General features: G+C 31.7%; 3 protein-coding genes and 2 long non-coding RNA genes across 6 annotated transcripts; 3 read left to right on the top strand and 2 right to left on the bottom strand.

Annotated features, from left to right (window-relative positions):
* Positions 1-70: 70 nt before the first annotated feature.
* On the bottom strand, positions 71-1,702 carry LOC146912792 (uncharacterized). Its single transcript, XM_085722285.1, has 2 exons — positions 1,476-1,702; positions 71-1,371 (listed from the first exon to the last, which is right to left on the bottom strand). The coding sequence occupies exons 1-2, from the start codon at positions 1,639-1,641 to the stop codon at positions 506-508; spliced, it is 1,032 nt and encodes a 343-aa protein (XP_085578411.1). The 5' UTR covers positions 1,642-1,702; the 3' UTR covers positions 71-505.
* Positions 1,703-35,089: 33,387 nt separating this feature from the next.
* Positions 35,090-36,051, top strand: LOC146912791 (uncharacterized). The gene is made up of 3 exons (XR_015016605.1): positions 35,090-35,172; positions 35,304-35,372; positions 35,518-36,051. It is a non-coding gene; the product is annotated as an uncharacterized LOC146912791 (long non-coding RNA).
* A 4,971-nt stretch (positions 36,052-41,022) lies between these two features.
* Positions 41,023-43,441, top strand: LOC146912790 (uncharacterized). Its single transcript, XR_015016485.1, has 3 exons — positions 41,023-41,305; positions 41,529-41,597; positions 42,914-43,441. It is a non-coding gene; the product is annotated as an uncharacterized LOC146912790 (long non-coding RNA).
* An 8,016-nt stretch (positions 43,442-51,457) lies between these two features.
* Positions 51,458-57,768, top strand: LOC146912789 (E3 ubiquitin-protein ligase At3g02290-like). Its single transcript, XM_085722278.1, has 5 exons — positions 51,458-51,621; positions 52,645-52,958; positions 54,089-54,515; positions 56,667-56,776; positions 57,334-57,768. Exons 2-5 carry the CDS (start codon positions 52,839-52,841, stop codon positions 57,364-57,366), a joined length of 690 nt encoding a protein of 229 aa, XP_085578404.1. The 5' UTR covers positions 51,458-51,621; positions 52,645-52,838; the 3' UTR covers positions 57,367-57,768.
* A 1,197-nt stretch (positions 57,769-58,965) lies between these two features.
* Positions 58,966-64,329, bottom strand: LOC146912788 (K-box region and MADS-box transcription factor family protein). Of its 2 annotated transcripts, none has more exons than XM_085722276.1 (8): positions 63,856-64,329; positions 62,060-62,138; positions 61,227-61,288; positions 61,027-61,126; positions 60,317-60,358; positions 60,196-60,237; positions 59,774-59,916; positions 58,966-59,268 (listed from the first exon to the last, which is right to left on the bottom strand). In XM_085722276.1, the coding sequence occupies exons 1-8, from the start codon at positions 64,038-64,040 to the stop codon at positions 59,169-59,171; spliced, it is 753 nt and encodes a 250-aa protein (XP_085578402.1). In that variant the 5' UTR covers positions 64,041-64,329; the 3' UTR covers positions 58,966-59,168. The 2 variants fall into 2 exon arrangements, with proteins under 2 accessions (XP_085578402.1, XP_085578401.1); XM_085722275.1 differs by having other exon boundaries at positions 61,227-61,291; positions 63,856-64,278.
* Positions 64,330-72,089: the final 7,760 nt, after the last annotated feature.

Raw genomic sequence — 72,089 nt, 5'->3', positions numbered from 1 at the left:
CACACTTCCACACATTTCTGCATTTGGTCTTTCTCATTAACTTAGCTCAGACATAATAGTCTTCAGCAACTTTTGTTCAAGCATTGAAATGGTATTCATATCACAATCATAATAGTACATTTATAGCGCAATTCAAGGGTAGAAATTACACACTCAAAAAAATTACAAGATAAGCTCTAAGATAACAATATTATTGTATCTATTACTAATTACAAACATAGCAATAATGTATCAACCTTTTTTTTTTTTTTGCTTAAGTCACTACATATGTGACATATTCATCCCAATATTTAGTTAACTATACTATATCATAATCCAAGCAAAGGAATTGTACACTTATATCGTTATAGTTTTAAATTGCAGTTACAATTACGCTGTAAACCTTTATATTTCAGGAAATTGCAACCACAGTTGGCGTTACAATGTCGTTGCAGAGACCTTTAAAAGTGTTATATTGCAATTGCATATCGCAATTTAAAACTATAACCAGATAACATGTTTATAATCAAGGAGAAAAATTACTTGAAGAAGTAGGTGGTGAGCCAGGGCTATGAGGGGGTGGGAATAGTGGAGGAAAAGGAAGTGGTGGGAAAATTGATTTTGGTGGGGGCGGCGGCGGTGGTGGTGATGGAGTTAAACCTGGTATTACTATTGGTGGAAAAGGAAATGATGGTGGTGGACTTGATGGTGGAGGCTGAAATGGATTTGGAATGAGTGGTGGAGGACTTGCTGGAGGAGGTTGAAATGGATTAGGAATAAGTGGTGGATTTGATGGAGGAGGTTGGAATGGATTTGGAATAAGTGGTGGACTTGGTGGTTGAAATGGATTAGGAATCAAGGGTGGACTTGGTGGTTGAAATGGATTTGGAATTAAAGGTGGTGGTTGCAAAGGGTTAGGAATCAAAGGTGGTGGTTGAAATGGATTAGGGATAATAGGTGGTGGAAAAAAAGGGTTTGGAGGAAAAAAGAAATCTTCAATTTCATTAGGTACTTTATTTTTGTTTGAAAACTTTGTTTGTTCCAAATTTTTCACATAACTATGTTGTTTCTTAAGGTTTTGAATACTATGTTTTATGTCACAAAATTTTGGTTTTTTTACAGGCTTGAATGAGAAAATCCCAGCTGAAAAAATATGTTCTTGTTGCAACTTTTTCTTTAGGCTTAGTAAAGATGAAGTAGAAGTTGAGGCTATAGCACAATTTGGTTCATTGCTACTTAACAACTTAAAATTACACCCTTTAATTCTCTTCACATGTTTCTTCACTAAGAAAGGTAGTTTCACTTGGAATTCTCCATGTTCATTTGTTTTCACTTCTTTATAGAATCTTTGTTTTGTTTTCCCTATTTTGCATTCAACAGCTATTGATGCACCTATACATAAAAACAAGGACAAAATGAAATATGATAAGGTTTAAAAAAAATTACAACATTTTAAGAATATGAAATTGAACCCTTTTGTGGTTGAAATGGATTACCTGAAATGAAGTGGCTGTTTAGAGAGAAAGCTTGTTGAAAACATGTGTCACAGTAGACAGTGCCAACTACAACAGGTGAAGGAAGAAGCTTCTTGTCATGGTTTGCTTCTGAAAAATTAGTACCAAGTGTGAGACTGAGAAACAGAATTGTAAGGAACCAAGCCATTGTGATGAGGTTAGATTTTTCAGAAATAATGTCTTCTTGTGAAGGGAATGCAAAATTGTATATTGTGCTTCTAAATAAATAATGAAGGTCTATATAAATATATTTAAGACGCTATTTCTCAATCAGATGTCACATCAGTAGTGTAGTAAGAGTTTGATCTTTTAACTTCAACTAACTTGAGTTTAAATCTTTGCAGAAACAACCGTAAAATAGTTACTTGTTCTACTTTACGTAGTAAAACACATTGTTTAAGTACGAACTATTCCACTAACCGATGTTGGGTTAGCGAATAGGCAGTAAATCATAATGTGGCGAACTAAAATTCGAATTTCGAGTGAGAGAGTTATCCACATTTAGGGATTTGGATTGCATGCAGTCAAAATCTCATGCATTAACACATTTGGCTCATCAGTAATTGTTGAATTAAGATCGGACGTTGCAAGTTTTGAATATTTTTTAAAATCTATAATATTGAGCTTGAAATCTGATTTGTCCGATCTTGATCCAAGAACTACCAATGTGCCGATTGCGTGAATGCATGATATTTTGAGTGCATGCAAACGAAATTTGACATTTAGTGTCGCACAATGCCTCAAATAGGATAACTATCGTGCAAGAAACTTGTTGAAAACAAAAATAGAATGTATTCCTCTATCTTTTTACTGCTCTTTGCTTCTTCTAGCTGTCTATGAAAACAATCTAAATAATAAGGTTTTGTAGACTAGTTTCCTTTAGCTGTCTATGATAAAGACAATCAAATTACTTTAGGGTTTGTGTAAAGACCTAAATAAGACAATTTTGTGCAATCATACAAATACCTATAATCTTAAACTAATTACAAAATTTGGTTTCAGGTTTGTTTTCTTAAACAATGTATTACAAAAATGTTATATTATTTTACTATTCAACAATATATTCCAATTTCATAAACTTATATGATTATACTAATCATCGATGTATCACCTATAAAGCACAGACACAAAACAGACAACAACATGAATAATAATTTAAAAAATGAAATAATTCAATGTAATTATAAGTGCCGTGTCGGTGTCGGTGTCGGTGTTGAACACCGACGTGTGTCCGATACCGGGACACCCCTAATCTAAGGAGGGTTCATACTTCATAAATGTAGCATACCTACTAGATAGATAAGTATAAAAAAGTAGTTTTTTTTTTCAGGAAAAATCCAAAATGTTTCCCTAAGTATATTTTGGAAGTTTGTTCCTTAGTTGATGTGGATGCAAAAAAATAATTGAATTTGAATCACTGTTTGATCACGGGATAGATAGAGGAACCACATACTCTAGAGTATGACATCTGACAATTCATATATACAAGACACGTAGGAACTTCTTAGCATGACCTGTGAAATATATCATACAGTTATGCATGTGAATATATTAGTACTATATATGCATATATTATAATTGTTTTTTGGAAGTTTATGTTTGGTTTGTGACTAGCATCTAATAATGTTGAAAAATAAGAGTGGAGAGAAGATAATGTTGTTGTTGCTAGAAGAGATTTATGATTGCACAAGTCATACTAAATACAAAAATATTTTGATATTTTCCATTATAGACAAATATGTGACAAGATGCTTTTATAAAGGGTTTGAAAAATCTTTGCATATGAACTTTATGTGAATAGAAAAACTAAAACTCATTAAACATGACTTGAAAGAGTGACATACATTACATTGTCAGAATTTGGAATAAGTGGCAAATCATGAAGAAGTGAAGAGGTTCGATCTTAAAGGTGAAGGAGTGGGTTCATGTGAAGCAGAGATGGACTGTAGGAGGCAGTGTGCTGTTGAAGTATTTTAACTATGAAGATTAAATTATGAGTATTACTTTTCCCACCCTCTGACCTTCTCGCGCGCCCTGCAAAAATTCTAAATATATCTTTGGTCCGGATTATATAATCCAGACAAGATTGCTAGTGATTTCCGGAAAACGTACTCCGGACCAGATGTTATGTGCTTTTTTGTGTCTTTCTTTGATGTCAAGGGTCTCTGTTGACCGTTATATGAACCCCACACAAGCTGCAATGCAATTGCAGGGTTCATAGGAACGGTCAACAATGACCATGACACCACAAACACTCCTACAAAACTTAAAAAATTTGAAGAGAATGGAAGAAAAGAGGTGAAGTGAAGAATGAAGGTATTTGTTGAAGATGGAAGCCTATTTGTAGCCTAAAACAAGTCCTAGGTCATTAATACAGTCAATGAAAACGTGTTAGTGGTTGTAACCGTCCAAACCCACATTACTGGCTCTCTTTCAAAAGTGCTGAATCATTCCGGATTATACATTCCGGAATGTCCTTAGCCCTACAAAGAAGTGCCAACTTTTCCCTCGTTCACCATAATCGCATTAATCCGGAAAATATAACCCGGAAACCAAAGGTGAATTCCGGATTGTATTTTCCGGACCGCGTCAGTGTCATGGCCGGTGGTCTGCACCACACGTTTTTGACAGTGGTCAAGTCAAAAAAACGTGTTTTACCACGTTTTTTGACTGCATTTATGGCTTCCCAACCATTTTTCACCCACCCCTCCCTATAAATACCCTTCCAAACCCCACCATTTCTCACACCATCCCTCTCCTCCTCTTCTTCCTTCTACAACCATGGTTTTCCATTGTTTACCTTTCATAGATAAGGGTCTCGTTGAAAACTTTCAGGGTTTGTATGAACGGTCAATGAGGATGGAACCGCGCTGCAACGAAGGGCGGTTCATCTGAGGGTCATGTGGGTCAGTGTGTTTCTTAGCTTTGCCTGTCTGGGCGTAAGTCTGAGCACCCCCCACCTCCCTCAGGGGCATTGGTTTCTTCTTCCCGCCCTCCTTTTCCCCCTCCTCCGGTTTTCCTCCAATAGCCAAGCTACTGCTATGTCCTATCACATAGCAGTGGTTAGGCTCTTAGGAGATTAGAATTAGGCTCTTAGGAGATTAGAAATAGATTTAGGATCTTATGTAATAAGCTTAAAAAGCTTGAAAATTATTGTAATGTATTGTTCATGTATTAATAAAATGATTTGTTTTTATGTTTGTGTCTTTTTATTTCTGTTTTTTTATTTTATTCGGATTTTATTTTACGAATTGTAGAGCTTAAAATTGCAAAAGTTCTGCTAAAATACTATTCCGGATTTTAAAATCCGGAAACATCTGAAGAATACTAACAATACGTTCCGGAATACCTAATCCGGACCAGGGGTAAAATTGGAAAAAATAGGGCGTGCGAGGAAAGATATAGGGTGAGAAAAGTAATACTCTTAAATTATAGGGGTGAATGCTAGAGGACTAACGAGATATTAAAACTTCACATATTTACCTAAAACCTTAAGTCAATAAATATATGGATCACCTTTTATGTATATTCAACATTTAGTTCGTTCATACTGTTATATAACATATATAGTTCATTTATATATAATTGATGTGAGATTAAGCATAAACAATTGAACCCAACAATATTTATCTCAAATGTGAGTCTCCCACATCCTTACAACCAACAAAAAAGGCCGCTTCTTGACTATACCATGACTTTCAATTACCCGATACGATTACAACAAAGAAACTCAAATACACAAATAATACAATTTTATTATATTAATATAAGAGAAAGCCATAAATTTCACTTGGAATGAAATAATGAGAAAAAATGGGGTACCAGAGAAGTACTCCATTATTTTGAGCTTTCAATACAAGGATTCAACCTGGATCTTACTCCTCTTCTATACTTACTCCTCTTCTATACTAAATTGAATCAGGGCACTAATTCCACTTGATGGAGAGTCCAGTGAAAAAAAAATTAGTTTTGAACTTGTAATTTTTTTAAAAGTCGAGACTAGTTGGAGTTGATTTTGTCTTATATATTTAAGGTGTTTTGAGATCATATTGACTTCTTGAAGTTTATTAAGGAGTCATGCAAATGGAGACTTGTAAAAGGGTCGAATATATAGTTCTTTTATTCACTTGTTATCTAAAAACGATAATCCACCGAAGTTATTTAACTTTAAACTCATAATTTTAGTTTAATGAATGTATAAAGTGTTATCAAAGATGTATTCTAATAGAATCAGTGTGGTAATTTTAGTAGTGATTTTAGATAATCAATATGTTTTTGTACATGGTAGAACATATTAAACAAGTGATAATAGTTAATGAGGTTGTGGACGATGCAAAAAGAAATCTAAAGAATTGATGATGTTTAAAGTTAATTTTAAGAAGGCGATAATGTCTTGTTTAGAACTGTCGTAGCATCGATGTGGTCAAAGTTGGAGTGACAAAGTCTTTAGTTCATAGGCAATTCCTAAAGCAACAACTCTACTCATTTAAGATGGCGGATCCAAAGGCCATCATGAAACAACTTACAGAGTTCAACAAATTAAAATTCTTAATGACTTGGAGAACATTGAGGTGCATCTTGAGTAGAGATGTCAAAACGAGATAGCCCGTATGGGCTGGCCCGAAAGCCCGAATAAAACGTAGGGCTTGGGGTCTAAAAATTGTAGCCCGAATAGTTTTTTCCCTAGTGACTATCCTGAATTGTTTGGGGTAATATAAAATTGGAAAGAAGATTGCTATATATTGCGAGAGATTTCTCGCAAAATCATCCCGATAAGAAAACAAACCAATCAAAACATACTGTTTTGCGGAAAACAAGGCACCTTTGGTGGAATACAAGTGACTAAGTACATGTTATATTCCTGTCGTGAGAGATTCGCTTGAGTTCAGTCGCGATAAGTAGCATTTCTGATATTTTATATACCAAAAACTTTTGAATTAAAATAAGAATTTACAATGAGATTTTATAGAGCATTGTCGGGAGATATAGTATTTTCCCTTCATAAAATATAGATTATTAATTTAGGACTCTTGAAATTGAGAAATAAAACTTTGGTTCAAGTTCCCCTTCAAAAAAAAAACTTTGGTTCAAGTTCATACTTGATTTGTTATAAGCAATTCTTGGAACAACAATGCTATTCATCTAGAATGAATTTATCCCGATTTGATCCCGAAAGGGCTTTTAGCCAATCACAATTCATTGAGGCCGGAAGACAAGGGAAGTTATGGATGAAATTTAAAAACAACAATGCTATTCATCTAGAATGAATTTATCCCGATTTGATCCCAAAAGGGCTTTTAGCTAATCACAATTCATTGAGGCCGGAAGACAAGGGAAGTTATGAATGAAATTTAAAAATGATATTTACAAAACACATGGTCGTGAAACCATCTTGAGATATTCTCTCGCAATACTTATCAATTCCCTTCTTCAACAATGCTATTCATCTAGAATGAATTTATCCCGATTTGATCCCGAAAGGGCTTTTAGCCAATCACAATTCATTGAGGCCGGAAGACAAGGGAAGTTATGGATGAAATTTAAAAATGATATTTACAAAACACATGGTCGTGAACCCATCTTGAGATATTCTCTCGCGATACTTATCAATTCCCTTCTTCAACAATGCTATTCATCTAGAATGAATTTATCCCGATTTGATCTTGAAAGGGCTTTTAGCCAATCACAATTCATTGAGGCCGGAAGACAAGGGAAGTTATGGATGAAATTTAAAAATGATATTTACAAAACACATGGTCGTGAAACCATCTTGAGATATTCTCTCGCGATACTTATCAATTCCCTTCTTCACGAGAGAATATCTCAAGATGGGTTCACGACCATGTGTTTTGTAAATATCATTTTAAAAATTGAATACTTCCTAGTACGTAATGCATTATGGCATTGGAATGTTGGGAACTCTAAGCCAAAATAATGGCGATAACCCACATTAGACTAGTGCACAAATTGGAAGTCTCTTAGAAATGCTTGTTGTTTGGGAAATTCCAAAAATGCAAGATGTATCATTGTAGCCATTTGTCAAATATTGTGATATAAATTTGCATCCAAAAATATTTTCATCGACCCTATTAACGGTTTCTTCGAAGGGCTAGACACAACCAACAATATTTGATTCCAAACAATTAGAGATTTTAGTTATCACCTCTTTTAGAAGTCTATTGTCTATGTCAACAAAATTACTCACAATAAGTTAAATAATAGATGTAACTATCACATGCATGCTTCCCAAACCTTAAAATCCAACCTACACGATTTTCTTTCACATTTTCTTTTGTACAAAAGGTTAAAACAAGCAACTCTCATCATAGAGTGCTCATTAGGATCTATAATAGCATTCTCCTCCTCTCTTGAGCAAGATCTAGAAGAGACAAATGTGAAACAAAGTTTATCATTATTTTAATTATCAACAGTTGTAAGTCCCATGATATGAGTTGCATGTGTGATAGAATGTCAAAATATGGTTCATGGCCATAGTGCATGCCTTTAAACACTTGCAAGAGCCTTTGAAGCAACTATGCGGTTCTGTATCACAAGAAAAATTGACCTTGAGAGGAATTTCGACAAATAACTGTAACACGAGGAACCAAAGTTAGTGTCTGCAATTGAATCACATTATCATAATTTCGCCAGGTCGTACCTCTCAATCGAGATGGACCATCCCATTCGACTTTTATTTTATTTTATTTGGGTCAAGTCCCACTTACATGTGATATCCGTGGATCCTTATTGGTTAAGAGTTGTGCTAATGTCCCGAAAATTGTTGTTCACACATATGCAAAGGCTGAAACACACATATAAATGATCGAAAAGCCCCAGCGACAGTTAACTGTCGAGGAAAGGAACCGACGGCAGTTAACTGCCGATGATCTGTTATAAGAACAGAACAAACATAGGAGTTTCCAAAACTCCATTGTTGCGTTTTTGGAATCCATAGGTGCGAATTTCACAAAGTTTAAGCCATTCCAAACCAATTTCAAGCACAAAATCAAGTATGTGTTTTGAATCCTATTGCATTGTTGTTTTGTGATTGAATTGTTAGTTTTTTTTTTGGTTAAATTTCGATTATAGAGGTTTTATTGATTTTATGATAGTGTAGGTTTAGGTTTTGATGAATTGTTGTAGAATTGTTAGAATTGTTAGGTATAGGTTTTGATTTTATGATTTTATGATAGTTTAGGTTTAGGTTTGAATTGTTAGAATTGTTGTTAGAATTGTTTAGGTTTAGGTTTAGATTGTTATAAATTGTTAGAATTGTTATAGAAGTTTTATTGATTTTATGATAGTTTAGGTTTAGGTTTAGGTTTTGATTTTATGGTTTTATTGCATTGTTGTTTAGTTTAGGTTTTGATCACCAATTTCTCTATGTAGATATTTCTCAAAATCAGAATTAGAATCAGGTTCAGTTGAACAAAAAGGAGGGTGATGACAAGAAGAAATCAAAATAGCATGTGACATGGCACGAAATCAAATGTGATGGTTCCGTAAAAAAGAAGGATTTAAAGGTGCCGGTGTATAATCAGCCCAGGATGAGGAGGAGCGGGAGGACATGCTATTTTGGTCCTCAACCAAAAGCAGGTGCCCTAGGGACTGTCGTGGACAACCCAATTGACTTGTGTGACGAGGAAGATGATTGAATTTATTGGGTTGTAATATCTAGTTGTTTTGGATCTTTTTTTATGTTTTTTTATATGCCGTGCGCATTTTGGTTTACATTATGGTACTTTGAATAAAGTCGCGTATTGAATAATTTTGAATAAAGTTGCGTATTGAACAATTTTAAATAAAGTCGCGTATTGAATAATTTCGATTAAAGTCGCGTATTGAATAATTTTGAAGTAACGGATTGAATAATTTTGATTAAAGTCGCGTATTGAATAAATTTGAATAAAGGTTACATTACACTACATAAAGTTCCTAAATATGTCCAATCATTACATTACATTACATTACATTCGGGTAGAGCCTTCCAACTACAACAATTGTCTTACCTCTGAAATGGGGTAAATTCAAATTTGCTAAACGACAACTCTCAAGCATTCACTCAGAAGTTTTATTGTTCCATTCAAAAGATTAAATTCTTGTTAGCTTGGTTTAAATGATGGTATTCAAGTGTCAAAAGAATGAGGTGCATTCCTTGACACTTCAATACCTTCATTTAAGCCAAGCTAACAGGAATTTAATCTTTTAAAAGGAACAATAGGACTTCCGGATGAATGCTTGGCAACTGTCGTTTAACAAGTTTGAATTACTCCATTTCAGAGGTAAGACAATTGTTGTAGTTGGAAAGTGCATTCCCTACCTAATCACGATTTTCTGGCGGAATCAAGCTGTTGATAATATCTTCAGTTGATCTCAGAAACGTTACACGCATATCGATCCACTGGAACATGTTGCGCTCCCTAAACATGCTCCTCATGTTATCGGCGTTCGTTAATTCCACCCAACTGAATGATATTCTCCCATCGTCGAGCGTTGGACGTTTATACCAAACGTATTCCACCCTCCTTGTGTCTCCGGGGTTGACTTCTTGGTTGAATTCACTCAGTTGATCCTTGATACCTCTTAACGTGACACAAAGGTGTCGAACCTTCAACCTCCGAGGTTCTCCACTGTTGATTGTGCATGAACGTCGAACATATCGGTCATTGTTTCAGATCTACACAATAAGAAATTAAAAACAATCAATGAAAAACTCATTCAAACATTTCATCAAACACTTGGAGTGCAAATTATACATAAACCCTAAAAATAATAACTATAACCCTAAAATGTCTTACTCTAAAATAAAAAAAAACCTAAAAATGCAAAAAATATAACAAAATTAATCAGCTTATATCTACTCTTAAAATAAATCATATACTCTTACATGTAAATCTACTTAAAAACTAAAATAAAAAAATAAATATAAAACACCAAAATTAAAAATAACCTTAAAATTCTAAACTATAACATAAAAATCATGCAAACATTTTAACAAAATTAATCAACTTACATCTACTCTAAAAATGAATTATAACATGTAAATCTACTCAAAAACTAAAATAAAATAAATCAACTCAAAATCTACTCAAAAACTAACAAAAAAAACATTTATAACAACTAAAATGTAAGTTAATAGCAATATGACTACTTACTTGTGATTTTGTTGAATAAATTTGGTTGGGTTTTTAGAGAGATTTTGAGAGAGATTAGAATTTTTTTAAGAGATTGAGAGTAATAATGGATGAGAGGGCTTCTACATTTGTATCAGGATCGCATCGGCAGTTAACTACCGAAGGAATCCTCGACATTTAACTGCCGCCGGTTCCTTTCCTCGGCAGTTAACTGTCGCCGCTGCTTTTCAGTCATTTACTAGTGTTTTTCAGCCCTTTAAAAATGTGTGAACAACAATTTTCTAATGTCCCACCATGCCCCATGTATTTTAACTAAAGTCCATTACCCTAATTTCCTTTTGGATTAGCTAAGGTGTGGGCTTAGGAGAAGTATAAAGAAAATTGCTTTTCCTACTTCAAAAATTGTTTTGATATGCCTGAAAATTACATATATAACCTCAACAGCAGCTAACTGTCGATTGGTAGCCAACTGCGCTTAACTGCAGTTCGCTATCGAATGAGAGTTAGGTACCGTGTAGGAATAGTATGAATTTCCAAGTATGTCGTAGCTTTTTTAAAGTGGGAACAACAATTTCCAAGGATAAAATGCTAATTCAAACTCAAGTAGCTTAGTACTATAAATTCTCTTTTTAAGGAGAATAAGTGGGGTATCCGAGGTTCGAACCCCGGTCCTCTGTATATATTATTCAACTATCAGTTGAGCTAAGGTCACAGAATATTAACATACACTAATGTATATTTAAAATGGGATCAGTGAAAACTCATTAATAATAATAATATTTTGGTCATAGAAAAATTGGGATGTAACACTCAACGATTCTGAAATTTTTGTGAGTTGTACCTTTCGCAGTGGTTATGTACGATAGACACGGCCGACATCGTCAGTATGATGACAGTTGGACTCAAATGATCCATAGAGGGAGGAAAAATTATCCGGCTCCTAAAGAGTTGCCATTGGCGATTCTGGAGCATCAAATGGTGCTACACCGAGGGAAAATATTTTCAAGAGTTAGTGAAGCATTGTTCAATGATTATGAAGAAACGATCTCCTCATGCAACATATCAAGGATTAGTGAACAAAACCGGTGAACTTCATGGTAGGAATCCTCCATAAGCCAATCAATTTCGTTGATTAATTCAATCATGAGAGAATGAAGTTTTAGTGATGAAATAATCATTGTAAGAGATTGACCTTAGAAGTTGCAATAGTGGAAAATGAAACAATTCTATCACTTTCTCGAATGGAACGCTATTGTACTCAAATGTACTTTGAGGAATTGCAACGAGAGTATAATATAACTATAAGCTATGCTAAAAAGGATAGGGAAATATTTTATGCTTCATAGGAAGAATAGAATAAATGTTGAAATATAAATCTAAACTCTTCTATATGTTTTTGATTTGTACTATGTTAGTTAGTTATGTTAGTTAGTTAAGTAACTACTTGTAACTACTTCTCCATGTTTCTAGCAAGTTAGTTATATCTAAGGCTTTACTTGTTATGCAAACAATAGAGGAAACAAGTTGTATATATAATTGATTCATTATAAATAAAGCTAATGCCTTATTCTATTACTTCTAATCTCTTTCTCTCTCAATTACACAAACAAAAATCAAATTGTTCACCAACAATAAATAGGGGGATCTAGAGTTAGGGGTGGGAATGAGCCGGGCCGAGCTGAGCTTTGCTTAAATAGGCTAGGCCTAGTTGAAAAAACTAAGGCCTAAGCCTTGGCCTTTTACCTGTCAAAGGCGTTATTTTAAGTCTGGCCTGACCTTTTTAAAAGCCTAGTTTGTGTTACAAATTTCAAACAGAGTCTGTTCATCAATTTTTTTTTTCTTTCAATTTGTGCAACGTACTTAATAGAGAGATAAAACATTAATTAGATACAGATTAAACTAATGAAACACAATTGTAAAATTTATAGATGGATATAAACTCAAGAATAATTATGTCTGATAACAGCAAAGATTTCAATTTCAAACTTAATCTAATAACTATATTGACCTTAGGCATATTAGTAGCAAGCCTTAATAGTTCACACAAATATATATAAATATATCAATAGCAATGTCATACAAAATAATAATTGTGGTATGAGAATTTGAAGGATCAGTAATTCTTTTTGATAAATAATAATGGGTGTGCATTAGCATTCCCCTATATATATATATATATATATATATATATATAATATATATGGAAAAATGTAATATACTCGTATACGGGCCGGCCTGGTAGACTTGATAGGCTTTTTTATAAGCCTAAGCCTGGCCTAATTAAATTAATAGGCTTTTTAAAAAGTTCAAGCTTGACCCATTTATTAAACGAGTTAGGCCGAGCCGAGCTTTTAGTAGGCCGAACCATAGGCCCCTGACGAGCGGCCTGGCCTATTCCCACCCCTATCCAGAGGCTTCAAAAATAATTTCATAACCCTTTCCTCTTCTTACACTAAATTATATACCTTTCTCACTCGATTGCACACTCCTCTTGTTCCATGTGATTCCTATTTTTGTGTTGGAACTAACTTTGCATATGTTGTATTCTTTCTTTGCTTGTATCATTACATCTTGGATTCTATACAAATTAGTATAATTGACTGTAAATAGAATGGTTTCCGCGATGACTTGTTTGATGGTTTACAAGAATTTGTGACAAATAATATTAATAGCACACCAAATCACCAAGTTCAAAAAGTTCAACAATAGATCGAGGTACCAAACAAACATTGTCTTTATAATAAGAAAGTTATGCTAAAATTTTCCCACTTTTCTGCAAATGAAATCCTAGTTGACAATTTAAAAAAGGATATCGCTCGAATGGATAAAGATATAGTTCATTTCAGAGGAAATTATCAATTTCGCAAATTAGGGCATAAGATTGGTTGAAGATGAAAAAATGTTAGTTGAAGATAAATTTCCTTCCACGACTAAATGAATAGTAAGTTTCAAAGTTTTTTTAAGTATCCAATATTGCATAGTATGTTTGGTTAAAATGTATCAATTACATTCTAACTAAACAAACCATACACGATTAGATATTTTTAAAGAACTCCTAAACTATACTATCATATAGTCTTTGAACAAAATCACTCCTCAGCTACCACTCCTTCACCCTCTCCTACCACTCATTTGGCCTCTTTCGTGAAATTGATAATTTGATATGAATTGACCTCGTGCTTCCTCAATTTAAGTGATCTCTTTTTTTGTATTGTCAATTAGCGTTTCATTTTATGCAAGGTGGAAAAGTTGTATCATAGCTTTCTTGGCACAATAGATGACTTTGTTTGGTACCTTATTCTATTATTGTTAACCTTTTAAGGTTGGAGTTATTATCAATATTTTGCGTGAAATCTTGTAAAACATCTAACCAGCCACCGCGGAAGCCATTTCATTTACGGTAAGTATACAACATTGTAAAGGATCCAAACACTAATTCCTTCTTCGAGCGGACATTCATGATTATCAATAAGGTTGGAAGATAATTGTAGACCTCATCAATGCTTACCCTATCGACCAAAAATGGCGCGATTCATGAGCCTTCTTTCCTCGAATTCTTCAGCAATGAAGTTCCAAAGTAACTCAACCTCTTGTGATGTTTCGATCAATGATGAAGAATTGATGTATTATTTCAATCAATCTATGGTTTTCTGGTGAGGATGAAGGCTTGGGAAGTTGAGACATGAATGAAGTTAAGGTTTGTTGAGTCAGGAGAGAAGGAAAAAAAATTAAAATATTATATTATTTTCATCATGCAAAACTATAATTCATTTAGTTATATTAGATTATATAAGTATGTTTTAATATTTTACTACGTCTTGACCTAAATTTTGAGGGTAAGGAGGCATATGCAGTAGTTGCTCGAAAATAATGAATTCACTGCCAAAACTTATGAAAATAGTGAAAACGTTGGAAAAATCCTTCAAAATGAAAAGAGGTCATTGACACCATATTTTCGAGTTTGATAGTCCATTATGTTGGAAATTTATGTCTAAATAAAAAAACAGATTTTATAAAACATGTTCAATCATTATGAATCAATAGTGGAAGCAAGCAAAAAACATTGAACATGATTATAATCGGATATACAACATGTTTGATTTATCAAGATATAATTAATTAAAGGTATTATGAATACCCGACGAAGTTTTTGATGACAGCCCTCTCAACATCAATGATCTATAACAAGGAGAGGATATGATCTTATCTGAAACACAAGAAAGGTTAGCGGTGACTGATTTGGTTCTTCCTCAATGGTACATTTACGTCTCAAGTTCTATTCATATGGGAGAAGAGAGAGTTTGTTGTGTATGGTGTATTGAGGATCATAACCTCTTTTATATTGGATGACCATTAGGGTTTCTCATTATTCCATTAATGGGTCATCCAGACATCCACTCATTGAGTCCATATCAATTAATTAAATATTTAATTAATATTAGAAATCTACTTATTGCTTAATTTGATCACTAATCAATTAAGGCTCACAATTAAGGCTCACAATTAAGTTGGTCAAAAAATAAAAATCAATTAAGACTCACAATTGATAAATATATAATATAATTATTATTATTACAATATTTGCCCACATAATGATATCGTAATATAATTAAATAATAAAATATTCCATAGCAAAAGTATTAACATCCAACAATATTCTTTAAAAACAATTTGAGGATTTCTCAAAAACAATGAAGTCATCACCAAACTTATTAAAATAGGGAAAATGTTGGAAAACCCTCTAAAAAACGGTTTTTAGAAACTTTGTTTCGGATTAGGTAGACAATTATACGTTAAAAAAACAATTGCCTTTAATCAACTGTGAAAGATATGGTTAGACTTTAAAATGTTTAATTCTCCTTCATTATTGAACACATATTATCAAGTTTATCCGAAAGTGGAATATGATGAACAAGTTTAATTATTCATTTGAATTTGATCGCGAGAGTTTAAGATTATCAAGTTGTTCAACTTAGACGTCTCAAACTAAGATGTCACGTCCCAGGCAATCCAATTGTATTAATAAAAGGTCATTATTATAAGAGCTTAAAATCACTAAGTTGTCACAACTCTGCATATCAAACTAGGATTAACAAGATATAACATCTCAACAAATTCTACTGTTCATATAACATCTCAACAAATTCTACTGTTAAAAAAATAGTTACACAATAGTTTAATATCACCAACTTATTCCAACTCAAATGTCTTAATAGTTTGTTACACAATAGTTTAATATCACCAACTTATTCCAACTCAAATGTCTTAAACGTTTTGGATTAATAAGATATCCCTACTTAGTCAATTTTAAATCTATTATTACTTTGGAACCCTAATTTATCATGATAGTTTAAACGTTATGATTTTTAGAAGATTTAATTTAAGAATTATAAACCCAAATTTAAAAGCAAGTTAAAATGAGATTTGGGCTCATTAGATCAAAAATAACTTTCTTTTGTCTCAATAAGCTAAAAGTGGGTTCAAACATCCAAGAGAGACTTAGATATGTTGAGGCAAAACAAAATCAAATGGGCGTAACAATCAAAATAATTTTTTGCAAGAGAGAATAAAAGGAACACAATTTAATAACATAGACCTAAAAATTCATAACATAAATAGGTAAGAGATGGGTGATGAAATATAAAAAGAGGGAAAGGAAGAGAGTGTAAAAGAAAACCAGTGAGAGGGTGAACGAGATGATGGGTACGCGGCGAAGTGAGTTCCAACAGTGGTGGCTGGAACTCCTCCTCTCTATTTTAGGGTTGTGAGAAGTTGTTTAACCAACGTTGGTTTTTATAAGTATATGAGAAGGGTTTCATGAAAATGAGAATGAGAATGGTTTTTATTATAGATGAAAACCAAGCCTCCTTTATTTCCACAAAGCATCGTTGGCAACCATTACTCTTATAAAGGGTGTCTGTTGTTTACCATTTAGAGTTATGAATTTGCATGTGGCCTCGTGGATAGGACACTGGGAGTCGTTGAGTAGGTCCAATGTTTAGTTGCAAGTTTGCTTAGAAAAGGAAGCATATTGGAAGATGTTTAAATTGTAATATGACTATGATTGAAAATGGAACCAAGACAAAAATATGGTCCTAAAATCCATGTGTGGACCTTATGGATTTTTTTAATTTTCATTTTATTAAGTTATATATTTCAACAAACATGCAAATCAAAGTATAAAATGCATGATTCGTATTTTCGATTTTGTTATTTTTTTATAAGCAAAATCATTGCATCAGCATCACATGCTATGAAGACATCTCCAACTATATTAAAACCACTTCTTTGTGAAGAAAAACAATTGAGTTGGGTGAACAAAATTAGGGTACTGCATACCAAAAATATTGTTTTTGTAATTAGGGTTGAAAATGAGTCAAATTGAGTTGAATTTATTTAGCACAGCTCGATAATAATTGAATTGGTTCGAAACTCAACTGAAATTCGTCACAAACTTCTGTTTTCCATCTCGAAATTGGTTCGTTTCAAACTTACAAACTCGGTTCAACTACTCAATAGATCATTTAACTCGATGGCTCAAATCAATCGAAACAACTGACAAAAAAGGAATACATTTGTTTCTTCAACTTAAATCTCAAATATGAATAAAAACAATTAACTAAAGGATTATCATTGAGTCCTGTCAAAAAAAATAAAGGATTATCATTGAGAGTGAGAGGGGCCATATATATAGCGATCGGATCAAATTACATAGATGAGATTAAAAGATGTTTTTAAGTATCCCAAATGACATTTTCAATCAGTGATCCATCCATTCAACTTCCTCAGCCTCTTCCTCCTATTCACTTCTCATAGCACGACATCCACGACACTCTTCAACTCTTGAAGACATCAATGAATGAAAGAAAAAGATTTCAAGAATAATTTTTATATAGACACAAAGATTTGAACATATCTTTTGGACATGCATATAAAATAAAGATGAAAAAAAATATGTATTTTTAATAATCATGTGATGTGCATTTTTTTTAATGTCTATCTAACTAATGTGTCCGAATCTTAGTGTCCATACAAGAATAACTCAAATACAAAATCCTCCAATACTTATATTTTCTTAGAGTTGAAATATTATCCATTTGAGGTGGGTTGCCCATTCTCTTCTCCCTCATATGCATGTATGTATCACATCTTAAATTAGGGTTTTGTATAAGAAAAATTAGTAGAATGAAATTAATAGATGGTACTGATCATGCATGTAGTAGTGTAGATGTTTATCGTCTTTTGGGGTTATTAAAGTCAATAAAATTGCTATACTGGCTAAGCATGCACCCTTCTTGTTCTACCCAGCTTATTTTTGTCTTAGCTTAGGTGATCTCCAATACAATTAGCCCTATAACCTCGCAATATTTGCTTTGTATAGGATGAAAAGCTAGTGTTGTGTGTATGATAAGTGGTAATACGTTGACCATCATATGTGGCACACACTTCTTCTACCACCACACATAAATGTGACACGTGGCCATGTGGCCCTCACCATCTTACCTAACATTCTCTTTCATTGTCCTCTTCTACTAAAATGTCCTTTCACATGGGGTGTATAATGGGGGTAGAAAAAAAAAGGATGTCAACATGACATTATTGGTGTAGAGAAATGTTATTTGAACAACCATTTTTGTTGACAACTTGTGGGACAACCTAAATATACAAAGAAATATGAGTTTTGACACAAAACCAAATCAATAGAAAGAGAGAAAGACACAATATAAGTATGAGATAAAATTGTCAGAAAAGTTGTTACAAAGTAGTTGTTCAAATATCATTTCTGATAGTTCTTGATATAATATGAATTGATGATGTATGTAATGATAGAGGATGTGAGCCTTTTGAAATCACTCTAAACAAACAAAAGTCATTTTCTCAAAACCATCAACAAACTAATATAATCCTAAAGCAATCAGGTGTAAATATATAGAACTTTCTAAGGTGGAGAACAAACTAACAGGCACATTCTCATTTAATGCTCAAAATCAAGTCACGCATAAAATAGTACTCAAATCATTACAACATATATATGAGATTGTAGTAACACTTTAAAATTGTAACTAAATCAGAAACAAATGTTACTTTTTAGATCTTGTAACATTTGATAAATGTTAGGTAAAATCCTTGTTACTAAATGGTTTTTGTAACCCTTGAGAGTTTTATTAGTAACAATTAAAAAATGTTACCTTTTTGGTAGCTAATTTGTAGCCAATCACTAGCTAACAATTTTAGATGCAATTTTATCTAATTCTAGGCATAAATGTTACTAAAATTTAGACAAAATTTTAGCTAATTCTGCTGGGATAAACGGCAAATTTAGATAAAATTTTAGCTAATTCTGCTGGGATAAACGGCAATAGAGATTAAATATATCATTCATAAACTCCAACTAGTTTTGTGCGGTAAACATTCAAAATCTTACGAAAGCCACATGTTCTAAAATTTGCATGTTAGTTCAGAAATAGAGTAGTGACAAATTGATTCATCAATTTTTTTTTTTTACTTAGTAAAATAAATTAAAAGACTAAGTTACCGATAATGGATTGCCTCCCAAGAAACACTTCTTTAAAATCATTAGCTTCATGTGTCAACCATTTTGCTAGGATGACATATATGATAAAAAAACACATTATTGTTATGCTTCCTCTTATTTGCTAGGAATATCATGAACTTGGCATATAGAAGAAAAGTTTATGAGTTTATTCTTGGTGGTACTCTTGAAACAACAAAAAAAAAATATGGACGATAATGTGCTAGATATTTGACGGATGCAAGTGTTAGAAATTTATTTAATAATTCATAAATACAAGACATGTTCTATAAAGATTAAACACTAAAATCATACTTCCATCATCATGTCTTGTATTTTATGGTGTTATTCGTTCAACCTCTTGATTATTCTATGTTGCAACAAATGTTTGTTATGACTCTCTTGTGTATATGGAAGCAGAAAAATGACAAACTCTGGAACAATGTTGAGAACCCTTCCTGTGTGGCCTTAAATTTGGTGCATGATATTTTGTTCGATCGAATTAGCATGAGTTCAACCGAAGAGAACAACACGAAGCAACACCATGCCTCAATTTAGGTCTGAATCGGATCGTTGTTGATAAGATTTGCTTGTGGAGGCCTAAAGTAGAGGCACTGAAGTGTAGTGTCGATGTGTCAATCGTTCATAAAGGACATTATGGTATAGGGATGTGTTTGACGGACGAAGAAAAACATGACATTATAGCAGCAGAAGTTTTTTGGTATAATGAGTTACCATAACCTCGGGAAGCAGGGGCATGGAGATTGAATGAAGCAATTAGTTGTCTTTGAGAAATGAGATTATCATGTGTGCCTATTGAACTTGACTGTAAGCAAGTATGGTTGACGGTATCCGAAGCAAATTTAGTGTCAATTCCAATTTGGTGCTATTATAAATTCTTGTAAATTTACATCACTTCGTTCTACACAAAACTTTAAGATAATTTTTATTCGAAAACAAGTAAATAATGTTGTTCATCTGTTAACGAGAACGGCATTATTGTCATATGCTTGTTTCCGATCCATCTTGTATTATGAGTGTAGTTATGAATGAAATGAATTAGTTGTATTTTAAAAAAAAAAATAGTGGAGATAAATACATTTGGATCAAGATCTTTTTTCTTTACTTTTTAAGGCTTAAGGTCTTAAGTTTTTTCCATAGTGTAAATGAAAACGTGAAATAAATAAAAACGTAAATTTACTCAGCATTTTCAAACAACCAATTAACCACGTGTCAATAGTAATTGTGAGTTTAGCTCAGTTGGCAAGGACAATGCATACCGTATGCAAGGTCCGGCATAAAAACCCCGGTTACTACCAAAAAAACCACGTGCCAATATGCCAACCTAAATTTACTCTCCACCAGTTTTTATTCAAAATTTTAAATAAAACGATAATGTTTCATTCATGCTAGGGATGTCAATGGGTACCCAATGGGCATGGTACTATATATAGTACCCATCCTCGTATCCGCGTTTGTAAAAAATTCCCGTACCCGAGCCCATTCCCTCTTGTGGGCAACAACTTTAATGCCCTTCCTCATACCCTATGACACCTAATTGCCCATACCCGCACTCATTACCGTACTTTAACTATGAAAAGATAATTAAAAAAATCACAATTGAAATAAAACTATGATCCAAATTTTCTGAAATCAAATAATAAAATAGTACGAGTTGTTGTATTTAGCCAAAATGCAATGAAAGGCAAGAACGACAGAGATTCAACGCAGTAGGAGGGGTAGGATTATTGTATTAAGCTGTTTTAGGTTTAAGTTTAGGCTTAGATAGTTAAATAAATTAATTAATTATACACCAAAAATAAATAAATTATTTATCATATTATATAAATACATATATGCGGGTTACGGGGCTGGGTAGTACAATGTCATACACGTGCCCATACCCATTTAAATTTGCGGGTAATTATCCATACCCAAGCCCGGACCCATTAAATCGGGGTTTTACCCTACCCATAGCGTGTATTTTTTGCTTTGCGGGTGCCCATCAGGTCTGGGTCCAATTGCCGTCCCAACCTTCATCTAAAAATATAAGTAACAAAACTAAGGAAAATTTATACAACAAGTAAGAAGGAATTGTAGTTACATGTTAATTAAATGAAAAACGAACTTCTCCAAAATTTATGATCACTTATCCTCTAATATTTATTGTTAGTTACGGCACAGCTCTATTTAAGTCCTCAACATATATTCACTGAAAGAAGCTCTCTCTCTCTATACTCAAAGTGCTGCCAAAGAATGGAAGATCAAGTGATTTCAAGGGAAGAAGAGTCTAAGTCCTCTCATCAAATTGATCCAAGGTACCACATCCCTTTAATTTATTTAATTTTTTCAATTCAAAAAAGCTACATGTAAAAACGTATACATGTATATCTCATGAACAATGGTGGATCTGCTCATCGATAGCCCACCCGAAAAAATTAAAATATTAAAAATTATAGGTTTATTTTGCGAAATTATAGGTTTTAGTTTCCTAAGGTTCCAAATTCCGGCAAAGTGGTCTTCTAATTTTGTAATAGGCCTTCTAATTTGCGGATTACGGACGTATATATGTTTATATTGTGGAATCTCTCCTATATTTTTGAAAAAATGTCCAATTAATAGTTGTACTGCGAAAAGCAAAACGAATAAACAGTTTCATAATTTGTAGCAGCAGTGAACTATGTAATTCAATACTATGCCGGTGCTCATGAACATATATTTTGTTGTTATTATGATAGTAAAAAAAGAAAAGAAGATCACATGATTATGATGGAAGAATCCAAATCCTCAGATGCAATTGATCCAAGGTACAGAATCCCTCTAATTTACCTTTATACAGTACTATTTTTCTGGCTTTTAATTTCTTTTGGTTCAAATAAAACTCATTAATGCTGTTAAACTCATAGGTACAAAGAGAGGTTTCAGGAAGTAGCAGCAGCCTCAATGGTATTATGCTTGCTATTGAATTTCTTTCCAGCCCTAAAGATATTTGTATCTGGTGATAAAATAGCAAAACATGATACAATCAATATGATCTCTCTCATTATTGTTGTAGTACCGTTTCAAATTTTTCTGCTTCATACTATAATAAGCTACCCTGTCAACAAAACCATCTATTCAATCTTATACCTATTGCTGCTATCAAGTGCAACATCAACTATGCAAGCGAGTATTGTCTCGTGGAACGCTGCTATCATCATTTTGATCTTTTGGGTTCTCCTAATTGCATCTGTTGTTAATTATAACAGGCAAGAGATCTATAATGTTAGTATAGTAGTTTCAAAAGGAAGTCAGACATTGATATTAGTTGTTTTTGTTCTTACCATAGCCTACGTTGTTTATTGCGTAGTGCATAGTTTAAGTTCTTAATTTCATTTTGAATAGTGCTTAGGGTTCTTTGGCCATGTGAGCCTTTCTATTAACCTATGTGAGATGTGAGATTTGAATTCTATTTACCACCAATATTTAATATTTGACCTATGATATAGTTGTGGCATATTTGCAAGAATATCTCGATTGCTAGCATTTTTTGTTGGCTTGAAATTCGGTGAAAAAGTGGGGTGTCCAAAGAATTAATGCAAATAAGCACTAATTGTTATCACACAAATTGCAAATACGTTAAATATCTAAGTACGTGTTTAGGAATAAGTTGATGGGCACATGAAAGCTTCAAATAAATAGCAAACTCACATTTATACATGAAAGCTTCAAATAAATAGCAAACTCACATTTCTACATGAGAAACAACTTGCAAATTAAGTCATGAAAGTACTATATATCAACTAGAGTTACTACACAGATTCATTCTAAAACAAACATACAAGTAGGTATATTTCGTTGAAAATACTGAGTTTTTTTTTTTTTTTTTGACAAAATACTAAGGGTCTGTTTTTAATGCTTTTACACCATGAGCTTATAGCTTATTTCTCGAGCTTATAAGCTATTTTTCAGAAGTTATTCCAAGTAGCGTTTGAGCTTATAGCTTATAGCTTATCATTATTTTTTCCAATTTTACCCTTATTATTTAATCTAAAATCTTGTTTTACCCTTTATAATTTCAAGTAAAATATATATGTTTTTAATGCAGGCAAATTTAAGAGCTACTTTTTTTTTTCATTTTATATTCCTTTGAAGGCATTTAATTGTATATGTTTCGTTAATTTTTTTTTTTTTGGTTCCGTTAAATTCTTTGCCTTTTATATTAAACTTGTCTCACGTCTAGTTTTAATTTTTTTAAAGACTCACGTTTAGTTTTATTGTTTCGTCTTTTTTTTGTTTTGTTTACAAAGATGCAAATTTTTTATTGTTACGTCTAAACATTATAACATTATATTTTTTTTATATTTTATCATTATGTTTATTTTATTTTTTCTATAAAGTATACTGGAATGAAATAAACACCGAATATAAAATAAAGATATATTAACTATTAATATTATAGAAAAGATATATTAAATAAATTTAAATTTCCAAAATTTTAATACTTTAATATTAATGGATGTTAATTTTATTATATATTAAAAATGTCCTTTTATGTCATTTTATACTTATCAGCTAATTGAACCGCTAATTTTACCAAACACTTTAACTAGTTTATCAGCTATAAGTCAACAGCTAACATATTCCTTTGAAGGCATTTAATTGTATATGTTTCGTTAATTTTTTTTTTTTTGGTTCCGTTAAATTCTTTGCCTTTTATATTAAACTTGTCTCACGTCTAGTTTTAATTTTTTTAAAGACTCACGTTTAGTTTTATTGTTTCGTCTTTTTTTTGTTTTGTTTACAAAGATGCAAATTTTTTATTGTTACGTCTAAACATTATAACATTATATTTTTTTTATATTTTATCATTATGTTTATTTTATTTTTTCTATAAAGTATACTGGAATGAAATAAACACCGAATATAAAATAAAGATATATTAACTATTAATATTATAGAAAAGATATATTAAATAAATTTAAATTTCCAAAATTTTAATACTTTAATATTAATGGATGTTAATTTTATTATATATTAAAAATGTCCTTTTATGTCATTTTATACTTATCAGCTAATTGAACCGCTAATTTTACCAAACACTTTAACTAGTTTATCAGCTATAAGTCAACAGCTAACAACTATAAGTTATCAGCTATCCGCTATTTTTATCAAACAGAGCCTGAGTTAGCACCTGAAATTTATGTCTTTGAAGTTTCTTTGTTTCAAGCTCGTCAACACACATGCATAGGAGGTGATATTTTTTTTACTAGGTTGTTCTCATGATAAAACAATGCAAAGTTTCGACACAATATCATATCATTAACTATTATATATGTTTTCAAACTCTTTGCATGATGTGCAGTTGATAACAATACAACGATGATTCCTCATAATATTGAAACAAATAATGCTAAAATTGAAGTGGACATGACACAATATCATATCATTAACTATTATATATGTTTTCAAACTCTTTGCATGATGTGCAGTTGATAACAATACAACGATGATTCCTCATAATATTGAAACAAATAATGCTAAAATTGAAGTGGACATTAATTTTAATTAATTAAACTTTCTTTCTTTTTTTTGGTGATATCCGGGGTTCGAACCCCAGACCTTACATATATTATTATGCGTTGTCCTTAACAACTGAGCTAAGCTCACGGGACAATTAAACCTTCTTTCAAAAAAATTAATTAATTAAACCAAAAATTATTTAAAAATTAAATATCTATTGGATGGAATTGAAAGTATTACACGTAGTTTGTTGAGATATTTGTGCTACATCCTTTTTTGACATGATATTTCTACTAAATAAAATATTAGAAATTCAATAAAAAATTAAATAAAATATTTAGTGGATGAGATCAGAAGTTTGTTGAGATATTTATGGCAAATAAAATATTAGTTTTTTTATAATAAATAAAATATTAGTTTTAAAAAATAGAAAAAATAAAATAAAAATTAAGATTAACCAGGTAGTGACACTTGGCATAAAAAACTTACTTTATATTTCTTTATTACTGGCATCAAGTAATAATTTTACTATTGTAAACCCCTCAAAAATAAAAAATCCCATCGTAAAGAAAAAGTGATAATTTGCCTAAAAACAACCCCTAACAAAATTTGCCTATAAAGTAAAAACTAACCTAAAAATACTGTCAAAAAAAAAAAACTACCCTGGTTAAATTGAATGAATACCAAACTTCTCCAAAATTTGCGATGCTTATCTTGAAAAGTTTGTTATGGCCTTTGCGGGAACAACTCTTTTAAATATTCCTATAATTAGTCATCAACCTAATTGACTCAAGTGCTGCCAAAGTAGGGAAGATCAATTGATTATGATTGAAGAAAAATTGAAGTTCTCTAATCCATTTAATCCAAGGTACTAAATCTCTTTAATGTTTTTTATTTCATTTTTGAATTCTACACTCTTCCTTTGCTCTTAGGGCACTCTTTAAAGAGCAAAGGGTGAAACTATTAGGGTACTAACTATAATACTTTCAATCTCTTTAATGTTATTATTTGTGACAGTGAAAAAAGCGTGAAATATCAAGTGATTGAGATGGAAGAATCTAAATCCTCTAATCCAGTTAACCCAAGGTACTCAATCCCTTTAATTTACGTTCATAAAATATTTACTATTCTTTATGTCTTTTAATTTCTTTAGGTTACGCAACAAAAATCAATGTATGTATCTAATTATCTCATTAATTTATAGGTACATGATCAACAACGTAGATAAGAGCTTTGAGCAAGTAGTTGTGTCCGCAATGACGTTATCCATGCTTTTGGTTATCATCGTAACCCTAAAGTTGTCATCATTTGCTGGTAAATTCATGGCAAAACATGATACTATCGTGATGGTCTCACTCTGCGCTCTTGTTTTAGTTTTTCAAATAATACTATTTGTTACACTACAACATCGTTCCAACAACGACGACAACAACAATATCATTGCAATCTTATGCATTCTGTTGCTATCAAGTGTGACATCAATCATAGAAGTCTTCTTTGTTTCGCGTACAGCTGCGGTTATCACTTTTATCCTATGGTGCATCACACTTTCATGGTTTGTCGTCTTTAATTGGGAAGAGATCTCTACTAAAGATGTACCAGAAGAAACAAAGATATTGATAGGATATAGTTGTTTTGCTCTGGTAGTTGTCCTTTTTTGCTACGCATTTTTTTATATACCGATAAATTTATGGTGGATTCTAGATTGAGGGATCTACTAAATCCCTCATCGGTGGATCACTTTGAACAACCATTGAAAGCCATTAGATGATCAAATTCACATATGATATTATACACTAGATCACATGTTTCTTATTAATTTATTTTTGAATAAGCTATTTATTTTTTCTTCCTCCCATTTTGTTCATGAACTCTTCAACCATGTACACCAATGGTTGCAGCGCCTAGGGAAAAACGCTGTCCTCACATATCCTTTCTAATCTGAAGATTCTTCTTTCATATTTGTCCCGGCTTAATTGATCACCCAGTCCCTTAACTTAATTGATTTTTGCAAAATGGTCCCATAACTAAAAAACGTCTCAAAGTGGTCCCTTAAATTTTCTACCGTTATATGTTTTGGTCCCTTCCGTCAGTTTTTAACTCTAAATGTCTAGGGTGGATCAAAATTGTAGGTGGTCCACCATATACCTTATTAAATTTTTTAATTTAAACCTTTTGATCTTTTATTTAAAAAGAAAACTGTTGGATCATGCTTGTCTATTGTATCTTACCGTGAACCAACCTACAACTGGTTTTCCCCCTTTTCTTTCATCTTCTTCCTCCCACTTTTCATCATCTTCAAAGTAACATTCATAAAAAAAAAAAAAAAAAAACCCAGAAAAACAAAACACACATGAATTCAACATCAAAACTCATCTTCATCATATTCTTCTTCTCATAACTAAACCACTACCATCAACAACACTAATAAATTCATGTTTTTATCTTCCATAGCACTTGCACAGCGACCCATTTCACAAAACCTTGAAATTCCTCATCTTTTAATTCCTTTCTCTCTCAAAATATACACATCCAACTAACAGAGATTAGAGAGTAACACAACATTTCCATATAACCGAAGCTACCAAACACTCCCTGCACGACAAACAAAAAAACCAATTTTGTACTCAGCAGTCACTACCCCAAACGACAGACAAGTCTACCTGAAACAAATTGAGACCAACTTGAAAGCCTCTCTCTCAACCATTTCAAAATAATTGTAAAGGGCAATGGGGGAATAAGACTTTGGGAAAGCAAATACAATTTCAAAATTGATTCTTGTCCAATGTGAAAGCTCTGGATGCCTAGCTTCATGTGCACCGTGCTTTTGGGGATAGAATCGATTTGCACAGGTTGAAGCCAAACATAAAATTTTGCAATCAAATCACGTTTTAAGTGGTGAAACGTGTGTCCATGGGTTTTCACCGCATAACCAAACAGGGGCTTAATCAGCTGCTTTGATGTGAATTTGGTATGTTTTGGGTTTTGAGATTTTGGGGATTATGTGAGTTTTTTTTTTATTTTGTTTGCAATGTGAGATTTTGAAGATTTAATTCAATTCAATGTGTTGTTGTTGTTGCAAATTTGAATGCAATCGTGAGGCTCCAAGTTTAATTATGGATATGAGTTTCAAATTTGATAATTAGGGATCCAAGATTAATGTAATGGATGATTCAATCAATTCTTGTTTTAGTAAATGGATAAGGATTCAATCAATTTTTTTTCCTGGGCTTGTTTGTAAGTTTTTCTGGGTTTTATATGAACATAATATTTGAGATGATGAAGATCTAGAGGAAGAAGAAGGAAGGAGGAGAAGAAGAAGAAGAAGAGAAAAATAAATCAGGTGTTGATGGTTCACTGTTATGTACAATGAACATGCAATCAAACGGTTGAAATTATATCAAAAATATTAAACATTAAAAAATTAACGGAGAGGACTGTATTAGGTAACGGAAGAATACATAAGGGACCAATTTGAAACATTTTTTAGTTATGGGACCATTTTAAAACAAAGAATTAAGTTAAGGGACCGGCTGATCAATTAAGCCTATTTGTCCCAGTTGAAGTTATAAAGATTAAAGTTTCATTTTTTTTTTTAATTTAACAAATCATTAATAGAATGGATGAAATCAAGGGGTAATGCTATGCTATAAGTATATTTAATCGGCATTTTCAAAGATTATGCCAAATAATTATTATGATTACTTGCATTTGAGATGGGTTTACGCTGGCTAAAGAAAGAATTAATACTTTTGGAAGAAGGTGATATGTATGAAGCCCATATACTCCAAAACGGAGACGTACCTGCATCGGAACTCGCAGATACGCACCCACGAAGTATCGGAATTAATTATTTAAATTTTAAAAAATATCTTAACGGATACTTATACGATACTCTGCAGATACACAAGGATACTTACAAGATACTTCACATAACATATACATATCCTACAAAAAGATAAGAGTAAAAACGTGGGACAATGTTGTAAACATTTAGTTAATCAACAATAGATAAAATTTGTGTCGAGAGAGAGAGAGAGGTGATTCAGTTAATCAACATCAGATAAAATTTGTGTCGAGAGAGAGGGGTGATTCAGTTAATCAACATTAGATAAAAGGCCCGTTTGTTTCAGATTTTTTTCAAAAAAAATCTATTTTTTCCCTTAAAAATTTCATTTTTAAGTGTTTGTTTAGGATTTTTAGAAAAATCATTTTATCAAAAAAATCTATTTTGACCCTAAAATGAAAAGCTATTAGGATTAGCTTTTCTCAAAATCTATTTTTTTCAACAACAAGGAGATAACACATGTGCATGTTAGAACTCATTTTTTTAACAAAATGGATTTTTATGGATAGTACGCAAACACAAATAACTTCAGATTTTTTTTAAAATCTCTAAAAAAAAATCTCTAGATTCTTTTGACACAAAATCTATTTTTTTTAAAGCTGAAACAAACGCACCCAAAATTTGTGTTGAGTTCTTTAAATTAATTTTTTTCCAAGTATTTTACATACATATAAGTTTTAGTATAAAATTTTTGTTAATGTATCGTAGTCGTATCGTATCCTAAAGTTTGAAAAATCCGCGTATCCGCATACCCGTATCGTACCCGCACCCGTATCTGTATCCGGGCTTCACTACTTGTTGAGCACGTGAGAGCAAGATAGAAGAAAAAAGAAAAAATTATTATGTGTGTGGGGTGCATCATAAGATCTGGTAGGACAACATAATCTGATGGTTTTTATTCATGGTTCACCATGAACTACTTAGTTGGTGGTTCACCCTAGATCTAGATGTCACCTAAATTTATAAGTTAGGTTAGTTTTTTTTCCTTGGGTACACAATATTCTAGTTTTCTTTAATTTCATTTTTCTATTGTTTTTAATGACACGTTATTAATCATTTCAATTCTCTATTGTTTTGAATGACAAATTTTTAATCTAATTACACTATGCATCATTCAGATGTTTATCCTTTGGTTTTTAGTCTAGAGTCTAGACTAACTTTGGTGTGTTCTTTAGGAGTTCTCGATGTGTTTTCTTTGAGGAGTTAGTTTTTGTTATTAGGGGCTTTCTTTGTTTTGGAGACTATTCAATAGTTTATAATTATCGAAAGAAAAAACCTTAAACCCGGACCAAATAAATGCCCTTATATATATACCTTTCAGATGAGACGACACAGGTCAATTCTAAAATTTGAGGTCCCATAATATTTGTGGGATTAGTCTTGACAATTGCACATGGAGGATACCCAAATTAAAAAATAATACTACCTTCGTCCCTAATTATAGGGCTTTTTTGGAAAAATAACGAAAACTAAGAAAACCGAAAGTAGTAATAAATTTGTTTGTAATTACAATTGCTTTTACAATTCTAACCTTTAAGAGAGAGAGGAATAGTGTATGTTTTCAATATAGTATTTAATGCTGATTGAAGAAAAAGATATAAAATAAATAGGGGTAAGTTGGTAAAGAATTAATTAATGTACTTGGAAATACCAAAAGGGTCTTATAAAAAGAGACAAATTTTTTTTTTTAAAAGGGTCTTATAATTAGGAACGGAGACAGTAATAAATAATTAACCCCTTCTCGGCGGGGACTTCCTTTATTATTTTACTCTTTTGGTGTATGTGTTGTGCTTGTACCAAAATTAAACATGTACCCCCTCCGTTTCTAAATATAAGTCAAATTGACTTTTTAGGTTCATTCATTTAATGATGTATGTGGTCCATATTATGAACCACCATATTATGAACCACATATATCATTAAATAAATGAACCTAAAAAGTAAATTTTGCTTATATTTAAAAACGGAGGGAGTATTAACCTTTTTGTGATTTTTATTTTTGACAATTTCGAAAACCTCACTCACTATAAAGGTGTCAACAATAGATTAGGTGTTCTAGTAAAAGAAATAATAGATCTATTGTTTATATTTTTAAAACAAAAAGAACCAAACTTGATTTAAAACCCTACGTCAATCAAGTTAATCATTAGAAATAAAAAATCACTAGTCTAAATACCCGGCGTTGCCCGGGTTAATTATTATAAGCAAATTTTTGTGTTTGGGCAAACATAAATATATTAGGTTGAAATAATTTAAATTCATAAATAAAATTCATTAAACAACATAACATATTAATGGTTAAAATCCTTTAACCAACAAATATTGACTTTAGTTTCGCACCTAAATAAGCTATCAATACTTGGCTTATAGTGGTAGAAAATAATATTCATAGTCTGCATCATAAATAAAATAATATGTTAAAAGGTATAATACTTTGCCATAAAATAAAATTTTAAAGACGTATGAAAATAAAGAAGTATTAGAATATTTGGTTTGAAGTTATTGGACTTCAGGAATATTAACATTAATTATTGTAAAAAAAAAAGTCTACAGAAACAATAGATATATACAAACGATGACAAAACATGATAGGAATGAAAAGCGAGCAGAAATATTAGGGATTGCTGCATTTTAGAGGGAATTTGTTAGGTTAAAGTGATGCACTGAATTTTAGATGGAATTTGTTAGGTTAAATTGCTGCTAACCTAACACAGCATTTTAAAGGGAGATTATTAGGTTAAGTTGCTGCAGACCTAATAAAATTATAAAAAAAAAAAAGGCAAGAGGATATGAATAAAATTGGTGCGATGCATTTTTTAGATGAAATTTGTTAGGTTAAATAATTGCAAACCTAATAAAGCAAATGAGCGGGAAAAAATTAGGTTAAATTGTTGCAGACCTAACAAAATTAATAAATAAGAAAAAATTAGGTTAAATTGCTGCAGACGTAACAAAATTAATAAATAAGGATAAGTGTAGAAAAAAAAAGGCAAGAGGACAGAATGTTGGTGCGATGCATTTTTTTAGATAGAATTTGTTAGGTTAAATAATTGCAAACCTAATAAAGCAAATGAGCGGGAAAAAATTAGGTTAAATTGCTGCAGACGTAACAAAATTAATAAAGTGTAGAAAAAAAAAAGGCAAGAGGATAGAATGAAATTGGTGCGATGCATTTTTTTAGATGGAATTTGTCAGTTAAATAATTGCAAACCTAATAAAGCAAATGAGCGGGAAAAAATTAAGTTAAATTGTTGTAGATGTAACAAAATTAATAAATAAGGATTTTTAGATGGAATTTGTAAGATTAAATAATTGCAAACCTAATAAAACAAATGAGCGGGAAAAAATTAGGTTAAGTTGCTGTAATAAAATTAATAAATAAGGATTTGCGGAAGCCTACCTCAACATTTGTAAATGATTATTAGCTAGTGTAAATCTTGCGGCCAGCGTTAGTATTCAGAGAGTTGGTCCTCAGAGAGTTGGTCCATGCCATGGATATTTGTAAAGGCGTCACAAGCATGAAATTGAATGAAACCGAAAGAAATAACAACTACAAATTGAACATTTAATAACTAGTGCAAATCTCATTGCTAGGGTTAATGGTCAATGTGATTGGATCATTTAATTAACATTTGTAAACGTGAAAAACCCATTAAGAGCAAGTTATAATCGAATAAAAATCAAGGGTTAAATATGTTTTTGGTCCCTATAAATATGTCAACTTTTCGTTTTAATCCGTCTAAAATTTTCCTTCAACTTTTAGTCCCTATAAAATTTTCAATCTTCACTTTTGGCCCCTCTTTTAAAGTAAACTCATATGTAGAATTCATATTTTTTAATAAAATTTTCCAGAAAAATTCAAAATATTATAAGAATCACTCCAAAAAAAATTTAGAATTTTTTAACAAAATATGAATTTAATATGAATTTTTATATTTTTTACGGTTAAAAATTCATATTTAATTTGTGTTTTGTTAAAAAATTCTAGGGTTAAATATGTTTTTGGTCCCTACATTTTACGCGATTTTGATAATAGTCCCTACCTTTCAATAAATGTTTTTAAAATCCCTATATTTTTTCTTTGTTAGTGCAATTGGTCCCTATCATCAGTGCCGTGTTGATGAAACGCAAGCCATCATAACAAGTTCAACCCCACCCCACCAAATCTCCACCACAACACCTTCCACACCCGCAACAGCAAGCACTTTCAACGATAACAGCATCGCTTTCGGCCTCCAAATCTTCCCCTCTAAACCAACATATTTCATCGGAAATGTGACGAACACCGGCGATCCGCATCTACGACGTTGCGGAGAAAGATCGTGGTGAAGTTCCCCGCCGTTTTTCGGCGAGATTGAACCGCCAACATTGGCATCACGTTAAAAATTTGATAACAGAGACTATTTACGCTAATAGAGGAAAAAATGTAGGGATTTTAAACACATTTATTGAAATGTAGGGACTATTCTCAAAATCGCGTAAAATGTAGGGACCAAAAACATATTTAACCCAAAATTATAATTTTTTTCAGGAAATTGTTTTAGAATATTTTACACATTTCTGCACAATTTCATTAAAAAATACATAAATTAAGTTGAAAATAGGGACCAAAAGTAGTGATTGAAAATTCTATAGGGACCAAAAAATGAAGGAAAATTTTAGAGGGACTAAAACGAAAAGTTGACATATTTATAGGCACCAAAAACATATTTAACCCAAAAATCAAATAGAGTAATTCTATTCAAAAGTACCCATTGATTAGGTTCAAACAGTTGCAGAGAGGGTAATCCCAATGACATAACCATAGGAAATTAGCTACTCAGATTATTCTCAACATAAACCAAAGAATATGTAAAGAAATACATGAATTGTTATCATTGTGGGTCAATTCCTCGCCTCTAGGATGCCTCGGTCGTTGGTAGCCTTCCAAAATCGTGGCTTCACCTTTCTCCCGTCAACAGTGCGTTTTTTTTTCTTCAAGTGAATAATACGTGTACGACACGCACCATCTCCTACTCTTGGCGTCTTGGGCAGTAGCGACCTGATCTACTTTGGTTCTCTTCATGATGGCATGATGTGTGGCTCATAGCATGTGTCACGTTTTAATCAGCAATTGACTCCTCTGTATTTATTCATCCCTTGTCTCATTAGTCCCATAGTTTTTATAACAAACAATCAATCAAACCCTCATTAAAATGATAATCGATGTTGAACGGTTTATGGTATCGCACTAGCCCATGAGGAGACGATATAAAAATACTTACTTTTGATTGATAGAAAAATACTACATCTAAATGGCGCCGTTGTCGGGGACTGGCGTTTAGATATCATAACGATGCAGCAATTTTTATCGTTTTAAGCAATTTTGCACATATTTATTCTTGTATATATATATATCATTTATTATCCTTGGTGTTGCTAACTACTTTGGTATAGTCTTGAACTTTGTTTATGCGAGGTAAGGTTCCGGAGGATCAACTGCTCTTTGACTCCGAGATCGAAAGAACCGCAAGAAAGAACAATAGCAAAACAAGACGAGAAAAGAGATTCGCCATGCAAAAGCAACTTGAAGGAACCTCTATTTCTATTCCTTCACCATCTCCGATAATTTAAGAAGTCATGGCTGAACAAGAAATTCCAATTCCGCAAGCTAGAAATCAAAAAGTTCATCCACCCGAGGGTGATGGTAATGCAAACACCAACAATGTGTTACCATGCTACAGTAGTACAATGCGACTTGCTCGTCTCGGAAAGCAAAAGACAAAGCAATCTGAGATGAAATCCGGCATGCTACAACTTTTATATGCTAACCCCTTTTCAGGTTTAGATCATGAGGATCCATTTCAACATCTCACCAAATTCTATTAGCTAGCCGGTACACTTGGTGAAACTAAAGATGAAGAAGAAGAGGATGCCGTGTCTATGAGATTGTTTCCTCACTCAATCATCGGAAAGGCTAAGGAATGGTACTTGGATCAGACACCGCAAGTGATGATCAACTGGAATGTCTTAGAAGAAAAAAAAATTGCAAGGTTTTTCCCAGCTAACAGACACATGGAAGCCAAGACCACACTTTCTGTATTCTCTCAAGGTAAAAAAGACTCGTGTCATCTCATATTTTGCTTTTGGTTCGATTTTCAATGAAATATCATATTTAGTTTAATTTTTTGGTACATGCCATGTTTTATTTTAAAATGAAAAATATTAAGTCTTCAAAAAAAATTCCCTTCAAAAATAAAATTTCTTTGCTCATGAAAAAATGTTTTTTTACAAAAAAATATATATATATATTTTTACTCGCATCAAGTAATAATTTTACTATTGTAAAGAAAAAGTAATAATTTGACTAAAAACATCCTTCAAATTTTTTTTTTGCCTAAAAACAAACCCTAAAAGAAAATTGCCTAAAAACTATCCTATAAATACTGTCAAAAAAAAAAAAAAACCAAATCAATGAGCTGAATGAATACCAAACTTTTCCGAAATTTGCGATACGTATCTTGTGAAGTTTGTTATGGCCTTGAGGGAACATCTCTTTTAAATATTGCTACTCAAATAATTAGTCATTAACCTAATTGACTCAAGTTCTGCCAAAGAGAAGATCAAGTGATTATTGATTACGATGGAAGCAAAATTGAATTCCTCTACTCCATTTAATCCAAGGTACTAGATCTCTTTAATATTTTTTTATTTTATTTTTTAATTCTACTCTTCCTTTACTTTTAGGGTACTCTTTAAGGATTCATAGTTGTGAAATTATTCATTGAAAACTTCGATTTCCAATGCATTGATAGTGAAAAAAGCGTGAAATATCAAGTGATTGAGATGGAAGAATCTAAATCCTCTAATCCAGTTAAACCAAGGTACTCTCAATCCCTTTAATTTACCTTCATAAAATATTTACCTATTCTTTGTATCTTTTAATTTCTTTAGGTTCCACAACAAAACTAAAACAAAACGAAAACACAAAAATCAATGTATGTATCTAATTATCTCATTAATTTATAGGTCCATGATCAGCAACCTAGATGAGAGCTTTGAGCAAGTAGTTGTGTCAGCAATGATATTATCCATACTTTTGATTATCTTCTTATTCCTAAAGGACTCATCATTCGCTGGTAAATTCATAGCACAACATGACACTATAGTGATGCTCTCACTCTGTGCTCTTGCTTTAGTTTTTCAAGTAATACTATTACTAGTTATTACACTACAACATCGTTCCAACAACAACAACAACAAGAAAACCGATATCTTTGAAATCTTATGCAGTCTGTTGCTATCAATTGTGACATCAATTTGTGAAGTCTGGGTTGTTTCGCACTGCGCTGCTGCGAACATCACTTTTATGCTAATGTGCATCACAGTTTCATGGTTTGTCATCTTTAACTGGGAAGAGATATCTACTAGAGAAACGAAGACATTGAAAGAAGAAAATTGTTTTTTTCTTATATTTGCCCTTCTTCTCTGCACATTTCTTATACTGCTAGAATTAAGTTATTAGTTTAGTTTTTTTTTATTATTTTTGGTACAATATTCTAGTTTTTCTTTAATTTCAATTTTCTATTGGTTTTAATGACACATTATTAATCATTTCAATTCTCTATTGTTTTGAATGACAAATTCTTAATCTAATTACACTATGCATCATTCAGATGTTTATCCTTTGGTTTTTAGGAGTTTTTCTTTGAGGAGTAGGTTTTTGTTATTAGGGGCTTTCTTTGTTTTGCACTATTCAAAAGTTTCTATTATCGGAAGAAAAAAACTTAAACGCGGACCAAATAAATGCCCTTATACACACCCAAGAGGGTTCAAATAAGATGACACGAGTCTCTTCTAAAATTTGAGGTCTCATATGATTTGAGGAATTAGTCTTCACAATTGTACGCGGAGGATGCCTAATTTAAAAAATAATAATAAATAATTAACCCCGTTATGCGGCGAGGGGATTCCTTTATTATTTTACTCTTTTGTTATACTTATATGTATTGTGCTTTCACCAAAAATTACAAAATTAACATGGAAACAATGACATACATAGTATAAATAATCATTATAAATTACCTTTTTGTGACTCACTCTAAAGGTGTCAACAATAGATCAAGTGTTCTAGTAAAAGAAACAATAGATCACGTGTTTTGATTTGTAAAACAAAAGAACCAAACTTGATTTAAAACCCTAACTCAATCAATTAATTAGAAATAACAAATCAATTTGCGGAAGTGTACCATTTGTAAATGATTATTAGCTAGTGTAAATCACGTGGCGAGCGTTAGTATTCAGAGAGTTGGTCCATGCCATGGATATCTATAAACACATCACAAGCATGAAATTGAATGAAACCAAAAGAAATAGCTACTACAAATTGAACATTTAATAACCAGTGCAAATCTCAGTGGTAGAGTTAATAGTTAATGTGATTGGATCATTTAGACTTAATACATTATTTGGTCCCTTAACTTATTTTCAGTTTTCAATTTGGTCCCCTGACTATTAAACAACGTTCCAAATTGGTCATTTATCTTCTTTCCATCATTCAATTTGGTCCTATTTGAATGATGGAAAGAAGATAAATGACCAAATTTGGAACGTTTAATAGTTAGGGGACCAAATTGAAAACTGAAAATAAGTTAACCAAATGATGTATTAAGCCGATCATTTAATTAACATTCTTAAACGTATAAAACACATTAAGAGCAGGTTATAATCGAATAAAAGCAAATAGAGTAATTCTATTCAAAAGTATTGATTTATTGCGTACAAACAGTTGTAGAGAGGGTAATCCAAATGACCTAACCCTAGGAAATTAGCTACTTAGATTATTCTAAACATAAACCAAAGAATATGTAAAGAAATACATGAACTGTGATAACCGTGGGTCAATTCCTCGCCTCTAGGATGCCTCTGGTCGTTGGTAGCCTTTCAAAATTGTGCTTTTTCACCTTTCGCCCATCGTCAGAGCGTTTTTTTTTCCTTCGAATGAGGCAAGGCATCTATGTTTATAGGCGTGTAAAACCCTAATTTTTTTGGAACAATACGTGTACGACACGCACCAGCTCCTACTCTTGGCGTCTTAGGAAGTAGCGTTTGTTTACCGTAATGAAAATCACTTTTCTTAAAAGAAATTTAGTTTGTTTGATACAACTACATAAAAGGGATTTTTTGTTACAAAATTAGTTCAATCTTTTAAACTATATTTTCTCTCTCCTCTAAAAAAAATATATATTTTGAGAAGCTGTTGTTAACAGCTTCTCATTTGAAGTTGATTTTGTTAGATTCTGATTTTTTTTAAAAAGTTGTAACAAACGGATTTAAAACTCTTTAAAGTGATTTTTTTTCTTAAAAAAACTATAACAAACGAAAAATCACTTTTATTTTAATGCGTAACAAAAATGCAATGAATGAATACCAAACTTTTCCAAAACTTGCAATACTTATCTTCTTAAGTTTGTTATGGCTTTGCGGGAACATCTTTTTAAATAGTCCTACTCTAATAATTAGTCATTAACCTGATTGACTCAAGTGCTGCCAAAGAAGGGAAGATCAAGTGATTATTGATTACGATGGAAGAAAAATTGAAGTCCTCTACTCCATTTAATCCAAGGTACTAGATCTCTTTAATATTTTTTATTTTATTTTTTAATTCTACTCTTCCGGTATTTTTAGGGTACTCTTTAAGGATTCATAGTTAAGAAATTATTCACTGAAAAAGTCTAATACTTCGATTTTCAATGTATTAAATGTACAAATTTTCATAAAAATTTACTATCTAAAGTGCATAAAGAGGACCATTAGGGCACTTGTTAGCGTTTCCTTTTCTATATATATGCAAATCGAGAAAGCTATATATAGATGTATATATATGTATATCTCATGAGCATATATAAAAAAAAAATCTCATGAACATATATACATGAATCGTTATTATTTTTTATAGTGAAAAAAGCATGAAACATCAAGTGATTGAGATGGAAGAATCTAAATCCTCTAATCCAGTTAACCCAACGTACTCAATCCCTTTGATTTACCTTCATACAATATTTACTATTCTTTCTGTCTTTTAATTTCTTTAGGTTACACAACAAAACAAAAACTCAAAAATCAATGTATGTATCTAATTATCTCATTAATTTATAGGTTCATGATCAACAACGTAGATGAGAGCTTTCTGCAAGTACTTGTGTCCGCAGGGCAATTATCCATGCTTTTGATTATCTGCGTAGCCCTAAAGATGTCATCATTTGCTGGTAAATTCATGGCACAACATGACACTATAGTGATGCTCTCACTTTGTGCTCTTGTTTTAGTTTTTCAAATAATAATATTTGTTACACTACAACATCGTTCCAACAACAATGACCACAACAACAATATACTTGCAATCTTATGCGTTCTGTTGCTATCAAGTGTGACATCAACTATAGAAGTCTTTGTTGTTTCGCGTACCGCTGCGGTTATCACTTCTATCCTATGGTGCATCACACTTTCATGGTTTGTCGTCTTTAATTGGGAAGAGATCTCTACTAAAAATGCACCAGGAGAAGGAGAAACAAAGACAATGATAGAATATAGTTGTTCAGTTCTGGTAGCTGTCTTTACTTTCTACGCATTTGTTTTTGTACTGCTAAAGTAAAGTTAGTTTAGTTTTTTTTATTTTTGGTACAATATTCTAGTTTTCTTTAATTTCAATTTTCTATTGGTTTTAATGACACATTATTAATCATTTCAAGTCTCTATTGTTTTGAATGACAAATTCTTAATCTAATTACACTATGCATCATTTAGACGTTTATCCTTTGGTTTTTAGTCTAGAGTCTAGACTATCTCCGGTGTGTTCTTTAGGAGTTATTTTACTCTTTGGTTATATGTATTGTGCTTTTACCAAAAATAACAAAATTAAACATGGACACAATGGCACTCATAGTATAAATAATCACTATAAATGACCTTTTTTGTGATTTTTATTGTTGACAATTTTGAAAACCTCACTCACTCTAAAGGTGTCAACAATAGATCAAGTGTTCTAGTAAAAGAAACAATAGATCACGTGTTTTTATTTGTAAAACAAAAGAACCAAAATTGATTTAAAACCCTAACTCAATCAAGTTAATCGTTAGAAATAACAAATCAATTTGCGGAAGCGTACCTCAACATTTGTAAATGATTATTAGATAGTGTAATTCTTGCGGCCAGCATTAGTATAGTATTCAGAGAACCAAAAGAAATAACTACTACAAATTGAACATTTAATAACCTGAAGAACCAATTAACCGGTAGTGGGTTATCAAAATTATGAGACGTGTCTTGTTTGTGGAGCGTGTGTCAATAAGCGTGTGATAGAGTTGACGGTAGCATTTCTCATGTAAGTATAGAGGATATGCGAGCCTTTTGGAATCATTCTAAACAAATAAAAGTCATTCTCTTGAAGATCATCAACAAACTAATATAATCCAAAATCAATCAATAATGTAAAAAGATAGTACTTTCTAAAGTGGAGAACAAACTAACAAGCACATTCTAGTTTAATGCTCAAAATTTAGTTACAGTTTAAAATTGTAACTAAATCAAAAAACAAATTTTACTATTTAGATTTTGTAACATTATTTGATAAATGTTAGGGAAAGTTCGTGTTATCCAATGGTTTTAGTAACCCTTGAGAGTCTTATTAGGAACAATTAAAAATTGTTACCTTTTTTAGTATCTAATTCGTAGCCAATCTCTAGCAATCAATTTTAGATGTAATTTTTATCTAATTCTAGGCATAAATGTTACTAAATGTTAAATAGTTTTTTTTTTTTTTAGGGAAACAAGCTTATAGGTTTTCTTTATTAACGAAAGAAGTTATATAATGTGGAATATTTAAGAAGTAACTGAAAACTAGCATGACATAGTGCTTCCTTAGCTAAACTATGGGCAACACCATTGACTTGTCTCCTAATGAACTTCACGTCTGAGTTTGCTAAATCAGTCATCAATAAGTGTCTACAATCATGAATTATGACCATAAAATCAGAGACACCATCCCCTTTGTAAATATTGTCTGCTACAACTTTAGAGTTTGTTTTAAAATCAGAGACACCATCCCCTTTTATTTTAAAATGAATAATTAAGTCAGTCTTCAAATAAAAATAATAATAATTTGGCCAAATAGCATAGAGGGTGGAAATTCACGCCTTAGCGAATAACTGAGAAATCGGAGTTCAAACACGGTATTTTCATATGGAAATTGCTGGATCTGAAAGAGAATGCCACGAGGATTTCATGAACCTTGATTTTAATGAAAATCTTCCCTAAATTACACCCATGCCCCCCTTTTTTCTGGCCAGGAAACAACTGTATTGGCTGAATGGTTTTTGGGATACGCTCTGGACAAAATTATTCTAGACAAATAGCATTGCTATTTTCGTATATAATGTGATGTCTCATCTGAGACAAGTTGACTAGGATTATAAAAACATTTTTACTGGCATCAAGTAATAATTTCTCCATCGTAAAGAAAAAGTAATAATTTGCCTAAAAACTATCCTAAAAATACTGGAAGAAAAAAAAAACAAAAACAACCTTATCTTGAGCACATACGTTAAACTAAATGAATGAATACCAAACTTCTCCAAAATTTGCGATACTTATCTTGTGGAGTTTGTTATGGCCTTGCGGGAACATCTTTTTAAATATTGCTAGTCAAATAATTAGTCATTAACCTAATTGACTCAAGTGCTGCCAAAGAAGGGAAGATCAAGGGATTATTGATTACGATGGAAGAAAAATTGAAGTCCTCTACTCCATTTAATCCAAGGTACAAGATCTCTTCAATATTTTTTATTTTATGTTTTAATTCTACTCTTCCTTTACTTTTAGGGTTCTTTAAGGATTCATGGTTAAGAAATTATTCATTGAAAAAACTTAATACTATCCATAGTCCTCGTTAGTATTTCCCTCTCTCTATATATGCAAATCGAGAAAGCTATATATAGATGTATATATATGTATATCTCATGCATTGTTATTATTTGTGATAGTGAAAAAAGCATGAAACATCAAGTGATTGAGATGGAAGAATCTAAATCCTCTGATCCAGTTAACCCAAGGTACTCAATCCCTTTAATTTACCTTCATACAATATTTACTATTCTTTGTGTCTTTTTGTGTCTTTTAATTTCTTTAGACTTTGTTTGGGAGTTGGGTTTTGGAGGGGAGGAGAGGGGAAGGAAAGGCTTATGGAGAGGTAAACCCTTACTTGGGAGATTTAAAAAACATGAATAGGTTTTGGGAGGTTTTAGGAGGTTTTGAAGGGCTTCATTTGTCCAATTTTAAAGTTCTTTAAGTAAAATAGTAAAATTATCACATAAGTCTTCCATCTCCTTTCCTTGGTTTCTTTAACTCTCAAACAAGGGGAAGGTTTTCCCCTCCTTTCTCCCTTCCCTCCCTTCCCTTCCCCTCCTAAGCCTTTCCTTCCCCTCCCCTCAAAATGGAAACAAGCCTTAGGCTTTGTTTGCGAGTTTGGAGGTGAGGGGATGTAGGCATGGCAACAAAACTCATACCCGTGGTTACCCACCCGAACCAAACCCAATTTGACGGGTTTTCCCCATTTTGACTGGGTTTGGGTATGGGTTTGGGTTTTCCCCGATTTCAAAACACGGGTATGGGACGGGTAACGGGTATATAGGTACTCACCCCAAACCCATACCCAAACCCGTCCCAAATGCATAAAACTATTTTATGTTGATATGCCATGTTATTCTGTTTGATAATTGCCGTGTTATAAAAGCTACCATTGGTATTTAAAGGAGCAACTAAATCATTCGGTCTAAAAAATGTTAAAGTGAACATATTGTTGGATAATGCATTACAATATTTCACTACGGATTGCAAAAAAACTTATATTTTTTATTAAAAAAATATTATTCAATGCGGGGACGGGGATGAGGCGGGGATACCCGAACCCGTTGGGGACGGGGATGGGGTTCAATTTCTCATCCCCGTTGGGTATGGGTAGGGTAACGGGTAAGTATATGAGAATCGGGTATGGGGATGGGGAATGTAAAACCCGTCCCCACCCTGCCCCATTGCCATGCCTAAGGGGATGTGAAGGCTTTGAGAGGTAGAAAATATGAGGGAAAATGGAGAAATTTTTCAAATTTTTTAAAAGAATGGATTTTTAGAGAATAATAAAATAATGCATATGATTGCCACATTTTTTATTTTAAAAATAATATAACAACATAGAGTAGATTTGAAGAATTCATATAAACCCCCTCCCATTTTCCTCTATTTCTTCAACTTGCTTATTCCTTTTTTCCCAAGCCTTCCCCTCCCTTCCCCTCTAAACTCGCAAACAAAGTCTTAGTCTTAGGTTACACAACAAAAATCAATGTATGTATCTAACTATCTCATTAATATATAGGTACATGATCAGCAACGTAGATGAGAGCCTTGAGGAAGTAGTTGTGTCCACAATGACATCATCCATGATTTTGATTATCTTCTTAGCCCTAAAGAGGTCATCATTTGGTGGTGAATTCTTGGCAGAAAATGACACTATAGTGATGCTCTCACTCTGTGCTATTGTTTTAGTTTTTCACAAAACACTACTTATTACACTACAACATCGTACCAACAACATCAACAAGAACAACGATATCTTTGAAATCATATGCAGTCTGTCGGTATCAATTGTGATAACAATTGTAGAAGTCTGGGTTATTTCACACACCGCTGCTGCGATCATCACTTTTATCCTATCGTGCATCACAATTTCATGGTTTGTCGTCTTTAACGGGGAAGTTGTCTTTAACTGGGAAGAGATCTATACTAAAGATGTAACAAAGACATTGAAAGAATATAAAAATTGTTTTGCTCTTGTAGTTGTCCTTCTTTACTACACAATTCTTATACTGCTAATTATTTAAGTTAGTTTAGTTTTTTTTATTTTTGGTACAATATTCTAGTTTTCTTTAATTTCAATTTTCTATTGGTTTTAATGACACATTATTAATCGTTTCAATTCTCTATTGTTTTGAATAACAAATTCTTAATCTAATTACACCATGCATCATTCAGATGTTTATCCTTTGGTTTTTAGTCTAGCGTGTTCTTTAGGAGTTCTCGATGTGTTTTCTTTGAGGAGTTGGTTTTTGTTATTAGGGGCTTTTTTGTTTTGCAGATTATTCAATAGTTTCTAATTATTGGAAGAAAAAAACTTAAACACAGAACAAATAAATGCCCTTATAGGATGCCTCTGGTCGTTGGTAGCCTTCCAAAATCGTGATTTCACCATTCTAGAGAGTTTTTTTTCAATTGAGGCAAGGCCTCTATATTTATATGCATGTAAAACCCTAATTTTTAAGAACAATATGTGTACGACACGCACCAGCTCCTACTCTTGGCGTCTTGGGTAGTAGCGATCTGATCTACTTTGCTTCTCTACATGACATCACGTCTTAATTAGCAAGCGACTCCTCTGTGTTTATTCATCCCTTTGTTTCATTTTGCCTCGCCAAAACGTTTGTAATTATTATACCCTAAAAAATCATGTTGATAATAGTGTAAAAAGCATTGCACATCCACGAAGTTGTTTGGTTTCTGTTATTTGGCATGTTTCAAGGTCTTGTTTTTCATTTTGCTCCCCCATTGCGTATTTGTCGGTTTATTTACAAAATATCAACTAAAACAATGAATAATTTGCTAAAAAGACCGTAAACTATCTCTTAATAGATGTTAAACTACTATAGGACATATTGTCATCACAACCCCACCCTTAAACTTATCTTTTCCTCAAGCAATAAACTTGTAAAATAAAATTCTAAAGTAAAATAACAAGTCTCCCTGAATGATAAGAACAAAAAACATGTTTGTACCTGATCCGAAAAAGGAGTGACCGGCGTTTGATGCATTCTTTTGCTCGAGGATTCTGGTTTTATAGACTTCATGTCAGTTGGTCCAAAGAATTCACCTTGACCAAAAAAAAAATATACAATGAAATTTATATATATATTTGAGCTTAAAGATCTCAATGATCATGATTTAGTGACGGTTATACTAGAGAGCACATGAGATTCTTTTCTTCTTTTCTTTGAACCGTTGAGCGATGCATTTCACATTTGTCCACCTGAGGTAGACTGAGACTTTTTTTAAATTTATATTTATCATGGAGGAGTGTTACTAAATTGAAAAATCTAAAATAACAAGCAATATTAACTTAATTAAACTTAATTAAAACAAAGTGACTTTTTTTTTTTGAAGGAAAAACAAAGTGACTGTCATTATACCTCCATCACAATTATTCAAAAAGTAAAAAAAAAAAAATTGAAGACATATCAAAAAGTGAAATTGGTTCCCCATGCATGCATGATTCAGCTCCTTCATCGACCAACAATAATTCTTCAAGCTTGCAACGGACAATATCACCATTATTCATCTCTGTTGGTTAATTGGTGAGGAAGAATAAGTGAAAAATTCGGAGTTTTAATTTTATTACATATGTATATGTAATACAATTTTCCTACCAACTAAATGGATCAATCATTAATCATTTTGTGTATAATTTTTAATATAATTATTACGAGTAGAGCCAATGTATTTTTTTTTTATAATTTAAGAAATTTTTATTTATAGGTAATGTAAAATCTAACCATATTAAAGCAAATATAAAAAAGAAGTGGTTATATCTTTTTATTGCGCTAATGCGTAAGAATTATAAACAATAGTTTTTGTGAAATTTAGATTATGCTTAAAATTATTTTGATTTTGAATAAAATATAGATATTGATATTTTGCATTTTACCATTGTAACAAATTATACTTATATTTTTCAATAACACAAACAATATAACAAATCTAATATAAATTCTTATTTTTTTGAATGACACCAACAATATAACATTCATAATGACTCAAACTATCATTTACCAACAAATTAATTTGTGAATTATATCACTCATTGTCAAACTAATCATTAAAATTAAATTGGGAGTACGTTCTTTGCACCGCATGGCTGTGTGGACACCACTCTGATAGGATTTCGTCAATGTCATCAAAGCCTGTGTGTATAGTGTATGGTCAATCCACTCCAACATGTTTTTATCGCTTTTTGCTGTGTTTTTTTTATCGCTTTTTGCTCCTGGTTTTCATCATATTTTCTCCTGGATTTCATTCTTTTTTCTCCTTATATTGTGTTACCAAATCACTAAATGTCCCCCAACCATCAACCCTTACTCTTGCAAGTATCTTTCTGGTGAATCGGCATCCACCACCTCTAAATCTAAGGTCTAGGATTTCGACCATGTCGTAAAAAAGATCTCCAAGCACCCTCCTAAAAAGCCAATGTAAAAACTTTTTGTTTTGGTCACTCCACCACTTTCTGGTTTGAGATCTAATAATTGTGTTGAAGTTTTTTTTATTTTTTTTGTTTTGCCTCTTTGCTTATGTTACAATTGTTATTTTTAACATGCTTTAAGTTTACACTTCATGTATTTGCTGAAATGTTAAAAGTTATTCAATTTGTATACCATATTTTGAGTAAGAGGTCGGATGTGCCTACCACCAAATTCAACATTCTCCCAGCCTTGCAGATAACTTGTCAACATGTGTTTGAATTGATTATTACATAGACCATCTAAAGTCAAAATGAGCGAATACCAGCAACAATTTTTTTGAGGATTGCAATTAAAGATTGTGGGTCTTTTATTATTCTTAACTATTGACCATATTTGGAAGGATTTAGTTTAGATGTTAGAATTAAGAGTTTGGTTTGTTAGTATACTTTTTGGCTTCTGAAATTTGTATGGAGCAGTGATATTTGTATAATCATTTGTGATAACTTTTATAACAACCTTCTTAATCTCTGTTTTTATTGGTTAAAAACAATATAGAGATGAAAAGGAAGAGAAATATTAATAAGAATATAATGTGAGTATAGGTCAGTTGTCAAACAATTGTCCCAAAATATTTGTACGAATATCATTTCTCGTTAGTATGAGTATTGATGGCACCTATTTATCTTTAAGATTGTGGTTGGGCATGTCCCAACTCATAGTCAATTTAATTTGATTCAGTCATTTTGGTTGTACTCTTGTTATTTTAGTATTATAATTAGAAATAAGTTTTTCGTCCCTATAAATATAGCCAAATTTGATTTTAGTCCCTAAAAAATTAAACTTCATGCTTTCATCATCACAAAAAAAAATATTAGTTTTTAGTCCTTAATGACCCCTTTATATTCATGTGAATGTCAAAATTATAACACTTTTATGTTCAAATTGAGGCAAGCACCCTCCTAATTAAAAAGCCACTGTAAAAACTTTTTGTTTTGGTCACTCCACCACTTTCTGGTTTGAGATCTAATAATTGTGTTGGAGTTTTTATGATTTTTTTTGTTTTGCCTCTTTGCTTATGTTCAAATTGTTATTTTTAATATGCTTTAAGTTTACACTTCATGTATTTGCTGAAATGTTAAAGAGTGATTCAATTTGTGTACCATATTTTGAGTAAGAGGTCTGATGTGCCTACCACCAAATTCAACATTCTCCCATCCTTGCAGATGACTTATCAACATGTGTTTGAATTGATTATTACGTAGACCATCTATAGTCAAAATGAGTGAACACCAGCAACAAATTTTTCGAGGATTGCAATTAAAGATTGTGGGTCTTTTATTATTCTTAACTATTGGCCATATTTGGAAGGATTTAATTTGGATGTTAGCATTAAGAGTTTGGTTTGTTAGTATACTTTTGGCTTCTGAAATTTGTATAGAGCAGTGATATTTGTATAATCATTTGTGACAACTTTTATAACAACCTTCTTTTTCTATGTTTTTATTGGTCAAAAACAATATAGAGATGAAAATGAAGAGATATATTAATAAGAATATAATTTGAGTATAGGTCAGTTCTCAAACAATTGTCCCAAAATATTTTCACGAATATCATTTCTCGTTCGTATGTGTATTGATGGCACCTATTTATCTTTAAGATTGTGGTTGGGCATGTCCCAACTCATAGTCAATTTAATTTGGTTTAGTCATTTTGGTTGTACTCTTGTTATTTTAGTATTATAATTAGAAATAAGTTTTTGGTCCCTATAAATATAGTCAATTTTGATTTTAGTCCCTAAAAAATTAAACTCCATGCTTTCATCATCACAAAAAAAAAAAAATTAGTTTTTAGTCCTTAATGACCCCTTTATGTTCATGTGAATGTCAAAATTATAACACTTTTATGTTCAAATTGTATCCATATTATGTTCGTTTATTATATTCAACCTTCATATATTCATATTATGTAAAATAAATGTCAAAATTATATCCATTAGCGACCAAAAATAAAACAAATTTTTTTGTAAGGATGAAAACATCTCATTTAATGTTTCAGGGACTAAAATCAAATTTTAATATATTTATAGGGACGAAAAAGTTATTTATCCCTTATAATTAATATCAAGTTGCCCAATACCATTCAAAATCAAGATTATTTTTGTTTATTCTTAAGTTTCGAAAATGTAAATATTTAAATTCAATTTCTAATGGAAATAATTATTGATCAGATTTTATTTATCTCACTTAAATTTGAAAATTAGTACATTGTTCTAAAAATCGATGGTTAACACAAAAAGAAAAAACCGTAAAAGTCAAACTCTTGAGATTTCCAAGATTGAATTTGTGATTTACTCATGATAAATAGAAAACTATTACTTTTCCCACCCTATGTCATACTCATGTGCACTGTGTAATTTCCTAAAATGCCCTTCGGATTATGTAATTCGGAAAAATACGAAATGCAATTTGAAATACGTAATTTGAACTGCTTTGATATATATAAGGAAAATCACCCCTCCCATTTTACAGTTTCACAGTTTCAACTTTTCACTCTCTCTCTCTCTCTCTCTCTCTCTCTCTCTCTCTCTCTCTCTCTCTCTCTCTCTCTCTCTCTCTCTCTCTCTCCCTTATCCCAAAATCTGAACTATACAGATTTGTCCAAACTTGGAGTTTTTTTGCTCAAAACCACCGCATTCGAAGCTTTAACAAACATCAAATTGAAGGTTAGTACTGATTTCTTATGCATGAAGGTTAATTTGGTCGATTTTTTTTCCTGTGCACTGAAGCTGTTCGAATTTCATATTCCAAACTACATTGTTGCAGTTCAGATTATAAAATCTGAATTACATCTGTGTTATTTGTTTTCCTGTGTTGTGTTGTGTTGTGCTTTTTATGTTGATTGCTCTAATATGCATGTTACAGGTATGGATCATGTTGATCGCAGAAGGGGTGATAATGAGGTTATGCACGCTTCCGTTAAGAGAGAGTGTCGAGAGCGTCGGCAGAAGGTGTGTTAATGCTGACGACGAGCCTCAACCTGACCTAAAGTACGATCAAATGGACGTGGATCATCAGGTGGAGGATGTGGGTGATGCTGAGGCTGAGGAGGATGTGGACGATGGCCAGCAGCAGCACGACGATAGAAGGGGAAGCGTGTGCCGGAGCCAGACCTTAAGTCTCTTGATGACTATCCTGGTGGCCTACACGACACTACTCTGCTAACGAGGTATCATGCTTGGTGGAGATCACACTCTTCACATACAAGAGCGCCCAATATGTGGATGCTGTTTATCTGAGGTACTTTAGAGACCTAGAGGTTGTTGCTGGTTTTTCATGGGGAGCTGCTGCACTATCACACTTGTATAGGGAGCTTAACAATGTTTCCTATTGGAACACCAAGCATTTGGGCGGATACATGATTTTGTGGCAAATATAAATAAATAATTATGTTTGTTTTTTCATTCGTAAGTGTTGATTGTTTGTATATTTATATATGGTTGTCTTTGTTGCAGACTTGGGTGTATCAGTATTTCAGGGGTATGGGCAACATAGGCAACAAGGATGTGTGGGGTGGATATCGGGAACATCAGCATCCACGCGCCATGCTATTTGCACCACGAGTACAGAGGCACCTGGATTAGCTGGATCTGGCGGGCGTTGTCATGGGACCATATGGAGAACACCGTCAGACATGTCCGTTTGAGCGGGTCAGCCTTTGCTCCGAATGGCTTAGATAGGTAACCGCAAGGTCATATATCCGCTGGATCGGGTTCTTTGTCAGTTTGGGTACTGGCAGACCGTCCCCATACATCCACATGAGAGTGCACCTCCCCAGGAGACCTTAGTGGATATCACCTACGGCTTTCAGCATTATCTTGATCATGCGCTAACACCTCAGCAGTTAGGTCACCGTGTGTGGAGGTGGAAGAGGGATACATCTGATGATTTTATCTTGTCTCTCATCCACACATGATTCTTTCAAATCAGGAGGTTCTTGTGTCGAGGCCACCAAAGTAGGAGGCCCTTGATGAGATTGTTGCTGAGGAGGATGAAGAGCATGGGTTCTTAGAGATGGGCGAAAGGTTGGACCGTATCAAAGACCATGTATATTCTGTTATGTCCAGTGGTGTGGTGCCGCAAGGGTCTGAGGCATGACAACATTTGGAGGAAGTCTTGAGACAGGTTAATGGTGGGAAGGTTTATCGCCGTAGGCATAATGTTGAGGGTGGCAGGCAGTGGCGGAGCCAGAAAATTTGAATAGTGGGGGCATCATATATATAATTTGTAGTATTTAATATATATTACATTTCATTTTTTAAAGCCGAATATATACATCACAATTGTTCTTTATGATTTGCCATATTTTAAAAATATTGAATAAGTAACACATCTCTCTCTTTTTAGGAAATCTCTCTCTTTGTACCAAAAAAGCACTTCCCACTTTTTCTTCATTTTCTTCCATGAATTTCAATTTCTTATCATGCTTTCTAATTTGTAGTTCATTCAATACAGTTGTCTACTACCACCGTATACACAATTTATTGCAACAACAAATAAAACTCCATGAAAATTAAGAAGAAGAAAAAAAAACTCCATGAAAATTGAAAGGGTCCGCAACATCGATAAATTTTTTAAGCTCTAGCAATGTCTTCAACTGATGCACATTCATATAGGAGATTAAATCAGTTGCATACAAAGAAATAATACTCATTTTTTAGGTCGATGATAATCCATCATTAACATTTATCATAATTTTTTATTAGATTAAATCTATTAACATCTATCATAATTGTTTATTAGATTAAAACTATCAATAGTATTAAAAAAAAATTGAAAATTCAGTGCAGGCAGGAGCCCACACAACCTTGTGTGTGGCTCCGCCCCTGGTGGCAGGTGGCAGGGGTGTAGTCATTGGATGATTGTAATTTTTAATTATGTTATGTTTGAATAATTTGGATAATTTTTAGTGATGTAACATTTGGATAATTTTATTTTTATGTTTGATTAATGTTACGTTTGAAAAAAAAATTGAAGTAAAAAATAATAATTTTCAAACATAACATTAATCAAACATAAAAATAAAATTATCCAAATGTTACATCACTAAAAATTATCCAAATGTTTGAAAATTATGTTGTGTCTTAATTGTTGTTTTGAATTAATTTTTCTGTTATGAATATGGTCAATGCATGGTATGTCTTTAGATGCAACCTAAATACACCAAAACATGCATGTTTCAGCTAAAACTGATCACTTTTGCCTTTGTGTAATCCGGAAACATCATTTTTTTACCTCAAATGTTGACTTTTTCCAAGGTTATTGACACATTTTGGATTATATAATCTGGAATGTGTCAAAAGCCAGTCCCGATTATATGATTCGAACACATCCAATGCACTTTAGCATCAAGATCTTTCAGGATGCTTCAAGCTCCAAAATACACGAAAATTTCTAGATTATATAATCCAGAAGTAATTCAGATTATATAATCCGAACTAAATGTATTTTTGGAGAAAAAAATTGGGCACACACTAGAAAGAGGGTGGAAAATATAATAGTCTAAATAGAAAATGAAAAAAGATCATTAAAATAAAATAAAATAAAATAAAATAAAATAACAGTCCACTTTCACTCACCAAACCAAAGCAAAAGGGAAAGAAAGAGAAGAACAAGAGATAGCTTCATTTTCGCAGTTTCATAGCAATAATCGCCGCAAAAATCCAAATTTTTCAACTCCTTTTCCTTTGCAATTTCATTCTCCAATCATCTATCTACTCTCCTCAATTTCTCACACGCAGGTTCATCTCTTCAATCTTTCTCTATCTTACACTTTTTTTTAATTAAAAATTCAATTTTTATAATTTTCTCATCAGACCCACCTGAATTTTCAGCTTCAAAATTTCATTTTGACCCTTTTAATTGCTGATTGATATGAAAATCTGAAATGGGTCACTTTGTTTTTGCCAATTTAAAAGTTTGTTTCTGATATGATTTTATATTCATTATTTTTATTTTGTAATTTATGTAATATTTTGAAGCTTTGTACTATGATGATGTTGGTTGATACAATGACATAGCTTTTATGTGAAGAAAAGAATCAAATTTTCCAAAATTTGGAGTTTATCGACTGAGCACATGATACTGTCGGTGTTTGTTTAAAAGATTAAAAAACTATACCCTTTGAATAATTAAATTAAATCAAATTTTCATATTAAATTTTTAATTTTATAGTAATAATCTAATTTTAATACACTTAGGTGTAAAAAAAATTTAAGCTTCAAAGTTTTATATTGTCAGCAAATCACAACTAATTGTGTGTACGGATATAAAGTCAAACATGATTTATTGACGGTGTAAAAAATCTTTACAGTGACAATGTATATGGATTAAATCGATTTTATATTAGTCATTTTATGTTATATCTTATTCATATCATGTGTTTTGTACTGATCTTGTGTCATAGTTCTGATTTTATATCCTTCTAAAATCTGTCATAGTTGGTTTGAATAATGAACATTTGTTGCATTGCTCAGATATGTGGCAACCAAGCTAATAAACAAGTGATATTAGTTTGATTATAAAATACTTATGTTTATGTGGCACCAAAGTTTATGTTCTCATTTTTAACTAATTGTTATGATGAATACACACATACACATTTTTGTGCATTAAATATATAGAGGAACTTATTATCTTGCTAATTCCAGCATAGTTATTTTAATTTGTCAAATAATTGTATGAATGGTATATTCTACAACTTTCTCATGCTTTTCAATAATGATGTTGTTTTTCTGTAATGCTATTTTGATTTTATTTTGCAGGTGAACAAGAGCAACAGTGCTTTGATCCATATTACAAATGAGGGATGGTACTATTTTATGGATGCAGTGAAACTTCTGAAAACATAGTTGGTGTGGTGCTGTTGGAGACTATTTTTCTCAAAACATGCATGTAGCACCATCTAGTTTTCATTGATCAGTTAAAGAGTGGGAGAAATCAGAAGCTAGTTGGAAGAATGGGTTCTGTGTGTTGTTGTTTGAGCTTTGATGATTATGAAGATTATGTAAATCCAAATAGTCCTGTGTATAGGAATTGCCCGTGTCTAAGTTGCTTGGTTCAGAATCTTTTGAATGTGGTATGTATCTACAACCTCTTTCCATTCTCTCCCTTGTTTTGTTTACTTCATTGAAGGTCAATGCTCTGTCTTCTTCATAATTTGAAGAGTAAATACTAAATAGTCATATTGATCACTAAATGTGTGAGGCAATGTAGATGTAGTCCTTGATTGTATCGAAAAAAGAAAAAAAAACATCTTTGAGTGTATCTTTTGTTAGTAATTTGATGGATCAAATCAAACTGATAACGGAGGACACATTCGAGGACTAAACTAACTAACTAACGAAAAATACATTCGAGGACCAAACTAATTACCTAGAGAGATTTAATATGTTTTTGTAATTTTGAATTTTAATTAATTTGGGGACTATAGCGACATTGCCCAAACATTTGATGTGCCGATATTTGCGTTCATTGCACATCTGGCTTTTGGTAGCATTGGAGAACACTTTCATTTTCTCCACTGTTCCTTTGTTAATGGATAGATAATTTGAAAATTTACATTTGGAGTTTTTGATGTCATCATCTCTTTAGTGTTCTAGTTTTGTATAGTGCATACCACTAGTCTTGAAATGTGTCCTAATCTCAAAACTTTTCAAATGGTGATGTGTTGCATGTATGTACTAGTGTAAAAATCTTGAGTGCTATCAATGTTAGAAGTGACTCTTAAAATAAAAATATGTCTAACTTAGTTTTGTGAATAATTTTATCATGTGAAGCTTACACAGTCAAGTGTTTGCTATTTTGTCCTAACAAGCCCACAAAAGAAAAACATCTCGGATCAGTTTGTACTCTGTTGTCAAATAATGGCTGTAGCAGCGCTATAGTATAGCGGAATTTGAATAAATGGCTATTTTTTTTATGCCAATATGCTATTTGTTACAAAGTGTTGTCAAATAGCGGCGGTATTGCACTGTGGCAAGGCGGAATGTGAACAAACCACTATTTTCCCTGATCCACGATTAACAACATTGCATGTACTAACCTATTATTAGGCCTAGGAAAAGTACTCTGCATCTGTGAATCTATGTTTCTTGATGGACAGCTACCTAATGAATATTTTTTACCAAAATCCGTTTTTCATGATTATGTGAATCAGAGCTGTAGTTTTTGATAAAATTATAACCATTTTCCTATCTCAAATTTCAGTATGCATCAATATTTCGTAGAGGGGAAGCACATTCAGTTCCTTCATCTCTTCAGGGGACAGCGTCCATGACTTCTGCGGCATCACTTGATAATTCTCTATCTGACATGTACCGTTCTCCTCCAAGGCCTTTACCTTATGATGCAGAGCCACGGTTTTTCCGCTCGCAACGTGATGGACTAGTTTCAAGGCGTGAGAAAAGTTCAAGCCATTCAAATGACGAAACTGAACCTCTAAGAAGTGACACAGATGTGGATCCAGAACCTTTACATTCATCAGAGAAATGGAATGAATGTGCCTGTGAAGATGAATCAAAGATATACCGTTCTAAGTCCGCATTAAAACTTTCATCAGCAAAATATACAACTGGAGTTGGACTCATTTATGCATCCTCGGAAGACGAGGATATTTGTCCAACTTGTCTTGAAGGTAGATTTATACATTTTCTTTAATAATCTCAGTTTTTCATTAGAAGACCCTTTGATACTGGGACTTAAATCAGCATGGTTTGGTACTATATGATGCTCAGTGATTTATGAAGCACAGGTACATACACGAACATTGACGCATAGACACCAGTAATAATATGATAAAATGGAAGTGATTAAATGTAACCACATGTGGTCTGTGTCGTGTTAGTTTTGGACACTGGACCAGGTTTTGTTCTGAAGTGTTAATGCTAGATAGTCAGTGAAAGATCTTGGCATCAACAAAAAGAACAATACAATCTTCCCTTCCATTAGGTGGAGTATAAATTTTTTTGCTAAATGACTTGGTAATTTTTATCTTAAATCATGTAGATAATCAAGCCATTTAAATCTAAATCCTTCTTAGTCGTTTAGTCTACAGTTTTTGTTAGGTATTTTCTAGTTCCAACTTTTTCACTACCATTCTTATCTACTTTTCTTCCCGGGCTTCTCTGTCGTTACTGCACATGTGACATGTTCAAACCGTCTAAGAAAAGACCATACCATCTTTTCCACAATAGGTTTTACACCAACTCTCTAATAACACCGTAACTTTGTTCCCACCGCATCATTTAGTTTATTTTCTTTTCAGCTTTTTATCTATTTGCATTCAGTGTCATGTAGGGGTCTTATAACTCTGCTTATGTAGTGAAATATTCTTTTAAGCCTGAAAGACAACTCTTAAAATTTGGGGTAGGGCCCAAGTGAACCAAATAAAATTGACTTGTAAGGTTAGGATTGTCTGAGTTTTATGATTACCTCTTAGGCAATACTCTAATTGATTGAGACTCTCAACAGACCCCTTCATGCTTAATACCAGACGTCTGAAGCATGGACCAAGATAGTCAGAATCGAGATCCTACCCGAGATCGGGAAGGGGTCACAAGATCATAAATTGCGGGATCGTAACACAGATTGTATGCTCCAACAAGTTGACTCTCGATTCTGACAACCATGGTGGACAAATGTGAGGGTCTGAGTAATAGAGATTTTAAAACACCTTCCATGAGTGGACATCTAGCGCACGGACAAATATGGGTAACCCTAACATATCTACGATATGGCTCTAATACTATCTGACGATTTAGGCTTAAACTAAGCCCTAGAATCTAGCTCAAGAGGTGAGAATTCCTCAAGCCTGTACTAAAACTTTAATTTGATATACTTACTCCGGGAAGTTGATGATCTTTTGAGCCTATATTGTGCATCATATTTTCTTGTTACTTGAATGGAAACTCTTAAAAATCTGAGCTAGGGCCTAATGGAACCATATTAAATTGGCTTGTTAGGTTAGGATTGTCTCAATTTTATGGATGCCTTAGGCGATATCTATAATTGGGACTCTGAACACACCCCTCATGCTTAGGATTAAATGTTTGAAGCGTGAACGAATGTGGGTGACTAAATAACAGATATCATAAAACACCCCATGCTCAGGAGTCAGGACTGAACATGTAGAGCATGTACAAATAAATATGGGTAGCCCAATAACGGATCAATGATAAACTCTACTATATGAAGATTTTTAGGCTTTAGACCTAACTAAGCCCCAAAAGCTAGCTCAAGAGGTGAGAATTATTCCAGCCTTAAAGGACTTAAATTGATCTGATATGCTTACTGCAGGAAGTTGATGATCTTTTGAGCCACCATTCTGCATCATATTTCTTTTTACCTTGAAATGTGTGCCTCTTGTGCCTTAAATTGTTAAGAAGAAAAAATAAAATTGTATATTTCAATTGCATCAACTTTGTTTGTGGAATGGTTTCATTAGTTGATCTTGAAGGTAAAAATATAAATAATATGCTAACGTTGAAGCAGCGTTGTTTTAGAAGTCAGAATGTAACTTGTCTTTTTGAGGAGGCCAATTTGTAACTTCTGAGCAGTAATCCTTGTAAAACACTATTCAGTTTTGCGATTCATTGGGTTGCTGATGGTACTGGTAAACCCTAGAGGTGTCACTGGCCTAGCCTGATAAGCCCGTATTTTAGCACGGACTGGACTATAAAAATCAGGCCTGGAAACAACCATATCTTTTTGACCCGTTCCGCGTAGCCTGAATAAAATATTGGCATCTTGGTAAGTTCTATGTTTTGACAATTGTTTATGCTTGCAGAGTACACTAAAGAGAATCCAAAGATAATGACAAAATGCTCTCATCATTTTCACCTTGGTTGCATCTACGAGTGGATGGAGAGAAGTGACAACTGTCCAGTTTGTGGGAAGGTAATATATTATTTTCTCACATCTTTAACCAAATATGCTTGCAGTGAAATCCATAAAATTTGTTTGGTAGCATACATCAAGATAGAACTACACCTTCTATTAAGAACAGTTCAAAAATTAATTTTTCTTGACTTGTAAATGCCGAACAAACAAAACATTAATCTTAGTAGTTTACAAAAAAGCACAGTACAGATATGTATATACTATCATTTTTTCTTCTAATAATTTTCTTAACGTTTTAAGTGTTTTTATTAAATGACTTTAATCTTGATGTGTCTCAATGACATATCAAAGAATTGTACTTGTATATAAAAATTTACAGAGATGATTTATATGATTTAAATTTTCAATCAAACGGTGAGTTATATAAAATATGTATGTGGTAGAAAGTTATTGAGCAATGTAACACAATCCAAATGTTATACCGATGTAATTTGATCCTTTCTATGATGTATATATTGTTGTTGGCAATGTATTCCTGATTGATTTAGTTGGATTTTAATGAATGATAAATTGGTTATGTATTTGGCTACATATGTGTATATTTTTCTTTATAGGAAATGGATTTCGATGAAACGACTTACACTTGATTGATTTGGGTGGTGCATAAAGGAAGCAACAGAGGAAAGGAAGGATATAAAAGTATAGACATTGTGAATAATGAAAGATGAAGTGTTTGTATATGTATAAGTTTTTCTTAATTGTTGTGAGTTCAATCTCAATGCACTTGTGTTTTTCAGATTGAAACATATCCCCTTGTCTGAAACTCTTAAGGGAAAGAAAAAAAAAGTGATTTAGATGGAAACTTTGTCAATGCAGCACCATGGTACTATTATTGCTTTGTTGTTTATTGTAAGTTTTGGTGTTTTCCAAGTCTCATGAGTTCTGCAATTCATTTTGAAGAAAAGTCATGTATGTATATATAAAAGATCAAATTACACCAAATAGTTACACTAATTATTACACCTATGTTTGACCCTTCATGTTTTTTACATGTAATGACCATACTATAATTTGTCAACTCTAGTGAGTCGATTTGTCGACTCTTGTGAGTCGCGGGACTCCGAAAAGATCATATTCTCTCCTTTCGAGTTGCAATGCTCGCTCCCTCACTTAAATTTACAGGATTTTTACTCGGATTTTTATGATTTACATCCCATCAACATATTATCTGAATATCTGGTACATATTGGTGGGGTAAAAATATTAATCTAGTTTATAATATTCCTCAATCAAATACATAATAAAATAAGAGTTTATCATATCTTTATTCAATAACTTCATTCAACTCTCTTATTCCAATCGTATGTATCTTATCATTGCCATCAGTGTGTTTGGGTTACGATTTTTATTCACATCCACTATATTGACTCGCATGTGGAACATATTTTCTTTTTCTTTCACATCCACTATATTGGGGAGTTTAGGGATCAACTACTCATTTTTTTTTTCCCTCTATCTAATAGCGTAGGTGAATTTAGCTCCGGAGGTTCACCAAAGTCGGGAAAATTCTCAAGATTCAACGAGTGCTAACATGGATACCTACAAATCATCGACTAAAGAGGTTTTGCTAACATTCACATATGCATAATATTTTTCCTAAGCCAATTAAGTCAACCTTAAGGGGCATGAATCCAATAAAGAGACCCGTCTAACTCTAAGATATTATTTGGCATGTGTCCATGCAGATACTGTATTTAATTTATATTACTAGCCCTTGCTCGTAATAGTAAGAATGAAAAGAACCCTCAACTTTGTTGCTGGTAAAATTTTAGTATCAAAATAAAAATGACCATTTCATATCAACATTACAATATAAGGGATGTCACTTTTCAGTAGAAGGGTTCAATATTCATGTCTCAAAGCCTTTAAAAGTGCTAGTTTCAAACATATTCTAAAACTTCCAAATATTCCTATCACAAAAATACAATTATTTTATCAAAGAGACAATTAATTTCTTTCAAAGTCCTTAAAATATGAGACACTTGTACTCTATTTTAAGTGAAGAATAGTAAACACAGTGCATAAAAAACTTTACTAAGTCTAACCAAATTTACCTTAAGAGTTTCTTTTCTTTCTTATGGTCCAATCCTCTAGAAATAAAATTGAAATTGATGCTTAAAAACAATGCATATAGAGCAGATAGATTAGCAAGTGATACAATAGAAAAATGAAACTAACATCAAAGATATTCAAAATACTAAAAACCTTGATATATGCCATATATGTCTATGGCTAAAAGTTTAAATAGTTTTAATTCAGTCACTGCTGTTTTTATAGCAAAACAAGTTAACAAGAAATAAGCACATGCAGCATTTACAACAATGTCAAAACCAAAAGGCATTTTTTCTGTCTTTGGCTTTTATGAAAATAGAGAAATAATGAGCTTAGCTCAAAGCATCCATCCAGGAATAAATCCATTAACTTGTTGAGCTTGAGTTGTTGCAGTTAGCTGATCTGATGCTACTGGAGGACTGTACCTGTAATCAGTCCTGTATCAAGGAACAATGGCTTAGAATTTAATAATTTATAGATTCAATATATTTTATAGGTATCTGAACTATTTCAGATTTTTTTAGTGCATGTTTGATTTTCCGATGAGTTAGCCAAAATCACGGTGAGTCACTGTGATTTTGACAAAAATTACACTCGAGAGTTTCAACAATATCACAATGTCATTTTGTCGTTCTTATTGTGATTCCAAACATGCACTATAAGTAGGTCCTTAAAATTTTAAATAATTTGAGTTTGTGTCTGTAAGTTCAACGACATAGTTACAAATTATTTAAAAATTTAGAGACTCAATTAAAAAAAAAAATTAGTTTAAGAACCTAATTACAAATCAATAACAAATTTAGGGGTCCAGCAACAATTTTTTTTTTTAATTCAGTGACCTATTTAAAAAATTTAAAATAGTTTAGGACCTAGAGAGTAATTAAACCTAATTCAAATCAGCTTTAGCAACAACAGAAAATAAAATGGTTTATAGATTATTACCCTATCTGCAATGTTGGATTGCACTCCAAAGGCTGAAAGAAGCTTTGTGAATGAGCATTTTGATTACCATATGCCATACTTTGATCACCAACTTCCCATGTTTGCCTATACTGGTTTCTGGAATTGATATTGATTTCTTCCAGCTTTAAACAAAATAGTAATTAATGAAATCATCAGCACAAGGACTTATTAATGTGAATGAATGAATAGGCATAAATCAGTATTATAGTCCTTATATTGTAAGAGTAGGTTACTTTAGTCTTAAGGTACATTAATCAATTCATAATAGTATTTATCCTTTTCAAAAAGAATTCACAATAGTATTTTAAATGTTCCAAGTACTTTAGACAAGTACACAATCATATTATGAAATAGAACCATGCATAAGAACAATAGTGGCATGGATGATGGATGAATGTTACCTTCATAGACAAAGATCTGTTTGCTTCTACCAACATATGCTCCTATGTACACAAAAATGGATTATATGTGTTAGGAACATTTAAAGTTGCTTTATTATGTAGTAATGCAAACACCATGTACCTTATTTTGAAGATCAGCTAATTGGTCCAGCATGAATTGAGTCTGCAAATTGATGTTCCATATAATGTTAGATATCAAAAGAAGTAAAAACAAACCACTAAATTGGTCTCTGTCTTTGTAGGTCATTCTCATATTAGTCCCTGACTCTATTAATATTTTAAATTAGTCTCTGTATTTGTCAAAAGTTTCTCAATTAGGTCTTTTTTATGTTTTTATCACATGACGAGGGACCTAAATGAGAAACTTTTAACAAAGATATAGACTAGTTTGAAATATTAATAGAGTTAGAGACTAATTTGAAACCGAATTACAAAGACAGAGACCAATTTAGTGATTTACTTTCAAAAGTAATAATAAGCTATTCATAAGGAAACTTCAGACTAGGAGATATTAGGATTTGTTTTCAGATATATTAACCATTTTCAAGATCAAAACTATGTCACTAACATAGTTAAGCATTTCACATTTTACTGTAACTTAGGGTTTTATGAAATATTTTATTCAAGAAACTATACTTTACTAATTGAGCAGTAAGACATTAATTAAAGTTGAAAGTTTAGGTTTATAAGATTTCTTTATGCATCTTAAATACTTACAAACACCACTAAAAAGCGTTGATATGACGAAAATTAGAGACGGAAACATAAATTTGGTTACTAAATTTGACGTCTCTAACAATTAACGACGTAATTAAAGACGGATTTTTATACCTTGGTGGATCTGACTTGCTTGAGAGAAGAATCAAGTTGGCGTTCAAGCTGCTCAAGATCTTTGGTACCTAATGGACCTAAGTCTTCACCAAGAAGGTTTCTGCAATTAAGGAACAAAATGCCATAGTCTTAATGAAACACTTCAAAAAAATATATGATATAGTTTGAACATTTACACTCACACATGTTAATATATTTACCTTTGAGTCCTTTGAAGAGATTCAAATCTTGCTTTCAGCTTCAAGTACTCACGGTAACTGCTCTGCTAATTAGAAAGCAAGTAACAAATAAGAAATAACAAAATTACTTTAACAAAAAATATAATAAAAGGACATAACTTATATGGGATAGAGTTTGTCAGTAAACTATATGCCTATTTTCAATGTTATATAGCAGTTTATAACACTTTTCTTGAGTGAAATTTTCAAGAGATGTTGAAAAAAATATGTGGAATGACTTATTTAAGTTTATTTATTGACAAAAGTATTTGTGAGGTTGTTTAGACGCACTTGTAAAGTTTATGACATTTCCATAAAATGTTGTTAGCTTATGATAACAAATTATAGTTAATACGAAAACAATTTTAACTTTATTTTATCTTTTGTTATAAAAATAGATTAAACATAATCACTTGCTTCCTCCATCCCTTTTTATAAGGACCTCTGAATTTTTTCACATATATTAAGAAAAATTATTAGTGTATTTCATGTGTTCATTTTGTGTGTGGATCTTCCTAAAATACCCTCTGTATACTAATGTCTAACTTTAACTTTTCATTTTCCAAGATCAATTGGTAGTATAAAGGGTTATGTTTGTAAAAAAAAAATGCACATAGCAAATTTTTACAATGGTAAGTTGCATAGAGGTTTATATTTAGGGACACAAATTTTCTTCAAATTGCCTTATAATTAGGGACGAATGGAGAATAAGATAAACACTTAGGCTATAAATGATTAATTAAGTTGTTTATTTGAATAGAGAAAAATGCTATAATCATGTGTATTAAACAAATTAAAGCAATAGCTTTATATACCTCAAGCTCTTTGGCAGGTTTGTTAACTTCTACTGCACCATAGCTGCACTTTTGGTACCTATCAAGCGTTTTGAGCATGCTGATTCAAGGAAAACAAAGGAACAACCAATCAATTCATGAATAACAATTTCATACAACTAAAATAATATTCATAGATCCAAAGCACAAGGAAATGTTAAGAATGTAATTATTTAAGCACTTATAAATAAAACAATGAATAGCTTTTGTGTTTAACAAACTCAAATATATAAATAAAATTAAGATAATGAGGCTCAAATACAAGTGATAACAATGAGTAAATCCTTAATTTCTTGATTGCAAATTAAACAAATACATCATGTTGGTCCAATATATATCCCTACATTTAGGAGCATGGTTATACTATCTTTTAATACATTTTTGAATTTGTTCTCCCATTGACAAATTTTTTTTCTACGGTTAAATTCCATGTTGTGAGGCCATTTCTTTTTTTTCTTTTTTCCCTTTTTCATTTTAGCTCTAACAAATTAAAAAGTAAAATGTTGTATATTATTGTCTAATACTATATATATGATCCATTAAATATATCCCAATTCAGCACATATATGTGTGAGTACTTTGAACATCAAGTCATGCTTTAATGTCTTTTCCTTCAATATGACAGAATGAGTATCATAACAGGAAAAAGAACAAAAAGTAAGGAATATATGACTGAAAACTACCATATAGGTTTCTTAGACTTGTTTGATTTCATTGTCATTAAATGAATGCATCATATAACACATCATGTACATGAACATTAGTAAATGAACTTACTATAGTACTTTGATATTAATTAATAATAATAATAAGTGACAATTGAAATTTGTAAGAGATCTCATCAGAAATATTTAGAAATTTCATTGAAAACAAAAGGGAGGCCGGGGGGGTAAAGAGGTAGCATATTAGGTGATAAATTGAAGAGAAAAAAATAACTTTGGCATGAAAAATTCCAAACAGAAATTAGAGATATAGAAATACAAATATTAGGCTCCAATTTTGGAGTTTCTAACACAGAAATCACTTTATCAATGAAATTAATCATCCTTAAGTCCTATCTAAATGCAAAGATATTTGTTAATTTTAGAGTAAACAAAGAGAAATTTGTTTATTCCCTTAAAAAAAAATTGAGAAATTTATTTATTGGTACTAAACTCAGGATGCTAACATCATGTCCTTGATTTATTTGAATATATGTAAATCTAGTACTGCTGGTAACAACTTGTCAGTTACTTTAAAAAAAAAATCTCTAGAAAGTAAATCAAATATTAAATTAAATTCTAAAATAAACAAACAAAAATCATCAGCTCAAAAATACAAATCCTTCAAGAAAAAAAAAAAAAGAAAGAAAGAAAAGTATCACATGAATTTAATCAGATCAACTTTCTCAAAACAAAGATATGAAAAACACAAGTATTTTTATAAAAATAAAAATAAAAAATAATAATAACACATCCAATATTTACCAGATCATGTACTATAACTTCAGATCTCATGAATCCATTAAACTCAAATAATACCAACACAGAAAATTAAAATAAATTACAGAGAAAGAAATCCAAAATAATAATTTCTTAAACCAACAAATCCAAGTAGAATCAAGCTTCAAATAAAATATATCTAATAAATCAATCAACAAACCAAAAAAAAATAAAAAATCAAAGAAACTCAGTCAATTAGTTATACATACATACATGTTTATGATTCCACAAAAAAATATATATTAAAAAATTATAAAATTATAAAAGAAAACACAAAAATAAGAATCAGAAACATACCTAGGACTGCTACAAAACTCATAAAGCTTGCCTCTATTGGAGAAGATAATAAGAGCAACTTCAGCATCACAAAGAACAGATAATTCATAAGCTTTCTTAAGAAGTCCATTTCTTCTCTTTGCAAATGTTACTTGTCTGTTTATCTTATTCTCTATCCTTTTCAATTCCACTCTTCCTCTTCCCATTTTCAACTTCAAAAACAAAAATAATATTTCACTTTATTTATTTATTTTTTTAAGAATTTCTCTATCTTCCTCTTTAACTTACCACTTCTTAAATCCTTCTTTTCTTAGGTCAGTACTATATTTGTGAAAGACAATAGAAACATTTTTATACTTGAAACCCTAGAGAGAGAAAGTGTAGAGAGAGAATATGAGAAAGAGATAACACACACACAGCAATGATATTTGTTGTGTTGTTCAGCTCAGTTTCAATGATACTAGATTGCAATTTATCTTCAGATGTTTTTTTTTTATTTTTATTTTTTTTCAACTATAAAAATGGAGTGAAACTTAGGGTTGGTGTAACTTTCTATTTTTGTACAACTTTCTTTTTATTGTCTTTAGTTTGCTTAGGGTATTTTTAGAAAGTTTTGTTGTTAACCATTCGTGTCGTTGGAGCGTGAGATGCACGGTTTGGTGTGGTACGTTTGTGTTATGGAAGCGCGTGTGTTGCAATGGCGCGTGGTGACAGCTGTGTTGTGTTTTAATGATGTTGAGAAAAATCTGTCATTTTCTACTGTGTTGTAAGAACGTCGTTGATTACCTTATTTTGAATCACATAGGTGTCGTTATCCCATTGGCTATTAATTTTTTTAACTTTTTTGTTTTACCATGTCTTAAGTACACAAAAATTTCATCGGTTAATTATGTTTCTAGTCCCTATAAAATAGCGACCTTGTAAGTTTAGTCCCTACTTAATTTTAATAGTATTTTTAGTCCCTATAAAAAAATTTGCTTATAATTTTAGTCCCTGCTAAAACAAAGTTTGATTAATTATCCTTAAACTCTTAAATTTTTGAACGATTTTTTTGAGACAAGATTAGAACACTATGAAAGGTTCGTTTACTAAAATTTAGAATTTTCTGACATGAAATGAATTAAATATGAATTTTTTAAAACGACAAAAGTTAAAGATAAAAAGTAATAAAATCTGGATGTAGAAATCAAATTTTGCAATAATTTTTTGCGGACGAACTTTTAGTAATGTTCTAAACATGTCTGCAAAAAATTGTTCAAAAATTTAAGAGTTTAAGCATAAATTAAACAAATTTGAATTGAGTAGGGACTAATACTCAGTGCAGAAAAACAAAATTAAGGACTAAAATGCTATTAAAATTAAGTAGGGACTAAACTTACAAGGTCGCTATTTTATAGGGACTAGAAACATAATTAACCCAAATTTCATTGAGATGATTAATCCTTCTAAGAAAAACTTGTGGTACAACTTCTCTTATCAATCAGATTTTCAATATACACAAAAGTCGGCGATCGCTTAATCTCTCTAAGAAAAATTTGTGGTACAAGTTTTCTTATCAATCAGATTTTCAATATACATAAAAGTCAGCGATCAAATCTCTAACTATTTAACTTAATAATTAAGTATCTTTTCTTCAAAAAATTAAGTATCTTATCTTTTTTTGAAACAACCATTATTAATTTTAGATGTATAAAATTGATTTTGACATGTTTGATTTTTTGAAAGTTGAATTGATTTTGCCTCAAGAGTTGATTCTAATTGAAGCTACAATTTATAGTTTTTGAGTTTAAACATGATTTTATACTAGAATTTATAGTTAAACTCGTTTTTATGTAAATATATACAAACAAAGTTCATTTTACATTCATCTCACTTTTAAATAAAATTAGTTTTACGAAATTAATCAATTCATTGATCAAAATCAATTTTTGTCACTGGAGAGGCAAACATGCACTAAGTATGTTATGATATTTTCTTAAGCTTTCTATACTAACTACACTTCATAATTATCTAGCCTAAACTTGTTTTAATCTAAACTTAATTATAAGGATATTTTTAAAATAAAGTTAATAAGTTTATTTTAATTAAGGTCCTACATAAGTATGGTCTTGATAATATAATATTAGATATATCCATTAGGAATGAATATTTAGGAGAATTCATGTTTGAATTGTGATCGAAATGATTATTCACAAAACTTACTTCGCGACCGAATTACAACCCCTTCTTCTGAAAATCTGACCAAAAAAAAAATTGCAGTTAAATTAAGTACTCTCTGCCATTTTATTTTTTTTGGCAATAACAGAGCTCAAGTGGTTTAATAAACTCGCGTTAAAGACGAGTTGTTTAGATCTTATAACTTGAATTCTAGTTTTTTTTTTGACAAAAATAACTTGAATTCTAGTTGAAACTTAAAACAATTATCGATCAGACTTTACTTACTTTCAACTGAAAGTCTCGATTATAATGAGCCTTAAGAACCAAATTGTTTTTTGTTTTTGAAGGTTTAGGACCGAATTGTTAGGAGGGTTCAAAGAGAGTGAAATTTACCTGAGTTTCCACCAGCAATAAAGACTGTATTAAAAATTGTTCTAGAATGTGAGGCTACTGGCTAGCATTCCTTAACAGATGAACTAATACACATTTATTGTTGTAAAGTATGGTACTATACTAGCAGTATATATTGATAGTTTGCGTAAAAAATTAAGAGTGTAACTTGGCACAAAGAATAATCACTGGCCCGTAGATAATAACTCATACCTAATTCTACTTAACATGAAGTTTCATTCATTTATTTACTATAGTACTCTATAGTAGTTGTACTATTATACATGAATTAAAAAAAAATGAGATACTAATATAGGGTGTGTTTGATATGCTAAATAGTAAGTATATTGAACATAACAGCACAAGACGGAACAATACAACACAACGCATAACAAAAAATGACAAGTTTTTACGGTATTGAAAGATTTTTGGTCTTATACATTTTGTGGTGGGCAAAAAACTACGTTGGAATTTTAGACAACTTGTACTTAGAACAAAAAGTTGTGTTGTGATTTAGTGGGAGGATAAGAATTTCAGTTTTTGTTATATCTCTGCCTTCAGTTTCATACCTAATTCTACTTAACATGAAGTTTCATTCATTTATTTACTATAGTACTCTATAGTAGTTGTACTATTATACATGAATTAAAAAAAAAATGAGATACTAATATAGGGTGTGTTTGATATGCTAAATAGTAAGTATATTGAACATAACAGCACAAGACGGAACAATACAACACAACGCATAACAAAAAATGACAAGTTTTTACGGTATTGAAAGATTTTTGGTCTTATACATTTTGTGGTGGGCAAAAAACTACGTTGGAATTTTAGACAACTTGTACTTAGAACAAAAAGTTGTGTTGTGATTTAGTGGGAGGATAAGAATTTCAGTTTTTGTTATATCTCTGCCTTCAGTTTGTCTTGTCCCTAAAACAGTTCTATAAATCAAACACCGTAGAACTTGAATTGTTCTATATTGTCTTTCATTTTTAGCTGATCAAACACATTCATAGTGTTGATAGTTGAGAGAATTGACAACATAACTTTTCTCTTAAAAAAGAAAGAATTCAGATTCGATTCATATAATTATTCATTTGAGAAACAGCTCAGTCGTCGTAAAAGAAAAACCAAATATATTGATACCGACTTGAAAATAAGTCTAATAGTGGACCTAAAGAATCTTAACCGTGGGAAGACTTTGGACACTATTGAGGGTCAAATATCCTAATTATCGTAGGTTAGAAAAAAATTGGTAATTCAAATATCCTAAATATCCTAATTTTTTTAAATTGTCCTTTAATTATATTTTATGTTAAAATATACTAGTAACACACAAAATTAATTATTCTAAGAAAAATTCATATTTTTTTGGTCAATATAAATGCTACTCCCTCCGTCCCTATATCTAACCACCCATTTGATTTTATTTTTGTCCCTAAATCTAAACCCCTTTTCAAATTACTAGATGCATTTATTATTTTTTCCTAAACATACCCTTAATTAATCCTACTAACTTATCTTGAAATTTGAAAAGTCAAATTTAATACATATACAAACAAAGGACAATTTGGTAATATTAACACACAAAACAGACATATTAATTACACTGACAACTTTTCTTAAGAAATGTGAAAAAAGTAAAGGGGGGTTACATTAAGGGACGGGGGGAGTATATATTTATTACTTGTATTGAATGAGTAACAAGGGTATCATTATTCACCAACATTCCTCTTAATATTAATACCCATCCTCTCAACAAAAAAAAATCCTCTTATTAATATTAATACTCATGTTCTTCTCGAAAAAGCTGCATAGCATTGTGTGTAGAAAATGGTAGTGTATTAAAAATGAATGTGTGAAATTGTAAAAGGTTGGAATCTTTTATGGAAAATAATCAAAATAGTTAGAAAGTCTGTGAAAGTAAGATTTTTACCTTGATGACATAAGAAGGAAGAAGTATAGCCAGCACATATACGTACCTTTTATTCCCTATTAGGCTAAGATGTCAAACTGTTTTCCTATTTACTGTAGCCACATTTGCTGATTTGTTTCACGAATTTATCGAGGTAAATTTTTGACGGTGTCTATTAATGTGTTAGATTGATAGATTTTGCTAGTGAACACTCAAACATTTTACCTTTTTTTAGACAATGAATTAATGAGAGTACAAGTACAAAATGATAAATCAAAATTACAATAATGATAAATACATCATCGGTTAAACAAACCAATCAAAATTATAAAAAGGTGAACTCATGAACAACTTAGTGCATGTTTGGATGGACGACTGCAAACCATGTTTTGCTTAAAATCATAGGAAAAAACCACTTTAATGCAGAAGCTACAATTCTCAACTTCTTAAAATCAAGGCAGATTTACATTAAATAGTGTGCAGATGTGTTTTTACTTCATCAAACGTCACTTCAAACAAGCACTAAGAAACTCCGATGAAGTTACCAATTTCGACCCAAGTCAACTCATGTGAATTCTATTTCATTCACAACTTTACTTAGATTTGATTCTACATACACAGTGGCGGAGCCAGGATTATTACAAAGTCTGGGCAAAAAAAAAAATTGCAACACATTTATAGGGGTTTTTATAAGAAATTGCAAGTAAAAAATCAAAAAAATCTAAAGAAATTGCCCAATTTATAGGGGTTTATGTAAGATATTCAGAGGAATTTACATAAGAAATTCCAAAAAATTTGGGCCGAAGCCCGGGCGCGTGCCCGGGGTCGCCGGACGGTGAAACTGCCACTATACATACAGGTTGATTCGAAATACACTCTTAGAATTGTTAGATTTTACTAGTTAAAAACTTCGTTTTAACAACCAATCAAAATTATAAAAAGATAAACACTCATGAACAACGAACATACTGAGACGAATTTACCAACTTTGACTCGGTTTAACTCATGTGAACTCTATTTCATTCACAATTTTAGATTTGATTCTACATGCAAGTTGATTTTTTTTTATGAGGAAATGCAAGTTGATTCAAAATACACTCTTGAAATTGTAGAACTGTAAGATTTACGAGCTAAAACTTGATTTTAACAACATCGAGGTGTTTTCAGTGTTCTTTGTTTTGTTTTGATTGGTCGTTGGTTTTTTTTTTTATGGTTTTTCCTATCTTTTGAAAGTTTTTCCTATCTTTTGAAATGGTTCAGGTTGTTACGAGTCTTATCTATCTGATGCGGGACTTGGGTTTTCCTTAATACACCCCTATCACGCCCAGTACTCTCCAAGATCCTTCTCACCAAGGTTGATAAGCCGGTTTTGTAAGGATGAGTTATACCCTAAATTTCAACATGGTATCAAAACCTTCTCCAAGATCCGATATCCCACCTGCTACCAGGTTTCCACTATTGGGTCACTCACCATTTACGTTCACGAATCAAGCTCAATAGTGCTAGTTGTGAGGGGTGTGTTAAGATTCCTACATAGAATAGGAGATAGCTTGACAATGTGTTTATAAGTGAGGGCAATCATCACCTCACAAGGCAGTTTTGTGTGGTTGTGTTAGGTCAAACCATGATTTCTAAGATAGGTATCCATTGTACTCTTTTCATAATACTCTTTTGTCATCTGTTTTTTAAAACAAAAATTTGACTATTAAAATAACTTATTAACAACTAGCATTTACCTATTAAAAAAAATTATGTTTCTAGTTCCAATCAACAATCACACCAATTTTTTTTACCAAAACAATTACATGGATTTAGTTAATTCAAGATTTTGTTTTTAACTGAAAGGTTGAGTCAAATATACATATAAAACACAGTAAAATGAGTACTCCAATCCATTACATACAATATTTAAAAGAGAACATGAAACTAATAGTGAAAACCAAAACAATCAACACAACAAATTAAGTAAACTATCAAACATAAATGTGCTATCAAATTTGTCAAAATTAAATCACCTTAATATAACTCAATTAGGCTAATGTTTGAAACCATGAATACCAAATATGGGTGTCGACAATGTTAAGTAACCACATAATTTTCTTCAATGCCACATTTTTGTATAAATGAGACCAACCTCACATTCTATACTTTATTTCTTAGTTATTTTGGGAGATGCAAACCTACTCTTTGTCATTTTTCTTTTAGCCAAACGCGTACATACCAAAAATCACACCTTAGATATATGAAGAAATGTCAAGGAGGTTGGATTTGATCAGAACCCATAAATGATAGATGACTAAGGTTAATTAGTTATCAAAAATACCAAAGCTCAAACAAGAAAATTTAATTGTACATAGCTAGGGTCAATTTCAACCACTTGTATTTTTCTATGCAAAAGAAGGAAAGTTGTGTTAGATCATTGGTAGGGTCCTACATTCCAAACAAGGAAAAAGAAATTAAAGCTGAATTTATTTTATCACACTAAGATCCACCAATGACCAATCCAAATTCATTTCTTTAAATATGTGTAGCATTTTTGTGGCCTAAAAAGAGTCCAACTATGTTTGGATCTCTTTTTTTAGTTTTAGTTATCATTTTGAAATATACTAGTACTAGTATAGCAAGTGCCTTTTTTGACATGTACGTCCTTTCCTCGTTTTACACGTTCATAAGTTTAAAAGGAATTTCTTCATTTCAAAAAGAAAATTACTCCTTATTAGAATTGTTTCACAATATATATAAAATACACTACATCAGAAAAAGTCAGCAGTTTTACATCGTTTGTGTTAACAACTGTTTGGAGATGTGATTAGTTACTAATTAGAGAATAATTTGTTCCCGGTAGGTAACTACAATATTTTCTTTTGAAAGGAACTACAAAACACAATTGTAAGGTTTATATAAATTCTCTTGCAATAATTGTTGATACATTTGCAAAAAAAAAAAAAAAATTAGATTATGAATTTTTACTGGCCATATTTTGTAAAATAGCATTCTATAGCTTATATGTCCTACATTTGTTTGTTTCACACATATTTGTCTCTATATTGATAGACTAGACATCTTTATCAGAGTTTAAATATGAAACACTGCAATTGTGTATGTAAGTTTTAGGTGGTGATTTCAGCTTCGTATACAATTAATAAAAAAATTAAATAGTTTTACCAAGTTGAAATACTATAAAGTGATGGTGTTTTATTTCCTTGTAGGTTGTAGTGATAGAATATTATAAATCCAAAATGGAATATGTTAATTAAATGTAATATTAGAATTCATAATAACTAAAATTACATTGAAAATTGAAAGTGATATTTATTTGAGAACGAAATAAATTTCACTAAAAGGAATGAAATTGTCTCACTAAAGTTTATATTTTATCTTTGATCATCAATATAAATTTCACCTTAAGACATAAGTGTTTGATTCCTTTGAGAAAATCTTGCCCTATTTAAGCTAAAATCTCATATTTGGAAAAGGGTTTTGACTTTTGATAGCTAGAGAAAACGACTGGAAGAACATAAGAGTTCAAGATTGGTGATACAACTAGCGTTGGGCATTATTTGACTTCAATTTTACGTGTAATTCTTGTTTTCCAATTGTTAGGAATTAGTTTATTTGGACGAGAACCTTTGTTTATGGTTGATCTTAAGGATTCATTGCATTGTCATAAATTTCATATAGTGTCTAATCCTAATCTCTTAGTTATTGTCTTAAGATAATCCCTAATCTCATGCATGAGCATCAATCTCTTGACTATAAAGTCATGACTATTTAATCTAAATATTCACAAAGC

This window comes from Medicago sativa, chromosome 6 (assembly GCF_051527215.1).
Source record: "Medicago sativa cultivar Bolivia chromosome 6, Bolivia_mono, whole genome shotgun sequence".
NCBI lineage: Eukaryota > Viridiplantae > Streptophyta > Magnoliopsida > Fabales > Fabaceae > Medicago > Medicago sativa.
This window is presented reverse-complemented; position numbering and strand designations above follow the sequence as displayed.

Coding starts and splice junctions, on each gene's coding strand:
- LOC146912789 (XM_085722278.1), top strand. CDS start 52,839: ATGGGTTCTGTGTGTTGTTGTTTGAGCTTTGATGATTATGAAGATTAT. Junction 54,516..56,666: donor TTGTCCAACTTGTCTTGAAG/GTAGATTTATAC, acceptor TTATGCTTGCAG/AGTACACTAAAGAGAATCCA. Junction 56,777..57,333: donor ACTGTCCAGTTTGTGGGAAG/GTAATATATTAT, acceptor TTTTCTTTATAG/GAAATGGATTTCGATGAAAC.
- LOC146912788 (XM_085722275.1), bottom strand. CDS start 64,040: ATGGGAAGAGGAAGAGTGGAATTGAAAAGGATAGAGAATAAGATAAAC. Junction 60,238..60,316: donor TAGCTGATCTTCAAAATAAG/GTACATGGTGTT, acceptor TTGTGTACATAG/GAGCATATGTTGGTAGAAGC. Junction 59,269..59,773: donor AATCCAACATTGCAGATAGG/GTAATAATCTAT, acceptor TCCTTGATACAG/GACTGATTACAGGTACAGTC.
- LOC146912792 (XM_085722285.1), bottom strand. CDS start 1,641: ATGGCTTGGTTCCTTACAATTCTGTTTCTCAGTCTCACACTTGGTACT. Junction 1,372..1,475: donor AAACAGCCACTTCATTTCAG/GTAATCCATTTC, acceptor TTTTATGTATAG/GTGCATCAATAGCTGTTGAA.